The sequence below is a fragment of the Bufo gargarizans genome, chromosome 2 (assembly GCF_014858855.1).
Source record: "Bufo gargarizans isolate SCDJY-AF-19 chromosome 2, ASM1485885v1, whole genome shotgun sequence".
In the NCBI taxonomy this organism is placed as follows: Eukaryota; Metazoa; Chordata; class Amphibia; order Anura; family Bufonidae; genus Bufo; species Bufo gargarizans.
Genome location: NC_058081.1, coordinates 574557185 through 574629273, shown reverse-complemented (window position 1 = coordinate 574629273; position 72089 = coordinate 574557185). Strand labels below are relative to the sequence as shown.

Sequence of the window (72089 nt, the reverse complement as noted above, 5' to 3'; positions counted from 1 at the left end):
ATAGGATGGCACAAACAATTTTTGAGTATTCCCATACAACTGGAGTGGGACAGTGCACATGCATCTAGGGAGCTGCTGTGGCCGTGTCTAGAGGGCTCTGATCCAGCCCATCGGGGTGCACGTGTGCTGCCCTTTTCCAATATGGCCGCCGTTCACTGAAGAGCACGTGCCCCATATAGTAATTTACCCACACTGCCCCATATAGTAATTTCCCCCACACTGCTCCATATAGTAATTTCCCCCACACTGCTCCATATAGTAATTTCCCCCACACTGCCCCCATATAGTAATTTCCCCCACACTGCCCCCATATAGTAATTTCCCCCACACTGCCCCATATAGTAATTTCCCCCACACTGCCCCATATAGTAATTTTCCCCACACTGCCCCATATAGTAATTTTCCCCACACTGCCCCATATAGTAATTTCCCCCACACTGCCCCATATAGTAATTTCCCCCACACTGCCCCATATAGTAATTTCCCCCACACTGCCCCATATAGTAATTTCCCCCACACTGCCCCCATATAGTAATTTCCCCCCATACTGTCCCATATAGTAATTTCCCCCCACATTGCCCATAAATAGTAATTTCCCACACACTGCTCCATATAGTAATTTCCCCCACACTGCCACCATGCAGTAATTCCCCCCCCCCCACTGCCCCATATAGTAATTACACTGCCACCATGCAGTAATTCCCCCCCCCCCACTGCCCCATATAGTAATTTCCCCCACACTGCTCCATACAGTAATTTTCTTCCACAGTGCCCCATATGGTAATTTCCCCCACACTGCTCCATACAATAATTTTTTCCACACTGCCCCATACAGTAATTTTCCCCACACTGCCACTACATTGTAATTTGATCCAACACTGCCGCCACACAGTAATTTCCCCCACACTGCCCCCATATAGTAATTTCCCCCACACTGCCCCCATATAGTAATTTCCCCCACACTGCCCCCATATAGTAATTTCCCCCACACTGCCCCCATATGGTAATTTCCCCCACACTGCCCCATATAGCAATTTCCCCCACACTGCCCCCATATAGTAATGTCCCCCACACTGCCCCATATAGTAATTTTTCCAACACTGCTCCATACAGTAATTTCTTCCACACTGCCTCCCATGTAGTAATTTCCCCCACACTGTCCCCATATAGTAATTTCCCCACACTGCTCCATACAGTAATTTCTTCCACACTGCCTCCCATGTAGTAATTCCACCCACAAAGTAATTTGCCCCCACACTGCCCCCAGCAAGTAATAACCCCATGCACTGCCCCCATTAGATAATTTGCCCTGGCACTGCCATCCATTAAGTAATTTGCCCTGACACTGCCATCCATTAAGTAATTTGCCCCCACACTTCCATCCATTAAGTAATTTGCCCCCACACTGCCCTTCATTAAGTAATTTGCCCCCCCACACTGCCCCCATCAAATAATAACCCCCCACACTGCCCCATTAGATAATTTGCCCTGACACTGCCATCCATTAAGTAATTTGCCTCCCGCACTGCCCCCACAGTATTAATTTCTCCACACTGCCCCCACAGTATTAATTTCTCCACTCTGCCCTCACAGCATTAATCCCCCCCATGGTAGTAATTTGCCCCCACAGTATTAATTGTCCCCAACACTGCCCCCACAGTATTAATTTCCCCCACACTAGTAATTTGCCCCCACATAGTAGTTTGCCCCCCACTGTCCCTTTAGTAATGTCCTCCAAAGTTGGCAGTTGTCACACAAAAAATAAAAAAAATAAAAGCTAATACTTACCTGTGTCCCAGTCGGTGTTCACTCGTAGATAGTGCAGGCACGCTGCGCACACACGTCAGTGTGCTGCGTCCAGGCACGCCGCGATGATGTCATCTTGCCCGTCTGCAGCGGGATTTTACTACCGCATAGGCTTCAGGCCTACATAGTTTGTGGGCGTTTGGGTTCAGTACATGGCTCTTCCCTTTTGCATCTCTCAGGCTCCAAGGCTGTTCACCAAGGTGATGACAGAGATAGCAACCTTTGTGAGATTAAGTTGCCTGTCCATGGTGCCTTATCTAGACGATTTGTTGGTGTCCGTTCAGTCAAAGGAAGAACTAGAGAAAAATCTAAGATTCTATGCACAGGATGGAAAATAAATCAGGAAAAATCCAATCTGCTACCTTCTCAAATATGTTTCTTTTTAGGAATCCAGTTGGACTTGATACAGCAGAAGAGCTTTCTACCACCCAGAAGGAAAGATCTTATCATGTAACAAGTATGGACTCTTTCACTCCTATCTATGTTCTTTTAGGCAGGCAATGTCTGTACTAGGTCAGATGATCTCATCCATTCCAGCAGTGCTGTATGCTCAGATACACTCAAGGGAGCTTCAGGCGGACACGTTGAAGGCTTGGGATGGCTTCCCATTCTTTTTAGATTGCAAATGTCACCTTTCATCAGGAACCAGAAGATCCCTGCTTTGGTGGCTGATTCCAGAAAACTTGTCAGCAGTAGTTCCATGGTCTGTGCAGGATTAGTTAATTATAAGAACAGATGCCAATCTGTGGGGATGGGGGCTCACTCTCTGAGCAACTTCTGGGATCTGAAATCAAGAAGGACCTCTTCCAATTTCAGTGGGCTGAAGGCAATAGAGAGGGCCTTAAAAATAGCCATTACAGAAGTAAAGGGAAGAAGTATAATCTTTTACTCGGACAACTCTACAATGGTAGCTTATGTGAATCTCCAAGGGGAACAAGAGTCTCCCATCTTCTAGCCCTGTCACAAGAAATCTTCCAGATAACGGAAGAGAGGAGTCTCCTCTTCAGCTGTACATCTAAAGGGAGATCAAAACGTAAAAGCCGACTTCTTGAGCCGCACTCAGATCAAGCAGGGGGAATAGTGCTTGAACGAGGAGGTTTTCGTGCAGATCGTTCAGAAATGAGGATGTCCTACGATAGATCTGTTCGCATCCAGGGTAAACAGAAAAGTAAACAGGTTCTATTCTTTAAACCACCTGGACAGACCACTGGCAATGGATGCTCAAGTTCAGAATTGGAGCAGGAAGTTAGGATATGCTTTTCCCTCGATTTGTCTCATCCCAAGATTATTGAGAAAAGTGCAAGAAGACCGGGCAAAGGTAATTCTTGTAGTTCCAATTGGCCGAAGAGGTCTTGGTACACAGCTTTACAGAAGATGGATTTTTGCCAATAAGGAAGGATCTGCTTTTCCAGGGTCCTCTTCTGTATCCCAGCCCAGAGCTGCTTCAGCTCTCAGTGTGGATAGTCCTCCACTAGATATTAGTTTCTAGTTTAGTCTCGCAAGAGTGTTGTCATTGCTTACTGTAATTGTTTTTCTTGAAACCCATGATAGCACCCCAAAATATCCCACCCTGTATACAGTATATCTAAAAAGCATAAATAGAGAAATGTTATATGTAGGAAGTAATACATATAGAATGAAGTTGTAAGTTCTTTAGGCTAGGATTAATGTACCAAATTGGTTCCTCATTGCATTTTCTCTTCTAAAAATTCCCTTCCATACTTTGGTGACTGGAACGCCTCGGTTATTATTATCACAGAGGTGTGGTGAGGGTATGAACCTTTTTATCTCATCAGGTTTTCTGTCCTGAATGAGAGGTCCTAGTAGCAAGGGTGCTGTCATGGGTTTTAAAAAAAAACAATTACTGGTAAGCAATTTTTGTTTTCTGCCAGTTAAAACCAGATTAATTAGTTTTTATTTTCAAGTTGTAATTTATTCTATTTACTGAACATGATTATGGGGGCAGCCATCTTGCCCGAGCTGTTCTTAACAGCATTTAGAAAGTATTTAGAAAAATGCTTTACAGCATGGGCCATAGACACAATGGACAGGAGGGGACCTCATTGACTTCTATGGGAAATTTTCCAGTGCAGAGGACATTGTGCAAAGAAAGAATAGATAAGCTTTGACAATCACCGATTGTGCATAGTGGATCCTGTCTTATCTCTCATTTTAATCTGGTCTATAATGATTTCAGCATTGTGTATAGCTAAGCAGGTAACTGCAGTAAAGTGATATGTATAAACCAAGAAGTGGCGCCTATTATTAGGTTTGTGGCCAGTGGGAAAACTGCAGGATTTTATGTTTTTTGTTAAAAAAAAAGATATTGACATAGAAAATTAAAAATAACATAATTAAAAATTCTTTACTAATATGTTAAACAAAAAGGTCAAATGGGTCATTTTCTGATGACACATTCCCTTTAAGTGTCAGGACAGGACGTAGAATACATAGAGTGACTTCAAAAAATTATTTCTACAAACTCTCCACCCATTTTTGTAGCAAAAAAAATAATAATTACATGGAATATTCACATAAAGGCTGTTAATATGTGAGAAAGAAATTGATGGTAGTGTCCCTTCAAGTGACCAAATAATCACAGCTATGAAGTTTATAAAGAAAAAAAACTGGAAGAAAGAGATCATGAGGCGTAAAATAATACACATCCACACACCAGATCAGCAATTTGCTGCAGCAGTCAGATAACCTCATCATTTCCATTTCAGCGGGGACAGAAGACAGTGGGCTGGAATGTCAGGACCTTTATCCCTTTGAGACCCATGACGTACTAGTGCCACCAGTGCTTTGACGTACCAGTACGTCATGCTGATCGGGCCGGCACCAAAGCGATGCGTGCCTGATCAGTACAGTATCAGTAAACAGTGATTTCAGATGATTAACCCCTTATATGCCATGGTCAAAGCTGACTGTGGCATACAGAGGATTTGCGAGGGCTTGCCTTCTATGGAGCTATCTACAGGAAGGAAAAAGTAAAGATATAAATGTATAAATTACAGGTTTTCCAACAAAAATATATGTATCAATCTGCTCGGCTTCTCCTACTCTATAACATGGTGCTTTCAGATTGTATTGCATTGTGTGGTGACGGGTCCTCTTTAATTGCTCGGTCCAGAGTGCAATGTCTTTCAGTGGCATTATAGAAAGAAGAAATTGGCACCTCTTTCTGCAGGAATTTGCAATGGCGTCTGGACGTCTACAAATGAAATAGGAACTGTTCATGTGCTCCTGTGGTGGAAGTGTATCATGAGTGGACAAATAGCACCACTGCAAAAAAGCGACGTGGAAACTGTGGAGAACTAGATGCCACTGATGTGAAAGATGAACGTCAGCTACAAAAGTGTGCAAGGGTGGACCGACACGTTACAGTGGAGAAACTCACCTCCAAAATAAACCAGGGGCTACCAGACGTGTGTCTAAAACAAAAATATTGTGTATGGGGCTCCGAAGCAGACGGATGGTCACTGCACCTCTGCTAACAAAGTTGCATCGGCTGAAAAGCCTTAACTTTTCATGGCAGTATCACAATTGGACCTCTGCTGATTGGTAAAGAGTTGCCTTCTCTGATGAGTCATGTTTCTGCTTCATCATTTAGAACAGTGGTGGAGAACCTATGGCATGGGTGCCAGAGGTGGCACTCAGAGCCCTTTCTGTGGGCACCCGCGTCCTGGAAAAAGTCTATGGTGTACCAATATGCCTTAGACCTTTCCTGACAATCATCAGCGCAGGGCGCACTATGAACAGCACAGGCAGTGCCCTGAATGTAGGCAGGGTATTATAGCTAAATGATAAAGTACATGGAAGATAAACTATATTGGACTGTAGTATTCAGGTTAAATTGCTGTATTGGGTTTTGAGTTAGTTTTTCAGTCTCTAAACTGTTTGGGAGCTGCACTTATACAGGCAGAAACAACGCGAGTTTGTGAGCGTTCGTGTGTTTGATTTCAAGTGTGTGTTTGTATTAAGTGTGTGACCTTAGATTATGTGACTTGAGATTCAGGGACTTTTAGAGGGGACAACAGTAAATCAGTTTCTTTTTACTGCAGTGTATTGTATTTTTTCTCTTTTCTTGCGTAATCCCCATTTAGTATGAGTTCCATTATAGACAGCGCAGTCTAGTGCATATCTTATCTAATTTATGCAGTCCTGGAACAGCCATTTGAGGGTGCATATCTTTGTTCAAACTATGAGCAAATTGCACGTTTGAAATCGCACATCGTGTATCTAACCGGTCAAGTTTCAACACTGAGAAGCGTTGGCAATTTGGAAAAGAGTTTGCTGCTCACTGAGCAGGCACTCTATGGGGTAGATGTGGGGGAGCATGGAGGATCAGGAAAGTGAGGTAGCTAGCTGGGTAACAGTTAGAAAGCGGGGTAGAGGAAAGAGTGCCAAGGAGGAGCCCGGATCTGACACACCCCAACAAGTTTGCAAGGTTGGCAGATTAGGGCGATGTCAGTTCAGGGAGAGCACTGCTGCAGCCGGACACTTTCTCTGCGAGTCAGGGGAATGTCAGCTCCGGTAAGCAGGAGAGCAGGGCAGGCCAGACAGGTACGGGTAGTGGGAGACGCTATTAGGGGTATAGATAGGGCAATCTTTTACAAAGACCAGGATTGTCGAACGGTGTGTTGTCTTTCTGGCTCTCGAGTTTGACTCACCGTGGATCGGGTTGACAGATTACTAGGAGGGGCTGGAGAAGATCAGCAGTTATGGTCCCTATCGGAACCAATGACAAGGTTAGAGATAGGTGGAGCATCCTTAAAAATGATTTTAGTGGTGGGTGTGGCTTGGACAGCACCTAAGATGGCCGCTTAGCATGTGAACTCCGGGACCTGCGATTCATCTCTCCCGCCCAGCGACTACACAAGCGACTTGCAGTGCAGCTAACTGATCGGCAATGGCAGCGGGACAAACGTGGAAGAAAAAGGCGCCGAAATCTAAAGGTGAGAGCGCAGCGCTGCCCCAGCAGATCCCCCCGCCTCACCCAACTTGCCTAGATGCGGCACAACCCCCAAACTCCTCCGCTGCTCAGCAATTCTCTCTAAACAGCGACTGGGACTCGCCAGCATCATCTGGAAATGAGGGAGACGACATTGCTGGGCACAAACATGCAGCCTTACATAGGCTTTGACAGCCCTCGGCGCCCGGAGGGCAAGGCGGCCATACCTCTACTTAGTCCTAGCAAGCCCTCAGAAGCAGAGATAACGCATGCACGCCGCAGACCAAAACAACACCGCATTGCTCCATCTTACCTCCACGGAGGACAATGATGTCTTTTCTAAATTTCAAACCTCAGATAAAGCGGCCTCCAAAAAGACACTGAAAGATATGCTGTTGGCCCTGCGTTCCTCTCTTCATAAGGACTTTTCTAAGCTCCTACTGCCACTGCACTCTGTACTCAACAGTCTAGGGGACAGAGTCTCTCATGTCGAGTCTAAAATGGCATCCTTTGCTGAAGCACATAATGACATGGTGGACTCCCACAATGCACTAGAGGAGAGAGCAGACACCCTGCAAGCAAAATTGGTAGATTACGAAGATCGCAATCGCAGGTACAACATTAAGTTCCGCAACATCTCGGAGACAATTCCAGTATCGGAACTCCAGGAATACCTGCAACAGTTTACCAAGGTACTACTCCCCACTTGTGCCGAATATTAACTCAGCATAGACTGGGCTCATAGGGTCCCCAAACCACCCAACCTCCCGGACTCAGTGCCTAGGGATGTTCTTGCCAGATATACCTTCTACCATGTCAAAGAAAAACTTATGGAAATTGCACGTAAACAACAGCCAGTACTGGAACCCTATATCCCCCTTGAAGCTGTACACAGATCTGTCTGCGGCCACCTTGCAGGCCTGCAGGCGCCTTGCTCCACTTACATCTCTAGTGCGACAACACTCTATACCGTATCGATGGGGATTTCCCACTAAAATACTTATCAACAGAAAGGGAACTTTCCACGCCGCTACCACAGTGGAAGAAGGCAAGGCCCTCCTAATCAGATGGTACATTCCCATTGAAGAGGCCCTCTAGCAACCAAGAATACTTCAACAAGACTGGATGCAGAATGGCCTACAGTCCCCATATCTTGACCCAGCTTGCCTGCTTACGCTTTCTTTTGGACGAGGGAGAAGGCATACTCCCTCTTGATCCATCTCTGCATATTTTCTGCTTTCACCCCCAGGTTGACAGGTAGCTATAGCCCTATGTCACGACCATGGTTATGGTCGTGACTCCTGGAACCGCATGCACTTGTCTGCGGTTTGGTCTTGTTGTCAATCACAGGTGAGGGCTGTAGTATGTTACCTCACCTGTGGTTGCTGCTGGCAACATTATGTATGCGGTTACACCTGGCAACCTGTCTTTGTCGGTGTGCCTTTTATATGTTTGGTGTGCACGAGGTTTGGGTGTGTGCACTGTGACATTTTTCCTTCACTTGTGGTTGTCTGCAGCAACGTGTTGTTTATGTACATGTGGTGGCAGTGTCTCGGCCTTTTGGCTGGCTCCCAGGACATGGTTGCCACGCATGTCGTTACCGGCGGTAACAGCTGCTGTGTGATAGGTGTTTGTACACTTCCCCTTTCCCCTTTATGTGGCTGTTTTCCCGTGCCTGGTGTAGGAAGGGTTAACTCTCTTCTGTGTGTGTGAACACTGGGTGTGTCTGTGTGGGTGTGGCTACATGGGCTATTTAGCCTCTGCTGAGAGCAGTAGTCAGAGGGGTACTTCAGCCATGGTCTGCTGGAGTCATCCTCCTACTTATATACCATCTGCCAGTGGGGGCCACCCTTGTGGTCATACTGTGTCGGCTGAGGATGGGGGAAACCCTCAGCCGTGCGATGCCAGAAGATGATAGGAGGTGACCTGCTCCCTAATTCTGTTGTTCTGGCCGAGCACCTACTAACATCTTCTGGCATCGCACGGCTGAGGGTTTCCCCCATCCTCAGCCGTGACACCCTATAAGCGAGAACACGGTTTGGGTACCTTAAGGACCAGGCCATGTTTTGCAAATCTGACATGTTATTTTATGTGGTGATAACTTTAAACCGCTTTTACTTATCCAGGCCATTCTGAGATTGTTTTCTCGTCACATGTTGTACTTGAGTAAAATTGAGTAAAAAAAATATATTTTTATTTATGAAAAAATATGAAATTAACAAAAAATGTGGAAAAATGTGCAAATTTCAATCTCTCTACCTTTATAATAGATAGTAGTAGTTATTACTTTACATTCCCCATATGTCTACTACATGTTTGGATCATTTTGTGAATGCCATTTTATTTTTTGGGGAATTTTAGAAGCAAATCTTGAAATTTTTCAGAAAATTTCTAAAACCTACTTTTTAAGGACCAGTTCAGGTCTGAAGTCACTTTGTGAGGCTTACATAATAGAAACCACCCAAAAATGACCCCATTTTAGAAACTACACCCCTGAAGGTATACAAAACTGATTTCACAAACTTTGTTAACCCTTTAGGTGTTCCACAAGAATTAATAGAAATTTGAGATGACATTTCAGAATTTCCATTTTTGGGCAGATTTTCCATTGTTTCCAGTTACAAAGCAAGGGTTAACAGCCAAACAAAACTCAATATGTATGGCACTGATTCTGTAGTTTACAGAAACACCCCATATGTGGTTGTAAACTGCCGTACGGGCACACGGCATTGCACAGAAGGAAAGGAACTCCATATGGTTTTTGGAAAGCAGATTTCACTGGGATAATTTTAAGCTGCCATGTCACATTTAAAGACCCCCCTGATGCACCCCTAGAGTGTAAACTCCAAAAAAGTGACCCCATTTTAGAAACTACACCACTCAAGGTATACAAAACAGATTTTACAAACGTTGTTAACCCTTTAGGTGTTCCACAAGAATTAATGGAAAATGGAGATGAAATATCAGAATTAAACTTTTTTGGCAGATTTTCCATTTTTATCAATTTTTTTCCAATAACAGGCAAAAAAACTCAATAATTATTTCCCTGATTCTGTAGTTTACAGAAACACCCCATATGTGGTCATAAACTGCTGTATGGGCACACAGAAGGAAAGGAGCGCCATATGGTTTTTGGAATTTGCAAATTCCACAGTCTCAGACTTTAAGGATAGGTGAAATGGACACGTAGTATCATCCAAAAGAGAGTCCCATCCAATACCGCCAGACGCGTTTCGAGGTGTACTACCTCTTCCTCAGTGGCCTTGAATAGGACTCGAGTCTTTCCTGCTTTTATATGCCCATGTTCTGGATTTGCCATAAGATGTGGGCTGGAGTGTGGGATGGATTAATAAGATAATTACTGTGCAAAGTAGTGGTTAATATCTTGTATTCCCATTGATAATCTTCCTTTGCCTTATATTAAGAAGTAAAAAGCTTTTTAAAGAGAAAACCGTTAAAGACACTATAAAATATTGTAGAATATCGTATGCGTTTGTGTTGTTTTTTTCAATCTGATGCGTTGTTTTGCTATTGTTTGCTAAATACTCAGAAAAGTATTCTGGATGGAAAATAATTAGTTATTAAGGCACTCATCATTGTTTGATCCCATTTTTCTTATTTCTTTTTTTCTTTGAATCTTTCACAATAGGAAGCATTGCTAAGCTGATGAATAAATACTCTTGTTCTAGCTTATATTCGTAGTTTTCTTAGAGTTTCTAATCCAATCAATTGTGATGGATATTACTACAATTTTCGTATACGCTTTTTATATGTAATATTCGTGTGCAATATTCGTATGTAGTAAAAATCGTGTGTAAAATTGTACGTAGTAAAAGGGCCTTCTGATTAAGCAAATTAAACAAAGATGGGAGATCAAATCCCTTAATCGATATCTAGACAATGGTATTGTTCCCAAGGGTCTGCAGTTGTCTAAAACTCTGGCACAAGATTTATGCAATGATTTGTTTAAAGAAGAATAGATTAACTTTCTGAAAACACAATCAGTTGCATTAGTCCAACTTATCATAAAAAGAAGATCGCAGATTTTAGAGGAAATCACTGAGAAAATTATCAAATGAAAGGACATAATAGAGAAACTACCTCAAAATCAAGAATATAAAAATTGGCAACAAAAAATAATCACAAAAAAAGTTTAAAAAATTTTTAATTTCGCCAAAACAGACACACAAGAGATGTATGAAAATAATCAACAATATGGACAACAAGATGTAGCAGCTGCTCAGAAACAAGATGTAAACAATAGAAATAAAGATAATCCGAACAAAAATATTCCCTACAATGTGCCCGGTGTCAAACAGATATGAAACCCTTGCTAATCCCCTTTTTTTTTAGATGGAACACCACCACACCACAGAATGAAAACATGACAAATAAGGAAACAAACACCAGAACGAAGACAATACCAAACGGAGACTCTGTAAATCGCAAACAATTAGAATACTCTGTTGCAAGCATAACAAAAAATCAGATTCTCGCGAAAAAGGAGTAACACATGACTCATCATGCTATCACGTGAGCGAACCGAAATCACGTGAGACACCGTCAATGTAGCGAGGCCAGCTACACGAAATCATCAGATGGAAAGACACAGAGCCGGCGCAGATACATCAGGACGGATGAGTGGCTGTGTAGCGGGTGGGACGCCCCCAACTCCAGCCGAAAACACAGAAGTCTCTTGTGAGTAGAGACGTTCGATACCAATACTATTTTGCTATTCTACCCATCAATAGTGACTCCTATCAGGTGGATACAAGGTACAATTGACTTATGCTCAAGAACTATACACTAACCTTAACGTTTTTACTAATCCTTTTCACCAACCTTGAATGAAAATATGGGATACCACATCTACAATTGACTTTTGCTCAACACTTATACTAACTTTAACTCTGTCCATTAACCCTGAGTGACCACACGGGGTAACACAATTTGCACAGGAATCCTATATTTGTTATATTAGTTTAATATTTTTCTAATATACAATTGCCACAATTATCAGTAAAATCAAGAGACACTTCTTTTTACACAATTTTTTACTTTTTCATTTTTTACTTCTTTATTTACCTTTTTATTTTCAAACCATCTTTTAAAACCTTATTTTTTCTGATTGTTATATTTCAATAAATTTATGCACTATTTATTCACATTAATTATATGTATGGACCATTTGTGAGATAAACTCCTCTAGTACCACCAGTTTTTAACTATTCTTATCAAATAAAATATTGTTTATTATATTCTAATTGGTCCCAGATGGTGAGTGCCTGTTTTATTCCTATTCTTTATTAACAATTACTTTTTTGACGTGGTGAGTCACATAATACAGAGCACCCTCACCAAGTTTGAAAAGGAAGGAGAGCCACTACAAAACTGTATTCACTTTAATAAAGTAATTACTGTCACGAACCAGCGGGTGTGAACCCACTGTGCCACGTGTCCCACCTCCTCTAAAGGCGTTGTCTAAGTGTACCCCTCAATTCTTCACAGTACCCCTGATGGTGGGGATAGACTTTCCCAAGGGGAAGACCAGGTCTCTACCTCTTGAGGGGGGAAGGCACATGAAGCAGCTGGTTCAGGCGGACCAGGAAATACCTGGGTAGGTATCATAAGTACAAACGTAGTCAGGCAGGTAGGGTCGTTACCAGAAGTAACAGAGCAGGACCGAAAGATGAGGCAGAGGCATAGTCAGATAGGCAAAATCTCAGGGACGGCAGCACAGGAACAGTTCAGGCAACAGGAGAGTCAAAGCAAGCAGGCAGGGATCAGACGAGTAGCAGAATCCAGGAACAAAGTATAAGTCAGGAGCACACGAGAGTATCAGTAACTTAGCAAACACAAGGACCTTGACACTGAGGCATCTGGGAAGGGGGCTGAGCCACTTAAGTACCTGCAGGAGAGCCTTGGTTGGTCAGCGAGGTCACATGACCCAACCCATGCAACCCAGGGAGTGATGCGCGCCACCCCTAGGGCAGTGTAACACAAAACCAGCAGCAAGCATGCTGTAGCCAGGACTGAGTGGAACCTGTGGAGCGGAATCCTCAGCACCACAGCACGTACAGCGATAGAGCCCAAGACTGCAGCGGTGGATGGAAGGATGACTGCTGAGCACGGCGCCCAGGACCACGGCGGCAAGCGAGGGAACAGCATCGTACAGCAGCCACTGTTATAATAACCTTCCAATTGTCATTCAAAAGAGTGCTTCTTCAGAGTGGAACAAAAGTACCAAACTTCAAAAAAGCTAAATTTAGCCAATTAAGAGAGGTCATAGGCCTAACTAAGACAAAATTCTTCAAAAATAAAAATACAGCCACAAAATGGGATATTTTTAAAAGCATCCTAAAAATCTAATTGTGAGAGGTACATACCTTATGGAAATAAAAGATTAAGTAACAAGAAAAAACTGTGGCTAAATAGAAATGTAAAGAAAGCAATAAATGACAAAAAGAAAGCATTTAAATCACTAAAACAGGAGGGTAGCGAGGAAGCATTGAAAAACTATAAGGTAAAAAATGAATATGGAAAAGACAAATACAAGCAGCCAAACTAGAGACCGAGAGATTAAAAGAGTAAAACTAACCCTAAAATGTTTTTCAATTATATAAATGGTAAAAAGTATAAATCTGAAGGTGTCGACCCTTTACAGAGTGATGAGGGGTGAGTTGCAGACAGTGATGAGGAGAAAGCAAAGCTGTGAAATATTTTTCTTCTCCACAGTATTCACTGAGGAAAATAAACTGTCAAATAAAATGCAAAATGTAAAAGTAAATTCCCCATTAAAAGTACCCTGTCTGACCCAGGAAGAAGTACAGCGGCGTCTTAAAAAGATTAAAATAGACAACTCTCTGGGACCAGATGGTATACACCCCCGTATCCTAAGAGAATTAAGTAATGTCATAGCCAGACCCTTATTTCTGATATTTAAGGACTCTATACTGACAGGGAGTGTTCCACAGGATTGGCGCATAGCAAATGTGGTTCCAATATAAAAAAACAGAGCCCGGAACCTATAGGCCGGTGAGTTTAACATCGGTCGTGGGTAAACTATTTGAAAGGTATCTTGGAGTACCTCAATGAAAATAAGCAAATAACGCCATATCAGCGTGGCTTCATGAGGGATCGGTCATGTCAAACTAATTTAAGCAGTTTCTATGAAGAGGTAATTTCTAGACTTGACCGCGGCGAATCAATGGATGGCGTATATCTGGACTCCAAAGCATTTGACACTGTACCACATAAAAGGTTAGTATATAAAATTAGAATGCTTGGACTGGGGGAAAATGTCTGTGTCATAAATATGATGTGGGGGTGCATACTAGTGGTAGCTATTATAGAATTATATTTCTTGTGTGTCTGTTGTATAAGGTGTGATTTCTGCTGGATAGAAGGGTCATTCACCAAATGACTGACTGCTCTAAAGCCTCCAGTCTATCCCAGCAGGGTGGAGTCAGGCAGGCTGGGCCTTTGCCAGCTACAAGATGAGCAAATGGACATTTCTTCTCATGTTCCCGTCATATCTAACACCTCTGGCTGCCAGGTACTAACCTCAAAGAAGCATCTGCTTCCCCTGCTAGCCCAGATACTGGAGGAAGGGGACTCATTTTGGAGGGAAATTTTAAACCTTTAAAACAAAGGGATTTCAATATTCAATGCTCCCTACTCCCCTCATTAATCCCCCCCCCCTTCCCCCCCAATGGAAGAACTGGGATTTGGTTAGTCAATGACTTGGCCGATGGAAACTGGAAACCAGACCTGGTTCTATAAAATTGTTGCATGGACATATTTCAGTTGTTACACCATGTGGGAGTCACAGCCAAGCTGGCGGGTAGCCATTTCTTCCCGTTTGCCCGGGGCAGTAAGTTCTTATTACAGTTTTTACCCATTTATTTTACTGTTTGTGTACGTTGTTTTTACTTTGTCTCATTTTACAGCTGTTTTTGTAAGCACTGCATTTTTGTGTATAACATATTCCCTTTATAAGTCCACCTTATTGCTCTAAAGAATCCATAGCCTGAACGTGTGACTGTGTGATTGCTTGTGAGCAGAACGTATATACAAGGATGGTACAACGTTTCCGACTTACGTCAAAGTCGGTGGTGGTAGCTGGTGTGTGGGGTGTTGGGTCTGTGCGTGTTTGGTGATGATCTACACTCACTTTGCGGCCTGAGTGTGTGGTGTGCACTGGCCCCTGGCAGACCCATCAGTGGTTGTGAGACGCGGGTGCGTAAGTGACAGTCTGTGGGTAAGTAACTGGCTCTGTGATAGAAAACTGGTTACTAACAGTACACACTCAGATTTCTTCACTGTCACTAGTTTGGTACCCCAGGGGTTAGTATTGGGCCCTATTCTCTTCAATATATTTCTTAATGATCATGTAGAAGGCTTACACAGTAAAATATCCATTTTTGCAGATGACACTAAACTGTGTAAAGTAATTAACACGGGAAAGGACAGTATACTACTACAGATGGATTTGGATAGATTAGAGGCTTGGGCAGAGAAGTGGCAGATGAGGTTTAACACTGACAAATGTAAGGTTATGCACATGGGAAGGAATAATGCAAGTCGCCCGTACATAAATTGTAAAACTCTGGTTAACACTGACATGGAAAAGCACCTAGGAATTTTAGTGAACAGCAAACTAAGCTGTAGAAACCAGTGTCAGGCAGCTGCTGCCAAGGCCAATAAGATAATGGGTTGCTTCAAAAGGAAATAAATGCCCGTGATGAAAACATAGTCCTGCCACTTTAGAAATCACTAGTCAGACCACACATTGAGTACTGTGTACAGTTCTAGGCTCCTGTGAACAAGACAGACAACAGAAGGGTTCATAGAAAGCCAACTAAAGTAATAACTGGAATGGGTGGACTATGGTACCCCGAAAGATTATCAAAATTAGGGTTATTCACTTTAGAAAAAAGACGACTGAGGCGAGAGCTAATAACTATGTATAAATATATCAGTGGTCAGTACAGAGATCTATCCCATCATCTATTTATCCACAGGACTGTGACTGACGAGGGAACAAAGAAGGTTTGTACACAAACATAGAAGAGGATTCTTTACGGTAAGAGCAGTGAGTCTATGGAACTCTCTGCCTGAGGAGGTGGTGATGGCGAGTTCACTAAAAGAGTTCATGACGGGCCTGGATGTATTTCTGGAGTGTAATAATATTACAGGCTATAGCTACTAGAGAGGAGTCGTTGATCCAGTGAGTCATTCTGATTGCCTGATTCCCCCCCCCCCCCCCCTTAAAGTGGGTAAAATTGGCTTCTACCTTACAGGTTGTTGTTTTTTGCCTTCCTCTGGATCAACTTGCAGGATAACAGGCTGAACTGGATGGACATATATCTTTCTTCATCCTGTGGGGATTCATTCTGGTAGTTAGGATAAGTGGGCGCAGTACAGAAGCAAAATACAAGTTCGTAATTCAAACTTCAGTGTTTATTCACACATGATGCAAAAAACAAAACGTCACTTTTGCAGTGTTGGTGTTACTTCCCACCCAATGGCAAGTTAATATAACAAAAGTCACCTTGGTGACATTTCTGCCTCAGAATGTTCAAATACAGACTTTAAATAGCCTGTTCCCCTGACATACGGGTCTCCGCTCTCCAGCCCAGCACAGGCCTCAGATCCCAGCATACAGACCTCCTGAGCTCCACTGTCAGACGGAGGTAATCCTCCCCACCTGGCAGTGCTGGCTGGTTTTTATGCCTGGCAAAACCCGGCCTGGAACGTGGGGAGTAGTCATCCCCCCCCCAGCACTTAGACTACTCCCAGTAAGAGCCGTCCCGGATCAGCTATTACAGGCATTTTAAGTACCAAGGTGTCAAACAACAACTGCTGCTGGCACATAAAAACCGGCTCTTACTCCACCGAGTCCAGGAATCTTGGTGACACGTTCCTATCATCCACGATGATTCCTTGTATCTTCTTACTTACCTCCCCTCTTTGTTCAACCCTGAGGGGGTAAGCACATGCCATACAGTACACTCTGGACAGGGCATCCGTGTTTCCCGGCCACCGGCCTGTCCTGTGTTCTACAGAGAACTTAGTTTTGTAAGGACAGGAACCACCTGGTGACTCGGGCATTTCTCTCTTTAGCCTGGCTCATCCACTTGAGAGGGGATGAGCCAGGCTATAATAATATTAATATGTCCAGGGTGACAACTACTCAAATGCAACAGAGAGTTGTCTGATGCTACATTCCTGAAAAGCTTTGCCTCTATCTAAGGGTCCATTCACAAGTTAATATAACAAAGTTCTACCTCAGAAAGTTCAAATACAGGCTTTAGACAGCCTGTTCCCCCGACACACGGGTCTCCGCTCTCCAGTACAGCACAGGCCTCAGATCCCAGCACACAGACCTCCTGAGCTCCACTGTCAGATGGAGGTAATCCTCTCCCCCTAGCAATGCTGGCTGATTTTTATTCCTGGCAAAACCCGGCCTGCACTTTGACTACTCCCAGTAAGAGCCGTCCCGGATCAGCTATTAAAGTCATGCTAAGTACCAGGGTGTCAAACAGCAACTGCTGCTGACACATAAAATCCAGCTCCGGTGACATGTACCTATCATCCACGATGATTCGTTGTATCTTCTTACAATACACATTATAATGGCAGCATAGAGAGGAGAAAATAATTACAGGTCACAGAAGCCATTTTATGGGGTAGAGGGAGAGCTTATGCGGGGGAAAATCCAGAACACAAGGCAAAAGTGTAGATAGGCTTTCCAGCACCCAGTGCAAGGATTCAGCATAGTGCCCCCCTTCCCCTTGCCACTCAAACTTACATAAAGAGGGAAAAGTGCTTATGGTGACAGAGCAAAATGAATAATCACATAAGGAAGGGATGGTAACTGTTAAATATGTGCTGTTCCAGGAGGTAAGTTCTAGACTTGACAGCGGCGAATCAATGGATGTCGTGTATCTGGACTTCTCCAAAGCATTTGACACTGTACCACATAAAAGGTTAGTATATAAAATTAGAATGCTCGGACTGGGAGAAAACGTCTGTATGTGGGTAAGTAACTGGCTCAGTGATAGAAAACAGAGGGTGGTTATTAACGGTACACACTCAGATTGGGTCACTGTCACAAGTGGGGTACCTCAGGGGTTAGTATTGAGCCCTATTCTCTTCAATATATTTATTAATGATCTTGTAGAAGGCTTGCATAGTAAAGTATCAATTTTCGCAGATGACACTAAACTGTGTAAAGTAATTTACACTGAAGAGGACAGTATACTACTACAGAGGGATCTGGATAGATTGGAGGCTTGGGCAGATAAGTGGCAGATGGGGTTTAACACTGATGAATGTAAAGTTATGAACATGGGAAGGAAAAATGCAAGTCACCAGTACATACTAAATGGTAAAACACTCGTAACACTGACATGGAAAAGGATCTAGGAATTTTAATAAACAGCAAACTAAGCTGCAAAAACCAGTGTCAGGCAGCTGCTACCAAGGCCAATAAGATAATGGGTTGCATCAGAAGGGTCATAGATTCCAGTGATAAGAACATAGTCCTACCACCTTACAAATCATTAGTCAGACCACACATGGAGTACTGTGTACAGTTCTGGGCTCCTGTAAACAAGGCAGACATAGCAGAGCTGGAGAAGGTCCAGAGGAGGGCATCTAAAGTAATAACTGGAATGGGGCAACTACAGTACCCTAAAAGATTATCAAAATTAGGGCTATTCACTTTAGAAAAAAGACGACGGAGGGGAGATCTAATTACTATGTTTAAATATATCAGGGGTCAGTACAGAGATCTATCCCATCATCTATTCATTCCCAGGACGGTGACTGTGACGAGGGGACATCCTCTGCGTCTGGAGGAAAGAAGGTTTGTACACAAACATAGAAAAGGATTCTTTACGGTAAGAGCAGTGAGACTATGGAACTCTCTGCCTGAGGAGGTGGTGATGGTGAGTACAATAACGGAATTCAAGAGGGGCCTGGATGTATTTCTGGAGTGTAATAATATTACAGGCTATAGCTACTAGAGAGAGATCATTGATCCAGGGAGTTATTCTGATTGCCTGATTGGAGTCGGGAATTTTTTATTCCCCTAAAGTGGGGAAAATTGGCTTCTACCTCACAGGGTTTTTTTTTCCTTCCTCTGGATCAACAGGCCGAACTGGATGGACAGATGTCTTTTTTTCGGCCTTATGTACTATGTTACTATTTCTTCCATTTAAGATTGACTGCTGTATTCGTGTTATCATATCATTACCATGTTATGTAATGCTGCCACCCTGTGGTCATTCTTGTTATAGGTTTCCTGAATGTATGATGTAAATCCTATTTCCCTTTGCTCTCTATTTACTCCGCCCTTTCCGTGACATCATATCCTGTTTTCTCCAGTCCTGATGTGTTTTTTCTTCTAGAGCAGACTCAGAGCTGGTGAGAGCATTCGTTTTGACCTTCAATATCCTCTAATGTCCTCCATGTGTCTTTGCTCAAGGTAAATTCAATAAATTACCAAAGCATCTCCATTGTATTCTCCTCACTGGATTATCACATGCATCTGGTATCGCGACCTAATGGAATATTAGTGAGTTCAGCTGTCTACCATTGCTTGTACAGAGATTACCACTCACAACCAGTCAGAGACTTCTCTAACGTACATCTGTGGCAGAATAGTCAAAACGAAGCATAAATCTACAGTCTTTGCATGTCTACAAGCAGCCTGCAAGCAAGCAAGCCTAGAGCTGTCCGCCATCTTACATGCAAGTGGCTTCATAAGCACAGTGAGTAAGCTGAAATCCTTTCTTAAAGAGACAGTACCACTTAAACAGGAAAAACATGTCCACAAGAGGCACTGTGGATTTCTCAGTCACTGAACATACAGACACTAACCCTGTTCCCAAAAACTCAGATATACAGGAAGCAGAGTCCATGTTCACTGAAGAACAAACGGTACGATCTAAACGTGTTATCAAACCAACACAAAAGATTAGAGAGAACTTTGAGGCAACCAAAGAAGAGTTCAGTGACAATTTAAATGATTTATGGAAAAGAACTGAACACTATATAGTAGCTCTTTCACGCTATAAGGGCACGTTCACATGAACGTGTAATGACCGTTGCTGTATTGTGGACTGCATTTGCGGATCCGCAATACACGGGCACCGTTCAGTGGCCATTTCGCATCACAGATGCGGACCCATTCATTTCAATGGGTCCGCAAATCCGGAGATGCGGAATGGAAGAACAGAACAGTACGGAAGCAATATGGAGTGCTTTCTGGGGTTCCTTTCGATGCTTCCGTACCGCAAAAAGATGGAACTTGCTCTATCTTTTTGTGGAACGGAAGGATCGTGGACCCATTCAAGTGAATGGGTCTGTGATCCCCATGCGCCTGCCCCACGGATGGTGCCCGTGCATTGCGGACCGCAATTTGCGGTCCACAGCATGGGCACAAGGCTTCACACGAACGAGCCCTAACAATACACCAAAGTTAATCACAGTGTTGAATCGTTTACCTAATGCCTATGTTCGCTATCACTGACTGTCTGCAAAGTACATCACCTTTCTGAACGATTCCGATTTTGATGATGCTTCAGAAGAGTTGAGGGAGAGAAAGAATCTCCTCCAAGAGAAGGATACCTTAGTACAAGACACTAAGAACAAGGCAGAACTCCGCATCGCACACTTGCAGGAGGTGAGATCTCATCGATCAACTTCAACCAAATATACGCTTTCATCTTCCAAAACCTCTTGTTCCGGAAGGTCGGCATTACATGACAAGCTTATAGAGATCCAGGCAGAAGCAGAGGAAGCTAGTGTGAGAACTTCCTTTGCTAAGAAGGAGGCTGAGATCGCAAAGTAGAGAGCAGAAATGGAGGCTGAGATCGCTAAGGAGGTAGAGATGACAAAGAAGAAAGCAGAAATGGCGCAGATGGAGGCAGAGGCAGAAGTTCAACTAAAAATTCTCCAAACAGAAAAGGAAGAAGCAGCTACCTTAACTGAAGGTCCTCGAGCAAGCATTAGGCCAAGGTACCGACCTAGACTGTTTCATCCCAGGAGAAGTGGAAGACCCAGCTGACCGCACTGCCAGATGTGTGTTAAGGCAATCATCACCTGCTCCTGTTGCTAAATCACATGTACCAATGCCATTTCTAAATCACCAACTGCATGAACCCACAGAGCACCAGATGTCGTCATCCACCAATAACAAGGTAATGTTATTAATGTTAGTGCTAGCGTAGAGCCAACTGATCCTCCACAGACTAAACCACAGATTATTCCTTATGCCACATCATTCTGTCCTGATCAATCTCAACCTTATGTGCCAGAGCCCCTACACACCCCATAGACACCACAATGCGATCCAGCAACAAGGAATGGGAGATTGGACATGTCGGACTTTGCCAGATACATGATGCGCAGGGAGCTGATTAACATTAGTCTCTCGGAGTATGATGACCGTGCTGTAAACTACAGGGCCTGGAAATCGACTTTTGAAGCAGTAATCAGTGATCTTAACCTCACTGCCAAGCAAGAACTTGACTTGTTTGTCAACTGATTAGGCCCAGAATCTGCAGAATGGGTAAAGACATTAAGAGCAGTTCATGCAGGCCACTCAGGGGAAGGTCTCGCTGCAGCATGGGAGAGACTTGAACAGACCTATGGCAATTCTGAAGTTATAAAAAGCACGTTATTTAGGAGACTTAAAGCCTTCCCAAAGATAACTGGCAAGGACAATCGCAAGCTCCAGGATCTGAGTGACCTACTAAAGCAACTAGAATTGTCTAAAATGGACCCATGTCTGCCAGGAATGAGTTACCTTGATACTGCCCATGGTGTCTATCCAATTGTGTTGAAACTACCACACTGCATGTAAGAAAAATGGGCAGACCAGGGCTCCAGATATAAAAGAGAACACAATGTGTCTTTTCCCTCTTTCTCTTATTTTTCCAGATTCATCAGTGACCAAGCTCGGACAAAGAATGATCCCAGCTTTGATTTCCCAGAATCCACTCTACCTGCTTCATCCTCATGCTCAAGGTATGACAACACAACAAGTAAACGTAGAAACTTAAAGGGAACAGTATTCGTTACGAAAACAAACAACCCACTTATTACAACCTCCACTACTAGGAAGGACACCCCAATCCTTAAAGAAAGACATGTTGCCTTATCCACAAAAGACCTCATCCTTTAAAAGAATGTAATGGGCTCAGGGCAAAGACTTTGCAAGAACGCAGAGAGACACTCAAAGAGCTTGGAGTGTGTTACAAGTGTTGTGGCTTGTCAAATCATATGGCAAAAGACTGTAAAGCTATCATCAGGTGTGCAGAATGCAGTGGTGACAAGCATGTTACAGCAATGCATCCTACTTTGCCTCCAGGCAATGCACCATCTGCAACCAACGCCGTCGCACTTAATGGCGGGGAGTCACCGGCTCAAGAGCTAGCTACAACGACTGTCTCCTCCTCCTGTATGGAAATATGTGGCAAGGAGACGGGTTCCAATTCGTGTGCAAAAGTGTGTTTGGTCAACGTCTACCCAGAAGGGCAATCTGAAAAGGCCACCAGAATGTATGCCATTATAGATGAACAAAACATTAGGTCTCTGGCGATACCTAAATTCGTTGAGATTTTTGGCATAACGGGAGAAGCAACAATATACACCCTAAACACTTGTTCTGGTCATGTAGAGACTTATGGCAGAAGAGCCACTGGATACCTTATCTCCTCCATTAAAGGGAATGTTCATATACACTTGCCAACGTTAATTGAATGCAAGCAGATACCTAATGAAAGAGATGAAATTCCTACACCAGAAGCTGCATACCATCATTCCCACTTGAAACATCTAGCTAGTGAGATTCCTCCTATGTACATGAATGCTGACATCCTACTCTTGCTCGGGAGAGATATTCTGAGAGTCCATAAAGGTGAGGCAACAATGCAACGGTCCTGACAACGCCCCATATGTACAGAGACTCATAGGGTTCAGGCCACTAGGCCTGAAGCCTATAACGCAGCAGGACGACGGAGGTCACGATTACCTCACTGTGACCTCCTGCGTCGGATCTCGCGAGATGACGCGATGGCGCGGGAAGGCACAGTGAGGCGTTCGTGACCGCCTGCGTTGGCACACCACAAGCTGTGATGGACAGAGTTAAGTATTTTTTTTTTTTATGTACCCTGCCCTAATTGCAGAGGTACTGGGGGCACTATGGGCGTGGGGGAGGAGCAGAAAGAGGAGGACCACCGAGGACATTATACTAATAAGAGTGGAGTGGCCATTATATTTATAATAAAGAGGTGGACAATACATTAATAATAAAGAGGGGGCCATTACATTAATAATAAAGAGGGGGCCATTACATTAATAATAAAGAGGGGGCTATTATATTAATAAAAAAAAAGAGTGTGTCAATATAATAATACTAATACAGAGGGAGCCATTATAATATACAGGGGGAATAATTTTATGGGGAATGGGGGACTATCTGTCTGGCTCTACCACAGTATTGGGGGGCAGCAGGATGACAGTGTTGAGAAACCAGGAAGGAGAGGATGAGAGTAATGTGAGGAACCTAAAAAAAAAATCTGTGAAACTCTGCAGAGATGAGAAGCGGCTGAAAGAAGTTATCATGGCGGTCATATCTCTGAATTAAGACGTTGAGTAAAGTCTACGTCACAGGACACGTTACTGGATGTAACAGGTATGGTGCTGTATTCTACTGTAAAATGTCCATTCACATATCTGTTTCATGATAGGGTTGGGGGAGGAGATTGAGATTGAGAATTTGGCCCACCCTGCCGCATCCTGGCCCCAGACCGCAGGTCACACTGTACGTGTTCTGAATTCTGGGGGCTCACACCTATATACTACATTATCTGTACTCAGAGAGTTATCACTGTGTTAACTGAGGTGTTACATAGGACTGCAGGTGACATCTACTACAGTGTCTGTACTCAGAGAGTTATCACAGTGTTATCTGTGGTGTTACATAGCACTGCAGGTGAATCTACTACATTATCTGTACTCAGAGTTATCACTGTGTGTTATCTGTGGTGTTACATAGGACTGCAGGTGAATCTACTACATTATCTGTACACGTAGAGTTATCACTGTTATCTGTGGTGTTACATAGGACTGCAGGTAACATCTACTACGTTATCTGTACTGAGATAGTTATCATTGTGTTATCCGTGGTGTTACATAGGACTGCAAGTGATCTACTACATTATCTGTTAAAAAGGGGGTGCCCACAGGCTGGGGTGGTGCAATTTTTGGCTTGCCCTGGGTGCTGGCAACCCACGCTACGCAACTGCATAGATGACAAAGAGTTTATTAAAATAATGGACAATGGATTCTTCAAATATGCATCTAACCACTGGGTTGCACCTTTACCTTTCCGTACTCTAAAAGCCAGACTTCCTAACAACCGGGAACAGGCACTATCCAGAATTATCTCCTTGCAATGTACGTTAAAAAACAAGCCTGAAATGAAAAATCATTTTGTGGCCATCATGGAAAAGATATTTCACAATGACTATGCAGAGCCGGCTCCACCTTTGCAAGAGCATGAAGAATGCTGGTACCTTCCCTCCTTTGGAGTATATCACCCACAGAAACCAAACCAGATAAGAGTGGTATTCGACTCAAGTGCTAAACATCTCTGAACGACGTCCTTCTCACTGGTCTAATAATCTGGTAGGAGTACTTATGAGATTCAGAAAGGAGCCAGTTGCCATTACTGCAGACATTGAACAAATGTTCCATTGCTTTATCGTACTGCAAGACCACAGCAATTACCTCAGGTTTCTTTGGCACAGAGACAATGACACCAGCAAGGAAATGGTTGAATACCGCATGAAGGTGCACGTGTTCCGTAACAGTCCTTCACCTGCTGTCGTTATATATGGGCTACGTAGGGCTGCCTCTGATAGCGAGTCAGAGTTTGGGAAAGATGCCTGAAACTTCATTGAAAGAGACTTCTACGTGGATGACGCACTCAAATCCTTGCCAACGGTGGAGGAAGCCATAGATCTGCTCAAAGGGACACAAGGTATGCTTTCAAAATCTTGTCTGAGGTTACATAAAATAGCTTCTAACTGTGCTGCTGTAATGAAAGCCTTCCAGCCCAGTGATCATGCCACAGAATTCAGAGTCTTGAATCTAGGGATAGACAATCCATCAGTACATAGAAGTCTGGGTTTGAGGTGGGACTTATCAAATGACTCTCTTGGGTTTCAAGTTAGCTGTGCCGATAAACCGTTTACTAAACGGGGAGTTCTCTCAGTGGTGAACAGCCTATATGATCCCCTGGGACTTGTAGTACCTTTGAGTGTACAAGGCAAATTCCTGTTAAGACAGCTTTCAGAGTGTATTTCAGACTGGGATGCTCCACTGCCCTCTGACAAACAGCAAAAGTGGGAGTTTTGGAAGGAATGCCTGCATGCATTAGACAGGATTCACATACCACAATGCTACACTCCAACATCCCTTACAACAACTCGGAGGAAAGAAATCCACATATTCTCAGATGCGTTTACATCTATTGCAGCTGTTGCTTATTTAAAGGTAATAGACTATTGCAATGAAGCTCATGTTGGATTTCTGTTTGGAAAGGCTAAATTTGCTCCAAAACACGAGAACACCATTCCTAGGCTTGAACTTTGTGGGACTGTACTAGCTGTAGAGATTGCAGACTTTATGCAGTGTGAGCTAGATATTCATGTGGATGACATTCAATTTTACACAGACAGTAAGGTTGTTCTGGGTTATATATACACAACCAGTCGAAACGCTTTTACGTCTATGTCAGTAACTGCATTGAAAGGATTAGAAGGTCCTCTAAACCTGAACAGTGGCACTATGTTCCATTGTTCCATCCCATCTCAATCCAGCAGATTGCGCCACCAGACCAGCATCTGGAAGAGTCTCTGCAAATTATTCTTGGTTAACAGGTCCGGAGTTTTTGCTGAACCAGAGTTAGGCTGCTTTCACACTAGCGTTCGTCGGTCCGCTCGTGAGCTCCGTTTGAAGGAGCTCACGAGTGGACCCGAACGCCTCCATCCAGCCCTGATGCAGTCTGAATGGAGCGGATCCGCTCAGACTGCATCAGTCTGGTGGCGTTCAGCCTCCGCTCCGCTCGCCTACGCACGGCCAGGCGGACAGCTGAACGCTGCTTGCAGCGTTCAGCTGTCCGCCTGGCCGTGCGGAGGCGAGCGGATCCGTACAGACTTACAATGTAAGTCAATGGGAACAGATCCGCTTGAAGATGACACCATATGGCTCAATCTTCAAGCGGATCCGTCCCCCATTGACTTTACATTGAAAGTCTGAACGGATCCGCTCAGGCATCTTGCGCACTTAGAAATTTTTCTAAGTTATTAATGCAGACGGATCCGTACTGAAAGGAGCCTCCGTCTGCATTAATATGATCGGATCCGTTCAGAACGGATCCGATCAAGCGCTAGTGTGAAAGTAGCCTAAAGAAACTCCTACTCAAGACGTCTTCAGTCTCCAAGACCCTCATGAAGATCCAGAGATTTGCCCTGAAGTTAGTCATCGCGTCCGCCTGAGCCGATATTTGTACTGCGCGGGACACAAGCCGGAAGAGGCCTGCATCACTGCCAGCATGGAGGTAAGTCTTAGTGGTTTTTTTTCTTTTATGTGGCGCGCTATGGGGGTATCAACTGGGGGAATTAGTGGCACATGATGAGGACACTATGGGGGCATTACTGGCACATGATGAGGAACACTATGGGGGCATACTGGCACATGATGGGGGACAATATGGGGGCATTACTGGCACATGATGAGGGAAACTATAGGAGCATTACTGGCACATGATGGGAACACTATGGGGGCATTACCGTCACATAATGGGGGATACTATGGGGGCATTAGTGACACATGATGGGTTATACTATGGGAGAATTACTGGCACGTGATGTGGGACTTTATGGAGCATTACTGGTACATGATGGGGGACACTATGGGGGCATCTACTGGCACATCCTGGTGGACACTATGGGGGCATTTACTGGCACATCATGGGGGACACTATGGGAGCATTACTGGCACATCATAGGGGAATCTATGGGGGCATCTACTGGGGGCATTACTGGCACATCATGGGGGACACTATGGTGGCATCTACTAACACATCATGGAGAACACTATAGGGGCCTTACTGGCACATGATGGGGGACACTATGGGGGCATCTACTGGGGGAATTACTGGCACATCATGGGGGGCACTATGAGGGCATCTACTGGCACATCAAGGTGGACACTGTGGGTGCATCTACTGGCACATCATGGGGGACACTGTGGAGGCATCTACTGGGAGCATTACTGGCACATCATGGGGGACACCATAGGGGCAGTATTGGCACATCATGGGGGCATCTACTGGGAGCATTACTGGCACATCATGGGGGACACCATAGGGGCAGTACTGGCACATCATGGGGGACACTATGGGGGCATCTACTGGGGGAATTACTGGTACATCATGGGGGGCACTATGAGGGCATCTACTGGCACATCATAAGGGAAACTATGGGGGCATCTACTTGGTGCATTACTGACACATCATGGGGAACACTATGGGGCATTTTCTGGCACATCATGAGGGATTATGGGGGAATTTATACTGGCACATTAGTGGGGACACTATGGGGAATCGTATTCTGGCACATTATGGGGACACTTTAGAGTTGGGGGGAGAACACTATGGGGGCATATTATATGGACACATTATGGGGGCACTATGGCGAAGGGGAAGGAGCGCTATGGGGAATTTTATACTGGCACATTATGGGGGACACATTGGGGAAGGAGAGAGTACCACTTGGGACTGAACCCAAGTTCAGGAAATGTTTTTTTACAGTACAAATTAATTATGGAGCTAATACATTCTAATACTGTACGGAGATCATGCTCCGTACAGTATTAGAATGAAGTTTATGCAAATCGACTTCGGATGTTTCATCCGAAGTCGATTCGCTCATCCCTAGACATAATGTTTACACTATTAGTGTCAGCGGCACTATTTGCTGGGTGCAGTTATTTTAGGGCAGTGTGTGCCAATAATTATTGAAGGGGCACTATCTTTGTGGTATTAGTGTTATTATGGGGATTATCTGTTTCTGTAGTATAGAATTGGGAGCACAGTGGGCACAGTATTGGGGGGCACTATCTGTGTGGTACTAGTATTATCAGGTGCATTATCTGTTTCTGTATTATAGTATTGGGGAGCACAGCAGGCACAGTATTGCAGGTGGCCGGATGAGTTATTCAGAGGAGGAGGATGGAAAAGTAGGAGCCTAAGATGTCTTTTTGTCAAACTGCAGAGACAAGAGATGGGTGAGAAATCATCATGGGGGTCTGGTCTGAAAGGAGAAGATAAGGAAATAGAAAATCTACATCAGAGGCAACGTCACTGGATGTAAGAGGTATGTGGCGCTGTATTCTGGATAGCACTGAATATATTGTGTATGCAAACATGTCTTTAGTGCTAGGTACTGTCACGGACGTACCAAGACATAAGGCCGTCCTGGCGACAGTGAATGGCAGGAGATCTGTGAGACTGGCAACACGTGGTTTGATCTGACAGGTTTTCCTTGTGGATCAATAGGCGTCTGTGTTGTTTCTGGTAATGGCCACACCCCTTGCCTCCAGGTGTTGCTAATGTGGTCATTTACCTTCCTTATTTATAGTTGTTTCTCCCACAATGCTGTGCGGTTTATAGCTTCTGTGCCTGTGGATAGTTTGTGGTTGGATCTCGGCTGAGTTCCCGTTGCTTTTATAGCTTCTTTGAAGCTAAGCCTTTCCTTTCCCTTTTGTATTTTGTTTGGGTTATGTGTGTTGGTTTTCCCTATTGTTTGTTTTAGGCATGTAGAAGACTCCTGTTCGTCCTTCCTTTTGGAGGCAACAGGTAGTCTCATCTTTGCCATTAGTACCAGGGTCCTATAGGGCTAGATAGGACTCTAGGTATTCCTACGTATGAACTTACCTACCTTTGGGGTTTGTTTATACTGGTAGTCAGTCAGGATTTTGGTTGGGGTTTTCACTAGGAGGGGTCTATCTTCCTTCCTTAGTTCTCAGGCCTGATTCCCTGTTCCTCCCTTCCCTCCTATGCTCAGTGTGGTGTTTCCCTCCCACACCGAAGCGTGACATTATAAACTGCCAAAACCGTCATTTTTTTTGTTTGTTTGTGTGCAGCCATGGTTCCTGTTGCTGCACTGTCAGGTCAGCTGCAAAGGCTGTCTTTGGAGGTAGCTGACCTCCGCACGACCGTCTTGCAGATGCAGAGATCACAGGCTGTTGGTCCTGGTGGTAGTGGTGGAGACCAGGCCTATCTGGAGCATAAAGACAGACAGATTCTCTGGGGGACGTGATAATTCCATTTTGTTTAGGGAGGCGTGCAAACTGTATTTTAGGCTACGTCCACACTCTCATCTGGAGATGAGAAACAGCGAGTCGGTGTGGTTATTTCCTTGCTTAAGGGGGATGCTCAGTCTTGGGCTTTTTCTCTGCTGACTGGATCGCAGTCTCTCCGGTTGGTAGATACATTTTTTCGAAGCTTTGGGTCTTATCTATGATGATCCAGATCAGACCTCTCTAGCCGAAACCAGGCTGCGCAGCCTTCGTCAGGGTGATCGTCATGGCTTCTTAAAATTTTTAAAAGTTAGGTGGTATGTGTGTGTAGTGTATATATGGTGTATTTATGCATGTTTATCATGTATATGGTGTATTTATGTGTATGTGTGTGGCATTTATATGGTGTATGCATATGTAAACATGTGTCCTGACTAAGCGTGTCCGCAGTTGAGTAGGGAACCTGTTGTTAAAACTTTGAATCCCACCTCCGGTCATGCAGACAGCAAACGATGGGCAGTGTTGTTTACATGCTTAAGTGTATGTGCTATACACATTGAAGTAATATAATCCATGAACGCTTCTAGTTTCACCAATGCTTTAAGATGATTTCTCACCATCAGAGGACCAGTAAAGCAAATGAGATCTGACTGTGGAACCAACTTCATAGGTGCCTGCCGAGAATTGCAAATCAACTCTAAGCCAGTTCAAGACTACTTGGCCAACAATGGTTGTACATCATGGGTGTCAAACATGCGGCCCGCAATGAATATTTTTGCGGCCCGGCAAGTATTTCTGAACATGAGCGCGCTGCTATCGGCACGCTCATGTTCTCTCAGCAGCACGGGGAGAAGGAAGCTGTCCTCCCTCCCCCTGTGCTGCTGCCGCTGCCACCAATGAGAAGAGAGGGGGGGGGAGGAGGAGGGGCGGGCGCACTGCGCCACCAATGAGAATAGAGGGGGGGAGGAGGGGCGGGTGCACTGCGCCACCAATGAGAATGGAGGGGGGGGGCGCACTGCGCCACCAATGATTGGACTATTTCCACACAGAGCGGCGCCCAGCACTCACCATTAGTCCTGGGTGCCGCTCTGTTCGCCCGCAGTGCCCCATTACTGTCTCCTCTCCTGCTCCACATGCTGCTTACTATCGGAGCGATGGGAGGAGACATCAGCTTCACTAGTGGGCGTTCCTTCTCCCTGCGCTGCGATTGGACAGCGCTACAGCCAGGAAGAAGGAACGCCCACTAGTGAAGCTGATGTCTCCTCCCATCGCTCCGATAGTAATCAGCAGCATGTGGAGCAATAGAGGAGACAGTAATGGAGCACTGCAGTCGAACGAGCGGCGCCCAGGACTAATGGTGAGTGCTGAGACATCGCTGGGCGCCGCTCTGTGTGGCCTGATAGTGAAAGTAGTTTAACACAATACAGGAGGCGGGTGCCGGCAGCAGAATCGCACTGCTGGCACCCTGCCCCTGACAGGGAGCTGCGATCAGAGGCAGTTAACCCCTTAGGTGCCGCACCTGAGGGGTTAACTGCTGATCTGCCAGTACCCGCCTCCTGTATAAAGGGGTAATTTATCATTGGTGGTGCAGTGTGCCCCCCCCCCTCAACCCCCCCATCCCATTAAAATCATTGGTGGCACAGTGCGCCAGCCCCTCTCAACCCCCCCAGTATTGAAATCATTGGTGGCAGTGGCCACAGGGACCTCTCCCCTCCCCCTCATTGGTGGTGCAGTGGCAGCTTCTGATCGGAGCCCCAGCTGTGTAAGCCTGGGGCTCCGATCAGTTACCATGGCAGCCAGGACGCTACAGAAGCCCTGGTTGCCATGGTAACATCCCTGATGCTGTGTGCACAAGGCACAGAGCAGTAGGGACAGTGTGAAGTCCTATTCACCCTGATAGAGCTGAATAGGACAAGGGATGAAAGATCCCAGGTTCTCGCCCCTAAGGCTACTTTCACACTTGCGTTCAGAGCGGATCCGTCTGAGACGGATCCGCTCATATAATGCAGACGGTGGATCCGTTCAGAACGGATCCGTCTGCATTATATTGTAAAAAAAATTCTAACTGTGAAAGTAGCCTGAACGGATCCGTCCAGACTTTTACATTGAAAGTCAATGGGGGACGGATCCGTTTGAAGATTGAGCCATATTGTGTCATCTTCAAACGGATCCGTCCCCATTGACTTCCATTGTAAGTCTGGACGGATCCGCACGCCTCCGCACGGCCAGGCGTTTTTCTTTTATGCGGCCCACATAAACTTAAATTTTGTTTTTTTGGCCCATGTTAGCCTTTGAGTTTGACATGCTTGTTGTACATGGATCTTTAACCCCCCTCATGCCTCTCATTTGGGCGGTTCATGGGAAAGGATAATAGGCATCACCTGCAAAATATTGGACTGTATGCTTATGGACTTCAACTTATCAAGCCTCACCCATGAGACTTTGACCACCTTCTTAGCTGAGGAATCTGCTATCGTCAACGCAAGACTTCTTGTACCTGTATCTATGGATCCAGAATCTCCTGCCATTCTCACTCCAGCAACTCTTCTCACTCAAAAGTTTGGCTCTGTTCCTAATCCACCTAAAAGAGTCTTCTTCTGGTAACCTATATCAGAAACGGTGGAAACACGTTCAACATCTGGCCAACTGTTTCTGGAGCAGGTGAAAAAAAAGAGTACTTAAGCCTTCTTCAAGGATGAAGGATAGAAAGTGGCAGCAGGTCAAGCCAAATGTTCAAACAGGAGTTCTTGTTCTTATGAAAGAACAGAAGGTAGAAAGAATGATTTCTTCTCCCTTGAGGAACTTTTTAAGAACTTTTCATCCATTCAGTCGTCCATCTCCAGACTATTCCTAGAAAATTCCAGACATTTGGACTGTTCCTGTCCACCCATTCCATTTTAAAGTATTTTCTTTGTTGCTTTTTGTCTTTCAGGTTCCAGTATTTTCATTGAACATCATATGGACATTCCTGTTTAGTATATAGTCTGAAATCCTAGGATTTCAGACGGGGAGTGTGCTGTTCTAGCATTTATTTCTTCAATTTAAGATTAATTGCTGTATTCGTGTTAGGGTACTTTCACACTTGCGGCAGAGTATTCCAGCAGGCAGTAACGTCACTGGAACTGCCTGCCAGATCCGGCAATTCAGATGAAAACGGATGCATTTGTCAGACAGATGCGGATCCATCTGACAAATGCATTGCAATACCGGATCTGTCTTTCCGGTTGTCATCCGGAAAAATGGATCCAGTATTTTTTTTTTCCACAGATTTAAAGGTCAGCGAATGCTCGGGCTGGAAGAATTGATCCGTCAATGCGGAAATTTTACACTTACATTTCAATGGAAATTAATGCCGGATCCAGCATTCCGGCAAGTGTTCAGGATTTTTGGCCGGAGAAAAAAACTGCAGCATACTGCGGTATTTTCTCCGGCCAAAAAACGTAAGAGGGACTGAACTGATGCATCCTGATACATCCTGAACGGAATGCTCTCCATTCAGAACGCATTAGGATAAAACTGATCAGTTTTTTTCCGGTATTGAGCCCCTGTGATGGAACTCAATACCGGAAAAGAAAAACGCTAGTGTGAAAGTACCCTTATCATATCATTGCCATGTTATGTAATGCTGCCACCCTGTAGTCATTCTTGTTATGGGTTTCCTGAAGGTATTATGTACAGTATTTTTCATCCCATAAGACGCACTTTTTGTCCCCCTAAAAATGGGGGGGAAATGCCCCTGCGTCTTATGGGGCGAATGCTCCCATTTTACATTGCAGTCTGCGATGCTGCAGCATTGCAGCCTGCGATGTATGAGCGGGGAGAGAGGAGGGGCTGGAGTCCGGAACTTGCGACGGGGTGCAGTCACTGTACTCTTACACCAGCCCCGCCGCTCACCGAAGTGACGTTGCGCGCCTGCTCCTCCCACTTTGTGAATGAAACAGGCGGAGCAGGCACGCAACATCAGTGAGTGACATAACACTGCCAGTCGCTCTGCCTGCTATGGAAGCTTGTTAGTAAGTGCTGTACTGATACAGGGGAACAGGGGAGAGCTTAAGTTAAACTTATTAACAGGTTAAGGATTACGGTCTAGAAATACTTCGGTGAGCAGAGGGCCGGTGTATTGGGGGACACTGTTATGAGGGGGATCTGTGGATGACACATATATAGCAGTGTCATCCACAGATCCCCCACCCCATAAAAATGTCATCCACAAATCCCCCACCCCATAGCAGTGCCATCCACAGATGCCCCTCCCCATAACAGTGCCATCCACAGATCCCCTATAAACAGTGCCATCCACAGATCCCCCATAACAGTGCCATCCACAGATCCCACATAACAGTGCCATCCACAGATCCCCCATAACAGTGCCATCCACAGATCCCCCATAACAGTGCCATCCACAGATCCCCGTAACAGTGTCATCCACAGATCCCCCATAACAGTGCCATCCACAGATCCCCCATAACCATGCCATTTACAGATCCCCAACATGACAGTGCGTTATCCACAGATCCCCCATAATAGTGTCATGCACAGACCACCATTAGTTCAAAACCCACCAAAAGCACACCTTTTGGTTAAAAAAAAGTTTTTTTCTTCTTTTCCTCCTCAAAAACCTAGGAGCGTCTTATAGGGTGAAAATATGGTAAATCTCATTTGCCTTTGCTCTCTGTGTACTCCTACCTTTCCGTGACATCATATCCTGTTTGCTCCAGTCCTGATGTATTTTTTCTTCTGCAGCAGACTCAGAGCTGGTGAGAGCATTCGTTTTGACCTCCAATATCCTCTAATGTCCTCCATGTGTCTTTGCTCAAGGTAAATTCAATAAATTACCAAAGCATCTCCATTGTATTCTCCTCACTGGATTATCACATGCAACTGGTACCACGACCTAATGGGATATTAGTGAGTTCAGCTGTCTTCCATTGCTTGTACAGAGATTACCACTCACAACCAGTCAGAGACTTCTCTAACGTACATCTGTGGCAGAATAAAATACCTGGAAGGACACGGTGCTGCCCTGTAAGACCGAGCTATCCCAATGTATATATAACATAGTAACATAGTTTATATGGCTGAAGAAAGATATCTGTCCATCCAGTTCAGCCTGTTATCCTGCAAGTTGATCTAGAGGAAGGTAAAATAACAACCTGTGAGGTAGAAGCTAATTTTCCCCACTTTAGGGGGAAAAAAATTCCTTCCCGACTCCAATCAGGCAATCAGAATAACTCCCTGGATCAATGACCCCTCTCTAGTAGCTATAGCCTGTAATATTATTACACTCCAGAAATACATCCAGGCCCCTTTTAGTGAATTCCCCATCACCACCTCCTCAGGCAGAGAGTTCCATAGTCTCACTGCTCTTACCGTAAAGAATCCTCTTCTATGTTTGTGTACAAACCTTCTTTCTTTTAGACGCAGAGGATATCCCCTCGTCACAGTCACAGTCCTGGGGATAAATAGATGATGGGAGAGATCTCTGTATGTGACCCCTGATTATATATATATATATATATATATATATATATATACACAGTACAGACCAAAAGTTTGGACACACCTTCTCATTCAAAGAGTTTTCTTTATTTTCATGACTATGAAAATTGTAGATTCACACTGAAGGCATCAAAACTATGAATTAACACATGTGGAATTATATACATAACAAAAAGTGTGAAACAACAGAAAATATGTCATATTCTAGGTTCTTCAAAGTAGCCACCTTTTGCTTTGATTACTGCTTTGCACACTCTTGGCATTCTCTTGATGAGCTTCAAGAGGTAGTCACCTGAAATGGTCTTCCAACAGTCTTGAAGGAGTTCCCAGAGATGCTTAGCACTTGTTGGCCCTTTTGCCTTCACTCTGCGGTCCAGTTCACCCCAATTATCTCAATTGGGTTCAGGTCCGGTGACTGTGGAGGCCAGGTCATCTGGCGCAGCACCCCATCACTCTCCTTCATTGTCAAATAGCTCTTACACAGCCTGGAGGTGTGTTTGGGGTCATTGTCCTGTTGAAAAATAAATGATGGTCCAACTAAATGCAAACCGGATGGAATAGCATGCCGCTGCAAGATGCTGTGGTAGCCATGCTGGTTCAGCATGCCTTCAATTTTGAATAAATCCCCAACATTGTCACCAGCAAAGCACCCCCACACCATCACACCTCCTCCTCCATGCTTCACGGTGGGAACCAGGCATGTAGAGTCCATCCGTTCACCTTTTCTGCGTCGCACAAAGTCTCGGAGGTTGGAACCAAAGATCTCAAATTTGGACTCATCAGACCAAAGCACAGATTTCCACTGGTCTAATGTCCATTCCTTGTGTTCTTTAGCCCAAACAAGTCTCTTCTGCTTGTTGCCTGTCCTTAGCAGTGGTTTCCTAGCAGATATTCTACCATGAAGACCTGATTCACACAGTCTCCTCTTAACAGTTGTTCTAGAGATGTGTCTGCTGCTAGAACTCTGTGTGGCATTGACCTGGTCTCTAATCTGAGCTGCTGTTAACCTGCCATTTCTGAGGCTGGTGACTCGGATGAACTTATCCTCCGCAGCAGAGGTGACTCTTGGTCTTCCTTTCCTGGGGCAGTCCGCATGTGAGCCAGTTTCTTTGTAGCGCTTGATGGTTTTTGTGACTGCACTTGGGGACACTTTTCCCAATTTTTCAGACTGACTGACCTTCATTTCTTAAAGTAATGATGGCCACTCGTTTTTCTTTACTTAGCTGCTTTTTTCTAGCCATAATACAAATTCTAACAGTAGGACTATCAGCTGTGTATACACCTAACTTCTCCACAACGCAACTGATGGTCCTAACCCCATTTATAAGGCAAGAAATCCCACTTATTAAACCTGACAGGGCACACCTGTGAAGTGAAAACCATTTCAGGTGACTACCTCTTGAAGCTCATCAAGAGAATGCCAAAGCAGTAATCAAAGCAAAAGGTGGCTACTTTGAAGAACCTAGAATATGTGACATATTTTCAGTTGTTTCACACTTTTTTGTTATGTATATAATTCCACATGTGTTAATTCATAGTTTTGATGCCTTCAGTGTGAATCTACAATTTTCATAGTCATGAAAATCAAGAAAACTCTTTGAATGAGAAGGTGTGTCCAAACTTTTGGTCTGTACTATGTACTATATATATATATATATATATATATATTTATTAGATCTCCCCTCAGTCCAGGGGCGTTGCTAGGTCAAAACATTTGGGGCTTGAGCCCCGGATGTTTTGACCAGTGCCCCGAATGTTATGCTGGCAGCAGTGGCGTAACTACCAGGGAAGCGGCTGCTTCAGGGCCCGGGCTGTCAAGGGGCCTGGCGCCCGGCAGCCTGAAACCAGGTGTCTTGATTATCCAATGCAGTTTTTTGCGCCGGCGCAGTCATTTCCACAAAATCTCCTGCACAGCCCGGAGCCTGACTCTGCCCACTCATGTGACTGATAATGTGCTCCTTACATCATGAAAGGTCCTTTTGCCCACTAGGAACTATCATCTCCTGAGGTAGGACATGTGAATGGAGCATTTCTAGGTGCATGTTTTGGCTGTATTCTGCCCCCTGCCCTGTACTGTACCCCCTATACTGCACTTTGTGTGCCTCCTGCCCTGTACTGTACTCCCGATGCTGCACTGTGTATACCCCCTGCCCTGTACTGTACCCCCTATGCTGTATTTTGCCACCTGCCCTATGCTGCACTGTGTGTGGCCCCTGACCTGTACTGTGCCCCTTATGCTGCACTGTGTGTGCCTCCTGCCCTGTACTGTACCCCCTATAATAATGCACTGTGCCCCCTATGCTGCACTGTGTGTGCCCCCTGCCTTGTACTGTACCCCCTATAATGCACTGTGCCCCCTATGCTGCACTGTGTGCCCCCTGCCCTGTATTGTGCCCGCTATGCTGTACTGTCCCCCCTGCCCTTTAGTGTGCCCCTATGCTGCATTGTACCCCCTATGCTGCACTGTGCATCCCCCCCTTGCCCTGTACTGTACCCCCTATTATTGCTCTGCTCTTCTCATAACTCCCATAGAAATTAATGGAACATGCTGGGAATTGTGGTTTCACAACAGCTGGAGTGCCGAAGGTTGCAGACCCCTGGTAATGTATACATAAAATGTGATGTGAACTCTCCCTTTCATATGCACATATAGAATGCCAGGGTAGTCATGGAGGGGGGGGGCCATACAAAATTTTGCTGTGGGGCCCAGCCACTTCTTGTTACACCCCTGGCTGGCAGGGCCGGCCGCTCTGACTCTCCTGCGCTGCGCAGCCCCGCCATCCTGATCCGTATCCTGCAGTAACTGAACTTTAAAGCTCATGATCTCATTACTATCTTACACACTCAGGTCCGGAAACATGCAGTGCGGGCAGCACTCGCTCACTGACGTCATGCTCCTGCTCCTCCCACTAGGCGGCGCAGGCGCGTGACGTCAGTGAGTGAGCGCCGCCCCGCACTGCCTGTTACTGGAGCTGAGTGTGTAAGATAGTAATGATATGAGCGCTGATTTAAAGTTCAGTTACTGCAGGATACGGATTACTGAGGGGATGATCTGTGGGGTAGCCCAGGCGGCTAGGCCCTTCACAGTAGTTATTAACCCCTTTCAGCAGTCCTCCCTTCACTGAAGGGAGGACTGCTGAAAGTGGTTAATAACTACTGTGAAGGCCCATGGGGGTGTGGCTTCATTGGGTGGGGGTGTGGCTTCACATGGGCGTGATACAATGGGCTTGTGCCCCGGATGTTTTCAGACCCTAGCAATGCCCCTGCCTCAGTCATCTTTTTTCTAAAGTGAATAACCCTAATTTTGATAATCTTTCGGGGTACTGAAGTCCACCCAGTTATTACTTTAGTTGACCTTCTCTGAACCCACTCCAGCTCTGCTATATCTCTGTCTTGTTCACAGGAACCTAGAACTGTACACAGTACTCCATGTGTGGTCTGACTATTGATTTGTAACGTGGCAGGACTAGAATATCATAATAAATATATTCAAGAGAATAGGGCCCAATACTGACCCCTGAGGTACCCCACTAGTGACAGTGACCCAATCTGTGTGTGTAACGTTAATAACCACCCTCTGTTTTCTATCACTGAGCCAGTTACTTACCCACATACACACATTTCCCCCCCTATCCATATATGGCATTTCCCCTTAGAACTACCACACAGTACTAATGCCCATATTGTGCCCCCTCACAGTAGTAATATCCACATTGTACACCCTCACAGTAATTATGTCTTCCATGTAGCCCCTTCACAGTAGTTATGCCCACCTTGGTGCCCCTTCACAGTAGTTATGCCCACCTTGGTGCCCCTTTACAGTAGTTATGCCCACCTTGTGACCCCTTACACAGTAGTTATTCCCACCTTTGTGCTCCCTCAGTCTTTATGCCCACCTTGGTACCCCTTCACAGTAGTTATGCCCACCATGTGACCCCTTCACAATATTATGCCCACCTTTGTACCCCCTCACTGTAGTTATGTTCTGTTTGTATTCCCCTTTGGCCTCTGGTGCCCTCTCCAGCTCCATAAAAAAATAAAAATAAATACAAATACTTACCTGTTGCCCTGATGATCGGCACATCCATCCTGCGTTCTCAGCTGCAGCAGCACAACTAACACACATCATGCTGCTGCGTGATGTGTGGCCTGAGGAGGAGCTCCAGAGACCAACGGAACAGTGAAGCAGGGAGCATTGTCCACATCTAGCCGCATAGCGGGGCAGATAGCGGCAGTGGTCAGTTGCCAGTGTCTCCCTATTCACTACTGTGATCCCGGGCTTTGTCCTTGCAGGTGCCATCCTCCCGCCAACACAGTTTCCTTCCAGCCCCGGGCGCAGCATGCTTTCCAACCTGTTTCCTGTAGCACATTTCTTTAAAGGGTTATCCAGTATCTACAACAGCCCCATTTGTGCCAGGCCCCTCCGTAGGAATATACTTACCCCGCCCTCTTCGCCGCTCCTGGTCCCGCACCACCGCTGCTGCTTCTCCCTGTACATGGATAAAAACATCCATGTCGGGGGAAGGAGCAGCCAATAGCAGGCAGGGACGGAGACAAGCTTCTCTAGCATCATCCGCGGTGCTAGGGAGGCTCGTCCCCATCTGCCATTTGCTGCTCCCTCCCAACACTGGATGTTTTCATCCGTGTACAGGTAGAAGCAGCGGTGCGGGGACCAGAACCGGCGCAGGGAGTGGGGTAAGTATATTCCCTTGGAGGGGCCAGGGCATATGGGGGGGGGGGCTGTTGTAGATACTGGATAACCCCTTTAAGGGATTGGACGCTTTCTGGTTATTGTTGATAACCTGATAAACTGATAAACATTAGACTTTCATATATTTTAGATTCATTACACACAACTGAAGTAGTTCAAGCCTTTTATTGTTTTAATATTGATAATTTTGGCATACAGCTCATGAAAACCCAAATTTCCTATCTAAAAAAATTAGCATATTTCATCCGACCAATAAAAGAAAAGTGTTTTTAATAGAAAAAAAGTCAACCTTCAAATAATTATGTTCAGTTATGCCCTCAATACTTGGTCGGGAATCCTTTTGCAGAAATGACTGCTTCAATGCGGCGTGGCATGAAGGCAATCAGCCTGTGGCACTGCTGAGGTGTTATGGAGGCCCAGGATGCTTCGATAGCAGCCTTGAGCTCAATCCAGAGTGTTGGGTCTTGCGTCTCTCAACTTTCTCTTCCCAATATCCCACAGATTCTCTATGGGGTTCAGGTCAGGAGAGTTGGCAGGCCAATTGAGCACAGTAATACCATGGTCAGTAAACCATTTACCAGTGGTTTTGGCACTGTGAGCAGGTGCCAGGTCGTGCTGAAAAATGAAATCTTCATCTCCATAAAGCTTTTCAGCAGATGGAAGCATGAAGTGCTCCAAAATCTCCTGAGAGCTAGCTGCATTGACCCTGCCCTTGATAAAACACAGTGGACCAACACCAGCAGCTGACATGGCACCCCAGACCATCACTGACTGTGGGTACTTGACACTGGACTTCAGGCATTTTGGCATTTCCCTCTTCCCAGTCTTCCTCCAGACTCTGGCACCTTGATTTCCGAATGACATGCAAAATTTGCTTTCATCCGAAAAAAGTACTTTGGACCACTGAGCAAGTCCAGTGCTGCTTCTCTGTAGCCCAGGTCAGGCGCTTCTGCTGATGTTTCTGGTTCAAAAGTGGCTTGACCTGGGGAATGCGGCACCTGTAGCCCATTTCCTGCACACGCCTGTACACAGTGGCTCTGGATGTTTCTACTCCAGACTCAGTCCACTGCTTCCGCAGGTCCCCCAAGGTCTGGAATCGGTCCTTCTCCACAATCTTCCTCAGGGTCCGGTCACCTCTTCTCGTTGTGCAGCGTTTTCTGCCACACTTTTTCCTTCCCACAGACTTCCCACTGAGGTGCCTTGATACAGCACTCTGGGAACAGCCTATTCGTTCAGAAATTTCTTTCTGTGTCTTACCCTCTTGCTTCAGGGTGTCAATGATGGCCTTCTGGACAGCAGTCAGGTCGGCAGTCTTACCCATGATTGCGGTTTTGAGTATTGAACCAGGCTGGGAGTTTTTAAAAGCCTCAGGAATCTTTTGCAGGTGTTTAGAGTTAATTAGTTGATTCAGATGATTAGGTTAATAGCTCGTTTAGAGAACCTTTTCATGATATGCTATTTTTTTGAGATAGGAATTTTGGGTTTTCATGAGCTGTATGCCAAAATCATCAATATTAAAACAATAAAAGGCTTGAACTACTTCAGTTGTGTGTAATGAATCTAAAATATATGAAAGTCTAATGTTTATCAGTAAATTACAGAAAATAATTAACTTTATCACAATATGCTAATTTTTTTAGAAGGACCTGTAACTGCACCACTGAACGGCAAATATATTTTACTTTTGCCACTAATACATGACAAAAAGGGCTGTAATTTTCACACTTCACCACACAATGGCTAGTAAGCCCATTTTTTCTCCACTAATAAAAGCCCAAAAATACTTTAGAACATATAACTGCACCGCACTAGGGCAAATAAGACATATAAATATTTCCTTGTAATAAACCCTGTTAATGGCTGTATCAAACAGCACTTGCACCCCAATAACAAGAATGGTTTGCTGGAATTACAGAGCCGTATAATGGCAATTTGGGTCCCCAGTCAGTGCAGCAAGGTGTAATAGGATTGTTCCTATTACCCAGGCTGTAACCTCCCCGACTGAACCCTGTTCAACATAAATGCTGTGGAATGATTCTTCCCTATCCTTCCCCTACACATTGAATAATCTTTCCCTGCACTTGTAAATCGTTTTTTTAGCACAATAAAGTTTTTTCACTGCCCCTAGCGCCTGCTGACCTCTCTCCCTGCACTAAGTACACTTGAAAATGGTAGAATCCAAGATGGCTGAAGATATTCATAGGGCTCTGACATCACAGGGCTGGCTGACTGCCGATTGGTTGCATGCATGGAACTATGGGCGATCCCGCCTTCCCAGAGTTCCTTGCTCAATGTCCTCACACGTGCCGCTGCCATTTTAGGAAAAAATGCAATTCGTTACCACGAGGCGTGAGGAAATTCTGATTTGGTGCAAATCGATTTTTTCCTGAAATTCGGATCGAATTCCACTTCGATTTGCTCATCTCTATATATTACCTTGGTTCCACACAGAGGTGCTGTTCAAAATCATGTGACCAGACAAATCACCTCCATGCAATGTCCCCTCCATTAACATACACTGCACTTGCCATCTGCACTTGTTCTGTTGGGAGTTTAATGCTGGTGCAGTGTGTTTGAATGGAGGAGGCATCACTTGGAGGCAATTTGTGATCACATGACCCTTCGTCGGCAACCATTTTATGGACAGGACTTGTGTGCGGACAGCACAAAAGATTTTGTAAATCAGGGGGGCATACCTTATAAATATTGAAAATGGTGCAGAATTTCAACAAAGGCTATGTTAGCAAGTGCCATATCTTACCTACACACTGGTCAACGATAACCAGAATGTGGCCAACCCATTTAAGGGCGTCACTTCCTGTGATTTAAGGGTTAAATGGGTTGTCAGCAAGTGGAATTTATCATGTAGATAAAGTTGATACAAGCCACTTACTAATGTATTGTGATTGTTCATATTGCTTCCTTTGGTGGCTTGATTCATTTTTCCATCTCATTATACACGTCTCGTTTCCATTGTTACGACCACCCTGCAATCCATCAGAGGAGGCCGTGTTTGAACACTAGAGCAAAATGCAGTAGCCTATGTGCACTCCCACGGTCCTTTCCACCAGAGATGCTAGCGCTTTTTCCTATAGTGTGCAAGCACGACCACCACTGCTAGATTGCAGGGTGGTCGCAACCATGGAAACGAGCCGGCGTATAATGAGATGGAAAAATTGATCCAGTCAGCAAAGGAAGCAATATGGATAATCACAATACATTAGTAAGTGGCTTGTATTAACAAGTACCTTCCACTGGTACCCCTGGTCTGCCAGGGCCAGCTGCTTCGTGTGCCAACCCATGTCAAGAGGAATAGAATCCTCCTCCATGCACCCTCCAGCAGCTGTGGGATGCACTGCAGTCAGCATGGCTCCAGATACCTGTGACAACCTACCAGGACCTTACTGAATCACTCCCAGACCGTCTAGCTGCTGTCCATGCCGCACACGGATATTGGCTGGTGGCCATAATGATGTGACTCGACTATGTATATTGATGAGATGACCTATTGGAGAATAGAACATTAGTATATAAAGAAACCGGAAAACCCCATTAGCATTTCCCTTTTCTCATATAACTAGGAAGATTACACATGCCGTTAATCTAAGTTGTGCTGGGGCAGCTAAAACCATTCATGTGTTCTGCAGGAATTATATTTCAGGTCTTCCCACAGTTCATCCTTGTAAAGGCTCCTTTACATGGGCCAATATGGTTGAAATAACTGAAGTGTGAACGCACACTAACACAACGAGTGCGTCTCGTCCCTCCACTTTGATTTGTCGAGAAGCTGGATGTGAGAGATCTCCAGCTATCTACATTCCACTTCATCCTCCCAATATTGAGCATGATGTATTGGTCCGTAGATCCTGCAGAGCGCAGTTTTCTAAGTTCATGTCTGCGGAATATGTTGCCACTAGATAAAGAGAGATTGAGATGCATTTAGAATTTTACCAGCTGTTTCTAAGCTGTGACCTAACATCTTTCTATGCATCGGTTGTTTGGCGAGTGGTGACATGAAAGTCACGCTGTTTTTAAAACCTATTTTTGTGGTTTTTATTTACATTCCCCCCCCCCCCCCCCCCCCCAACATTCTTCTTCTTATGGAGAAATCTATGGGAGAAAACACCAGGGAATGCTGCAATAAAAAAAACTAAAAAAAGTGTCTTAAAGGGCAACAACAACAAAAAAGCATTGATTATGGGGCATTTTTGATTTACTACTGCCCAGTATGTAACATCTGGTTGTGACATTCTGTTTTTGTCAAAACAAAAGGAATTTTTTTTTAAATAAAGACATTGAGGGATATTTTTCAAAACTGGTTTAAAGGAAAACTGGCTTAGTTGCCCACAGCAATGAATCAGCTTTCACCTTCTTCACAGCTCTTTTGGAAAGGAAAAGGTGGAATCTGATTGGTTGCTATGAGCAACTAGACCAGTTCTAGTTTACACCACTTTTGATAAATCTCCTCCATTGTATAAAACTACCCTAGGGGGCATACATTGCTGTCATGCATTGTGGACAATGTAGTATTTCCAATACTAGTCTAAAGTAAAATATATCTCACTATGGAGCACAAGAGAGCAAAGAGCATTATGAGAAATGGCAGCTAGCAGAATTATGACTGCGGCTCTGAAGGTGAATAGAATTTAAGATGTGCGGCTTAGGATCAGTACAAGAGTATCAAAAGTAAAGGATTTACACAGTAAGACCTCATTCACACAGCAGTCAGAATTTTGCATCTGTATTTGTAAGGCAAAGTGCAATAATAATGCCTTCAAAGAAATGTATTATAGTGGAAAGATTTTTACCGCTTTTGTGTTTTTGATCCACTCCTGGTTTTGGCTTACAAATACTGACTGAAATACACAAGAGTGAATGTGGTCATGCTCAGCACTCCATAGTGATTATATGCTAATATGAAAAAGGAAGCTTCACACCGATGGTTGTTTATAAACGAGTCACCACTAGGGGGAGCCTCCTGTATACAGATTTATTACAATCAATTAGATCCCATTACACTCAGGACTAGTTGTATAAATGCAGAATTTGGCTAGGGCTTACATGGCAACTTTGTTCTTGAGGCCAAAAAATGTGTGAGATCAGTCTAGAACTTGCTGTGATGCGACTATTCTAGATTAGTGACTTGGCTGCAGTAAAGCTAGTCACAATTCCATGGGACTTACAACTTGCGACCACAAATCCAGGAGGTTTGTATTTTTTGGCAACAGTTGTGTTGCAGCCATGTTCTGTCACATGCCAGAACGCCAGACCACATTGACAACATTTCGATGCATTGTTATATTGCACTCTTTTTGTTGTGCGTCCAGAGTCACTTTGTATGACCTTGCTTATATTGCCTGTATCATTTTAACTCTATAGTTGTGATGCTACTGGTGCGGGATGGGGGCAATTTAGAGGAGGATTCGTTACTCCTATTCTAATCCACTTTTCGCCTCTAGATATAGAGGAAACCTAAGGAGCTGGAATCTTCTAAGTGGCTGGTGTCATGGTGGTTATTCCTGGCTCCTTTCCCCTGCACAGAATCTCTGCAAACGCTCAGACAACAAAGTCACAGCCTATATATGGGGGTCATGGCCTTTGGCCTGTGGCGGGGAATTCTATCTTCTGCTGCTGACAGACATAGCAGCTTACACTTAGTTCCTCTATACTTAGTACTGCAGTGGAGTTCAGCTCACACAAAGCCTCCAGGGGGCGCCAGAAGCCAGGAAAATTCAAGATCTCATTAAAACTCCTATGTATTTCCTGTTATATTTTCAAATTTTCATAAGAAAAATCCTCTTCAGATTTTGGCATAAAGAAGATTAATAAATGACTAAGGAATAATTCTCCAACTGTCTGTTACACAGTGGGGCAGATTTACTAAGGCTACATGCACACGTTTTTTCAGAACCATAGTCGCAGTCACTCCTCTCTTGATTGAAGAATACCTTCCGAAGGACCTGTTCTCAGCATGATGATGTTACCAGGTGCTCACACTGGGCGTGTAACACCCCAGAGTGATGTTACCACTCCTGTACCCGGCTTCTATCTGTGTCTGCTAACATTAATGTCATCTATGCATTTTATTCCAGGTCCTCCACACTGTGTATTCCTAATCTGTTTGCAACTGCTATGTTCAAATGTAATGTGCCTGGTTCACCTTCCATTCCATTCTAACCTCCCTCTGTGGAGAAGTGGTCTAGTTATACTTACTGCAGGAAGGGTGGGGACCAGTGTTAGTCTAGCTTATCCCCTGCTAAGGGACAGGTTTGCAGGGCACGTCTCTGCTGGAGGTGCCCAAGCCAGCCAGAGTACCCTAAGCTCTGCTGGAGATGGAGGTCAAAGCTTAAAGCCTTCAGGAGCCAGGAGGAAAGTTCCATGGCCTAATCTAGAGACAGACCATACTACAGAAAGTAGTGCAGCATATAGGAGCAAAGTTATACAGTCAGCCTGTCAGTACAGCAGAGCCAGAGAGAAACAAGTGTAGCAGAGATGAGTTTGCCTGCCAAGTGTAATGCTAAAGCCTGCTGGGACCAAGATCAAGCTTGAAGATTGTCTTGGATGAACATTTATTCAAGTAAAGCTGCTGTTCGACTTTCTATAAGGTCTGGATTTGATTCTTTCTTCAATACCTCAATTATTTCCCCTATTTATTGATTCAGAGCCAAAGCCTGGGATCCAGCCGTATCCAAGTAGGAGCACCGTGACACACGTAAAGGGACATTTTAGACCCCAATTCCTACACCTGGGTCGAATTACATACAGGACCCTAGGTGGAGGCGCTCGTTGCAAGCTCAGGTCCTTTTCAATCAAGAGAGGAGCGACTGCCTCTGTGTATGCAAGTAGATGACGTCGTTTTTTTTTTTTGCTAAAGCAAAACATTACAGCTTGGGGCCATTATCGGAGACATTACTTAAAGCTGGGGGCCACTATGGGGGACATTATAACTGCTGGAAGATACTATGGGAGACATTATTACTACGGCGGGGGGCACTATGGGGGGACATTATTACAAATGGGGGCCACAATGAGAAACATTATTACTGCTGGTGGCCATTATGGGGGACATTATGTGTACTCAGGGCACTTCATTAAAAATGGACAGCCAGCCACAAAATAGATGCACAAATGGTTGAAAAATGGCCATAAAAAACTGTGTCCATCGTGTGCATGTAGCCTAATAGTGTCTAAGAATACACATCACAGCTGTAATTTTAGACACATTTACTATTCTGGCGCATGGAGCTTTATAAATCTGATATTAAATCCTGCACCAGATTTATACCAGAATTCTGTCTGTGTGCCAACAATTTGTCTGAATTTTAGAGTTGTTGTATTTCTGCCACTAACTGATCAGACAGCAGGGAAATGGATTGATAAAACTGTTCCAGGTAGGGCACAGAGACTGAAGCTGTCTGATAAATCTGGCATATCTTTAAGGGTCCATTCACACGTCTGTAGTGCATTGCGGATCCGCAATACACCCCGGCCGGCACCCCCATAGAAATGCCTATTCTTGTCTGCAATTGCATGATCGATTTTTTTCCCGGAGCCGTGGATCGGAAAATTGGCGGTGCGCTCTGGAAATGCCGATGCGGGGAGAGCACATAGTGTGCTCTCCGCATCCATTCCGGCCCTATAGAGAATTAATGGGTCCGCACCCATTCTGCAATTTGCGAAACTGATGCAGACCCATTATTACGGACGTGTGAATCAGTGTTTGGTCAGTGTTTTCCATCAGTGATTGTGAGCCAAAACCAAGGGTGTAGGCTACTCAGAGATGAGGTATGAGGGAAAGATCTGCTCCTGTTCTGTGTTTGGAGCCACACCTGGTTTGGGCTCAAAATCACTGATGGAAATCACTGACTGAACACTGATGTGTGAATGAGGCATTAGACTGACTAGTTGACGTCACCTATAAGTTGACCTAGTATTGCTATCATAATATGCCAAAGTTTTGGTTCATTTTGTGGCAAGTCATTTGGTGCAAATTGTGCCAAAAAAAATGACCATTTTAAATAGTAAATATGCTCCATTATTCCTCAGTTTCCAAGGTCCATGCTTGCTTTCAGTGAATAGGAGAATTTAGCTTACACCCATTGGCTGAGATCATGTCTGAACTATTCTTGCTCACATAATTGATAATATATATATATATATATATATATATATATACAGTACAGACCAAAAGTTTGGACACACCTTCTCATTCAAAGAGTTTTCTTTATTTTCATGACTATGAAAATTGTAGATTCACACTGAAGGCATCAAAACTATGAATTAACACATGTGGAATTATATACATAACAAAAAGTGTGAAACAACAGAAAATATGTCATATTCTAGGTTCTTCAAAGTAGCCACCTTTTGCTTTGATTACTGCTTTGCACACTCTTGGCATTCTCTTGATGAGCTTCAAAAGGTAGTCACCTGAAATGGTCTTCCAACAGTCTTGAAGGAGTTCCCAGAGATGCTTAGCACTTGTTGGCCCTTTTGCCTTCACTCTGCGGTCCAGCTCACCCCAAACCATCTCGATTGGGTTCAGGTCCAGTGACTGTGGAGGCCAGGTCATCTGGCGCAGCACCCCATCACTCTCCTTCATGGTCAAATAGCCCTTACACAGCCTGGAGGTGTGTTTGGGGTCATTGTCCTGTTGAAAAATAAATGATGGTCCAACTAAACGCAAACCGGATGGAATAGCATGCTGCTGCAAGTTGCTGTGGTAGCCATGCTGGTTCAATATGCCTTCAATTTAGAATAAATCCCCAACAGTGTCACCAGCAAAGCACCCCCACACCATCACACCTCCTCCTCCATGCTTCACGGTGGGAACCAGGCATGTAGAGTCCACCCGTTCACCTTTTCTGCGTCGCACAAAGACATGGTGGTTGGAAACAAAGATCTCAAATTTGGACTCATCAGACCAAAGCACAGATTTCCACTGGTCTAATGTCCATTCCTTTTGTTCTTTAGCCCAAAAAAGTCTCTTCTGCTTGTTGCCTGTCCTTAGCAGTGGTTTCCTAGCAGATATTCTACCATGAAGGCCTGATTCACACAGTCTCCTCTTAGCAGTTGTTCTAGAGATGTGTCTGCTGCTAGAACTCTGTGTGGCATTGACCTGGTCTCTAATCTGAGCTTCTGTTAACCTGCGATTTCTGAGGCTGGTGACTCGGATGAACTTATCCTCCGCAGCAGAGGTGACTCTTGGTCTTCCTTTCCTGGGGCGGTCCGCATGTGAGCCAGTTTCTTTGTAGCGCTTGATGGTTTTTGTGACTGCACTTGGGGACACTTTCAAAGTTTTCCCAATTTTTTGAACTGACTGACCTTCATTTCTTAAAGTAATGATGGCCACTCGTTTTTCTTTACTTAGCTGCTTTTTTCTTACCATAATACAAATTCTAACAGTCTATTCAGTAGGACTATCAGCTGTGTATCCACCTGACTTCTCCACAACGCAACTGATGGTCCCAACCCCAATTATAAGGCAAGAAATCCCACTTATTAAACCTGACAGGGCACACCTGTGAAGTGAAAACCATTTCAGGTGACTACCTCTTGAAGCTCATCAAGAGAATGCCAAGAGTGTGCAAAGCAGTAATCAAAGCAAAAGGTGGCTACTTTGAAGAACTTAGAATATGACATATTTTCAGTTGTTTCATACTTTTTTTGTTATGTATATAATTCCACATGTGTTAATTCATAGTTTTGATGCCTTCAGTGTGAATCTACAATTTTCATAGTCATGAAAATAAAAAAAACTCTTTGAATGAGAAGGTGTGTCCAAACTTTTGGTCTGTACTGTATATATATATATATATATATATATATATATATATATAGTTGTATAATTATAACTGCTGGGAGATACTATGGGAGACATTATTTTTTTTATCTTTAAATATTTTATTTATAATACAAAAATACATATCCATATAACATTTATAATATTATAAAATCCTTAAGTCCGTAAGTTTCTGATTTATAAGCATGGTTAATAATAATTTCATACAAATACCCATACTTATGGGGATAATACAAGTCAAATGGAGATCTCACTTGCTGAGAGGAGAGCGGGGTTCACCTGACATCGACAGCCTAATCAGGCAAACACACACAGCATCTCACTTGGCATATTAATATCTATAAAGGGCAGAGATCAGGGGCCCGCAGCCCGGGCGGCCACCAGGGAGCGAGCGCGCACCCCGCGCGCCCTCTCCCGAACATGGGTGAGAGAAAACGGCAGGATTAACAATCTTGAATCCATTCACCTGGTGCTCACATTAACCGTACATAGCGGGCTTACGGCGATCTTTGATCGCAAACACTTCTTGGAGCAAACTGGGGGGTCCAGCAGTCTTCTATCGCAGTGGAAAAAAATCCACGTGCATATTTTACTGCCTCATCCCCAGATAGTTAAAATTGAGAATTAGTGCCCGGCTTAACCGTACCTCACATACAACCACACCAGTATCTCATATGCAAAGGGACTCAGGTCGAGTATCACTCGGCAATCACCGGCATTTAAAAGAAATGTGGACAAGAACACCACCAGAGACCGGCTCTGTCCCCTTTAAGAGAACACCTAGTGGCACCCATGCAGCATGTAACGTATCACTGCCTGCAGTCAAACCGCATATCAGACAGAGAGAGCCGCATCTCGGGTCACACCCGGTCCCCGGGCCGCCCAGGGTCCCGAGCCCCGGGTCCCCGCCCATAGAGCGCACAGTGCCCTGATTTGGTAAAAAATGTAGCCATTATTCAATGCCGGAAGGTCCCGCCATCCTTCAGCATTCCTAGAGATACTCCAATGCTCAGATGTAACTTCACATCCTTCACCAATTACAATGCATACAGAAAAACCGGACTAGTAAGATCATCCCCGACCCGCCCCACCTATCCCCCCCACCCCACCTTGCAGGAAAAAATAAATAAAAAATAAGAATATATATAATAAAAAAGGAAATTCCAAATTGATTAATTAACCATGTCCCAGTCTTCCCACAGTTTGCCCCACTTTAAATAGGATCCTCTTTGTTTATACAAAATCCTCTCATAGCTTTTCACTTTCTCGACCAGAGCCAACCAGTTACTACAGTCTGGAGCGGAAGAGCAAAACCATAGTCTAGAAACAAGAAGCCTGGCCAAGAACATAACCTTAATCAATAATTGGCGTTTTATGGGCTGGTAATTAACCTCCGATAAGTCTCCCAGGACCCATATCCTGGGAGACAGAGGAACAACAATGTTAAATTTACGAGCCAAGTTAATTTGGACCGATCTCCAATAGCTACTCACCATTGGGCAGTCCCAAAACAGATGTAAATGATCTGCCTCGGAGTCACCACAGCGTGGCCAGTCAGAGGAGGTTCTGAGTCCTCGTCTATATAACCACATAGGTGTCACATATATTTTGTGCAAAATATTGAATTGTGATTAAAATTATGTGAAACAAATTTTAAGCTTTCCCCTATGTTCTCCCATTCTGGGGGACCCACCTCTGAGAGTAACGAGGACCAGGATTTCTGTCCTGGAGAAAGAAGACCCCCCAAATTTTTTTTCATTAAGTGTCTATAGCAATGTGATATTTTAATTTTCGTGGCAACTTTCTTAATAATTAAATCATGTAAAAATTCAGGAGTATCTATAAAAAAAAGGTGACTATTCAAAGTGCTAGAAAGTGCTGACCTCAATTGGAAATATGCATACCAAGCCACCTCGCCCAAATTTGCCCTTTGCCTTAACTCCATCGGGGGCAAAATTTGTCCGCCACTAACCACCTGATATAGGTACTGAACATTCTTAGTCCTCCAATACTGGCAACAATTCAAATCCCTTAAATTCAAAAGCTTTGAATTATGCCATAATGGGGTGCAAATAAGTGATGCCTTAATTCCACACCAGCTCCTAATAACCAGCCAGGTCTTTATAGCCATTCTGCAAAAAAGTGTGTACCCAGTCTGTATGTTTGATAAATAATCGGACTCCAATACAGTGAAAAAGTCCGAAAAACCTGAGTCTTTCACCACTTTGTTGCAAAAATGGCTATTTTCCCAGTCGTTAAAAAGGCAAAGTTGAGAGGCCACAAAGTAACCCCTAAAATAGGGGAGGTTAAGACCTCCCTGATTATAGGGCATGGAGAAATAGAGTGCCTTTAATCTCACACACTTCATCCCCCATAGTAGGTCGTTAAGCATCCGCTCTATCAATCTAAAATACTTGTCTGCGATCCATACAGGCGAGTTGCACAGGACATAAAGAACCTGGGGCAGTACTACCATTTTTATTAAAGAGATTCTGTCCGCTCTTGCATGCAGAATTTTTTGCCATATCTTGATTTTAGCCCTCAGCTTTATCAGAAGTGGAATCAAATTAAGTTGTAAATATTCCTGAGGTTTGGCAGAAACTGAAATCCCCAGGTACTTTATTGAATCAGAGATTGTTAACTGGTTATCCCAGTCGCCTCGCAACTCGTCTATAGGGAGGAGAACAGTCTTCTCCCAATTGATCTCCAGACCAGATGGAACGGAAAAGAAACCAACCAAATCCATTATACGAGGGAGAGTGGTTTCTGTTTGATGGACAAAAACCAAGATGTCATCTGCATAAAGGGATACACGGTCATGCTTCCCCATTATGCCAAAACCGGCCACCTGCAGATCCTGCCTTATGCTAGCTGCTAAGGGTTCAATATAGATATTAAACAAGAGGGGGGAGAGAGGACAGCCTTGACGGGTACCTCTTCCTAGGGTAAAGCTCTCTGTGATCGTATCGTTGATCCTGATCCTAGCAACTTGGGAGCTATATAATAACTGAACCATCGCCATAAATCTAGGGCCAAAGCCCATTTTTTTCATCACCTCCCAGAGAAAAGTCCACTCCACCCTGTCGAAGGCTTTGGTGGCATCCAACGACAGGATGGAGCGGGTACCACACCCCGGGGACTGAATATTCATAAATAGCCTATGCAAGTTATGATGGGTACCCCTTTTTGGCATAAAGCCATTTTGGTCTGGGTGGATGATAGCAGATATGACCCGTGAAAGCCTCTTGGCCAAAACTTTTGATAGTAACTTAGCGTCTGTGTTTAATAACGAGATTGGTCTATAAGAACTCATTTCTATCGGGTCTTTGTCCTTTTTAGGAATTAGGACAATAAGAGCCTCCATCATAGAGCATGGTAAGCTCCCTCCCTGTTTTGCCTGGGAAAAAACCTCTAGCAGCTGAGGAAGAATCACATCACTATACTTACGGTAAACCTCATATGGAAGGCCATCCATCCCTGGCGACGAATTCCCCGAGACAGATCCCAAAGCCTCCTGGAGCTCCGAAAGAGATAACTCCTCTTCCAGATATTCTATTTGGGCTTCATTTAAAGTAGAGAGTGGAATCCTCTCCAGGAACCGCGTCGCCAGATCGGGTGACAAGCCAGAAGAGGGGCTATATATCTGAGTAAAGTATTGTAAAAAGGTGTCCCTAATTCCTTCTGGGTCTGTTATAATTTCCCCCACTATATTGCGAATCGAGACAATAGATTGATTTTTCTTGTCTTGTTGTGTGATTATCCTAGCTAAAAGCCTACCAGGGCGTCCAGACTCCGAAAAATATTTTAAGCCCTTGAAGAATACTCTATGGTTTGCTTTCTCTATTATATATTTCTCCAAGGAGCAGCTGGCCTTCTGCATCTCTTCCCTATTATGCTCAGTAGGTTGACTGGTAAATCGCTCAGTTGTACATGCAGCAGCCTTGGCCAGTTCCTCCTCTTTTTTTTTAAATGTTCTCTTTGCTGCAGCAATCTCGCTAAGGCTACTTTCACACGAGCGTTCGATCGGATCCGTTCTGAACGGATCCGATCATAATAATGCAGACGGAGGCTCCGTTCAGAACGGATCCGTCTGCATTATATTGGCATATAAAAGCTAAGTGTGAAAATAGCCTCAGACGGATCCGTCCAGACTTTCAATGTAAAGTCAATGGGGGACGGATCCGCTTGAAGATTGAGCCATATTGTGGCATCTTCAAACGGATCCGTCCCCATTGACTTACATTGTAAGTCTGGACGGATCCGCACGCCTCCGCACGGCCAGGCGGACACCCGAACGCTGCAAGCAGCGTTCAGGTGTCCGCCTGGCCGTGCGGAGGCGAGCGGAGCGGAGGCTGAACGCCGCCAGACTGATGCAGTCTGAGCGGATCCGCATCCATTCAGACTGCATCAGGGCTGGACGGAAGCGTTCTGCTCCGCTCGTGAGCTCCTTCAAACGGAGCTCACGAGTGGACAGCAGAACGCTCGTGTGAAAGTAGCCTTATAAAGACCCCCCTCAGATATGCTTTCAGGGCATCCCATACTATATTGATGTTAGCAGAGGGGAGATTCACCTCCCCAAAGGAGGATATCAGTGATTTAGTAGACTGAAGGTTATCCATAATAGTAAGCCAATATGGATTCAACTTAAATCCTAGCCCCCTGTTATCCTTATTCTTCCCAGTGCAAACCTCAGCCAGTACGGGTAAGTGGTCCGAAACTGTTCTTACCCCATATCGTATCTTCCGGATATTACTCAGATTGCTCTCATTAGTAAATGCTAAATCGATCCTAGATATTGCTCTACCTGCCCCTGCTAACACAAGAGTATACTCTCTTTCCTCCGCCAAGATATTCCCATATATCCACCAGTCCAACCTCCGAGCAGAACTGTGACAGCGGGGAATTACATAGTTTCCTCACCCGTTCTGCATCTAATGTGAATCTATCTTTATTGGGGTCCATGACCGCATTAAAGTCCCCCATCAGAACTAGCCGGCATTCTGATCTCCCTTCAGAGAAAAGTGTTAGCTGGATCAGTGGGTACATTGAGAAAGGCGGAGGTATATAAAAGAAAGCGAGGATGTAGCTGTAACCATGCAGCTTACCATGCAAAAAAATGAATCTACCCTGGTCATCTATATAGGATTCTATGAGGGTAAAGTCCACAGAAATATGAATCAGAACTGAGACGCCCCTAGAAGAACTACTAAAAGTGGAGTAATAAGATTGAGAATACCATCCCGTTGTCAGGTGGAACACGGTTTCTTTAGTGAGATGAGTTTCTACCATGCAAATAATTGCTGGAAGATATCTTTTTAATGCATCCATGATAGCTTGTCTTTTGACCCTTTCCCCAAGCCCTGATATTCCAAGTTACAATTCTAGTGGACATCCTTCACTGCAGCGGAAAAAGACACCAAACAAACCAAAAAAAAAAAAAAAACACAACCCCATACCTGCAAGGTGCCTGCCTCTAGCCGCAAAGTGAAGACTCAGACCAACGAAGAAAAAGCAGCAAGGAAGCATGAAGTTCCAACAATCACCAGCAGCGGGCAGGCAGCGAACAAACCGAGGAGCAGCTGATTCCAGGCAAGCGCCAGACAAGCACCGCGCACCAGGACAGAGAACCGGAGACAGCCGGAGGAGAAGACCAGGGAATCCTCAGGGCCAGCCAAGACCACGGACAAGGAGGACACACGCCGACAACGGCACCAGCCAGCAGCAAGCGGAACGGCCGACAACCAAGCCAGCAGAGAGGGAGGTAAGCCAGCACCGAGGGAGGTAAGCCACGGCGTCGCAGCATTCAGGGCATCAGCTGTTCGGCAGGAGCATGGAGGGAGGAGGCTAGCGAGGAGGGAGAGTGAGACGCGTCACTCACGTCATCACGCCCTCGACCAAAAGTTTGGACACACCTTCTCATTCAAAGAGTTTTCTTTATTTTCATGACTATGAAAATTGTAGATTCACACTGAAGGCATCAAAACTATGAATTAACACATGTGGAATTATATACATAACAAAAAAGTATGAAACAACTGAAAATATGTCATATTCTAGCTTCTTCAAAGTAGCCACCTTTTGCTTTGATTACTGCTTTGCACACTCTTGGCATTCTCTTGATGAGCTTCAAGAGGTAGTCACCTGAAATGGTTTTCACTTCACAGGTGTGCCCTGTCAGGTTTAATAAGTGGGATTTCTTGCCTTATAAATGGGGTTGGGACCATCAGTTGCGTTGTGGAGAAGTCAGGTGGATACACAGCTGATAGTCCTACTGAATAGACTGTTAGAATTTGTATTATGGCAAGAAAAAAGCAGCTAAGTAAAGAAAAACGAGTGGCCATCATTACTTTAAGAAATGAAGGTCAGTCAGTTCAAAAAATTGGGAAAACTTTGAAAGTGTCCCCAAATGCAGTCACAAAAACCATCAAGCGCTACAAAGAAACTGGCTCACATACGGACCGCCCCAGGAAAGGAAGACCAAGAGTCACCTCTGCTGCGGAGGATAAGTTCATCCGAGTCACCAGCCTCAGAAATCGCAGGTTAACAGCAGCTCAGATTAGAGACCAGGTCAATGCCACACAGAGTTCTAGCAGCAGACACATCTCTAGAACAACTGTTAAGAGGAGACTGTGTGAATCAGGCATTCATGGTAGAATATCTGCTAGGAAACCACTGCTAAGGACAGGCAACAAGCAAGACTTGTTTGGGCTAAAGAACACAAGGAATGGACATTAGACCAGTGGAAATCTGTGCTTTGGTCTGATGAGTCCAAATTTGAGATCTTTGTTTCCAACCACCGTGTCTTTGTGCGACGCAGAAAAGGTGAACGGATGGACTCTACATGCCTGGTTCCCACCGTGAAGCATGGAGGAGGAGGTGTGATGCTGTGGGGGTGCTTTGCTGGTGATACTGTTGGGGATTTATTCAAAATTGAAGGCATATTGAACCAGCAAGGCTACCACAGCATCTTGCAGCGGCATGCTATTCCATCCGGTTTGCGTTTAGTTGGACCATCATTTATTTTTCAACAGGACAATGACCCCAAACACACCTCCAGGCTGTGTAAGGGCTATTTGACCATGAAGGAGAGTGATGGGGTGCTGCGCCAGATAACCTGGCCTCCACAGTCACCGGACCTGAACTCAATCGAGATGGTTTGGGGTGAGCTGGACCGCAGAGTGAAGGCAAAAGGGCCAACAAGTGCTAAGCATCTCTGGGAACTCCTTCAAGACTGTTGGAAGACCATTTCAGGTGACTACCTCTTGAAGCTCATCAATAGAATGCCAGGAGTGTGCAAAGCAGTAATCAAAGCAAAAGGTGGCTACTTTGAAGAACCTAGAATATAAAATATTTTCAGTTGTTTCACACTTTTTTGTTATGTATACAATTCCACATGTGTTAATTCATAGTTTTGATGCCTTCAGTGTGACTCTACAATTTTCATAGTCATGAAAATAAAGAAAACTCTTTGAATGAGAAGGTGTGTCCAAACTTTTGGTCTGTATATATATATATATATATATATATATATATTATTATTATTATTATTATTTTAGCAAAGTATCAGTGCAGATCCCAAGGCAGTGGAAGAAGATTTGTGCTGACGCATTTAACTTGCAGAGAGGACTATCTACACAGACACACTATAACAAACCCTCCGCTGTGAAAAGTATTAGGTCGGGTTGGAGTTTCATTCTCTGGATGTATTCAAATATCCATATTCATTGACAGTAAGCAAATCTTGAAAATAGATTGAAACACAAAGATGAATTTATCACTCCCTGCACTCCAGATTTCTGGAGATTTCGTAAGATAGGGTTTTGCAACTTTCTTTGGTTACTTGCATAAAAAATTTCAGGACTTTTTGCATTCTTACACCACTCCAGTTTTTAAAAGTTGGTGGGAAAGTGGGTACAGTTAGCTATGCTAATTTCTTTCACTCCAGATTTATCACTGGGCAGCAATCATTACCTCTGTATGGGGATGAATGATACCTACGCGATTGTTTGTTCCTATACAGTTACAGTTTCATTGTTTGTCGGCAGTACATCCCTGTGTACACAGGACAATGTGCTGCAGACAAACTAGGATGTTTTTGTGCTGCATAAATGAACAGATTAACCATAAATGAAATTATTCCTTCTTAGTGCCCCCACACAGTAATTATTCCTTTTTAGTGCCCCAACACAGTAATTATTCATTCTTATTGCCCCCACACAGTAATTATTCCTTCTTAGTGCCCCCACACAGTAATTATTCCTCCGTAGTGCCCCCACACAGTAATTATTCCTTCTTAGTTCCCCCACACAGTAATTATTGCTCCGTAGTGCCCCCACACAGTAATTATTCCTTCTTAGTGCCCCCACACAGTAATTATTCCTTCTTAGTGCCCCCACACAGTAATTATTCCTTCTTAGTGCCCCCACACAGTAATTATTCCTCCGTAGTTCCCCCACACAGTAATTATTCCTTCTTAGTGCCCCCATACAGTAGTTATGCTCCCTTAGTGTCCCCTTCACAGTAGTATGTTGAGTATTGTAATATAGTGCCCCTTTCACAGTAGTTATGCTCCCCAATGCAGGGGTGTAACTAAAGGCTCATGGGCCCTGGTACAAGAGTTCAGCTAGGGCCCCCCTCGCCTCAGTGTTTTGTGGGCTCAGTGCCTTCCTGCTGCCTGAGGCAAAAATTGAAACGGCCCCCCCCCCCCCATGCCAAATTCTTGACCTAACTACTTCCCTCCAGCCAGAGGTGTAACTTTAGCTGCATGCACTTTCTATAATACTGGTTTCTTCTTATGCGACACAAGGGTCTTTGGGCCCCCTCTGGCTCCTGGGCCCGGTAGTGACTGCTACATCTGCACTCCCTATAACCACACACCTGCCCCAATGCTCCCACAAGGTAGTTTTGTCACTTAGTACCCTCATAAGGTACTTATTCCCCCTTATTGCCCCTTTCACAGTAGTAATGAAACCTTAGTGCTCCCACAAATTAGTTATGTGCCTTTTGTGCCACGTCACAATAGTTATGCTCCTCCAGTGTCCCACAGAGTAAAATGCCCCCATAGTGCCTCACATAATAGGTATGTCCCTATTACAGCAGTGCTGCCCCTCTCAGTGCCCCCTTACAGTAATGTTGCCCCCTTACAGAAATATAAAATTAATAGTCACCTAGCCCTGTTTCCCCAATTAACAGAATACATCATGCTCTCCCCTGCAGCAGGTGCGATGCCCGGTGATGTCATATGCCTGCTGAGCTGGGCAGAAGAGTGCACATGATGACTTTCTGGTTGGGGAATGATCCTTGTCCTTTGCACACTCCTCCACAGCTCAGCAGGCATGATGACGTCACTGTATTGTGCTTGTTGCCAGTGAAGGATGGAGCAGGGAGCCAACAGCTTCCTGCTCCACCGTTGCATTCAAATATATTTGCATCCTCAAGACCAGATACAGTTGAAGTTAGGACATACATCATCTGTCTCAGGACTGCATGGTGTCATAGACTCCAATTAGTAATACCTAAGTGTAATAAAATCAAAGTAAACAACCACTCGAAATTAATATTTAAGTTTTATTAAATTGATTATAACACTGCGCAACAATGATTTTCCTACTGAGAGAAAAACATGTGATTTATGCTAAAATGAGCGCGCTGATTCCAAATATGAACTCGGAATTTGCCTGACACGTCTAGATTTTAAGTACATGCAAGCCTATTCAGTTATAATATTAATGCATTATATTGGAGATATTCCAATAGACATGTCCAGACCTGTTCGGACGCACTGAGGCTGATGTCAGCAGTAAGTATATAAGGCAAGCTGTACAGATTTTGATAAAGTGATCTGTTATAGTGCTATCAGTTTTGAAACTTAAGATGGATAAACGCAAATGTGTTAACGATCCAGACAATTTCTGCTACATATGTGTCAAATACACTACTTATGATTAGCGCAAGAATCTGACAAAGCGAGTGCGTCTTGCAGCTTTGGATGAATTTGTTCTAGTAGTGCAGAACTTCCTTGGGAACAGACAAGATTCAAACTATGCTGAATTAGTAGACAACATGCTTACAGCTTATGAACAACCTGGCTGCCAAATGTCATTGAAAGTGCATTTCTTACATTCCCATCTTGAATTTTTCCCACCCAATTTGGGACATGTAAGTGACGAACATGGAGAGCGGTTCCATAAAGAAATTTCTACAATAGAGAACATGTATCAAGGCCGCTGGAATCCAAACATAATGGGGGACTACTGCTGGTTTTTGCAACGGGAAAACATGACCATTCACAAACGCAAAAGCAGATGCCTGAAGCACTTTTAACAGTACTGGGCCTTGCTCAAGTAAGACTTTTACATTGAAAAATGAGACTTTTTGAAATTTTGTTATTCCATTACATTTTCATACACTGCTGTAACCAACACCTCCAATCTCATCTCATTGATTGGACTCCAGTTGGCTGACACCTCACTCCAATTAGCTCTTGGAGATATCATTAGTCTAGGGGTTCACATACTTTTTCCACCTGCACTGTGAATGTTTACATGGTGTGTTCAATAAAAACATGGTAGCATTTAATTCTTTGTGTGTTATCACTTTAAGCAGACTGTGATTGTCTATCCGCACACTCGATTTAGTATAGGACAAATGGTTTTTGCCCAGTAGCAAACGAAAAAATGTTTTTGGTTGCGTGGTGTAATTGGCCACGGTGTCACCGCGGCCAATAAGGTTACCCAATAATCATTCAAAGTAAACCACAATATTCTACAAACAATGTTAGGTATAACCAACAATTAATAAATACCTAGTCCACTCAGAGAGCGACTACCCCAACTGCCAAATAGCAAGCTACCTTATTAACCTACACCGCAGCCCTTTTCCATAAAATGTTGTAATCCAACATTGAAGATCTCCAATCCAATATCGGATAAAGTTTGTTTAGAATTATCGTATAAACCTTCCACAAATCCTTCCAATTCAACATGTCTGTAATACAATTCATTAATAGTGGACATGAATTTTACCATGTTCTTGTTTATGCGGATTCTAATTTTTTCCATAAAGCCCAAAGTTTCAATCCCAAATGGGTACTATTTCGGAAAAAGCTAATTTGGATTGTGGGAAAAGAGTTAGAATTTAAAATACTATGCTTTTTAATTCATTTATGTATAGATGTGTGCTAATTGTGACCACATCGTTTGGAACAAACATGTAATTTTTTTTTTTATCGTCATAATAAAACATGTCGATTACATATATGTATGGAGAGCAATCATTGGCAAAACAAAGACAATGCAATAATAATCCATCTACAAGGCGATGGCCCGACTGTACCGATCAGTGTAACAAAGTAGAATAATACCAGTGTCATCAAAAATAGGAAGTCCTAAGGTTGTTCTTGTATGATAGGACACAAACAATCTAGTGATCTTTAAGATTCCAGTGCAATACATATCATGAACAAAAGGGGGAAATGGAATATCATTAAGAGGGAGACAGACTGTAACATGAGTGAGTGGAAAATTAGGGAAGGTCGAGTAGATAAATACGAAACTAAGTAAATAAGTGTTTGAAAGAGAGAGAGAGAGAAAAAGAAGAAGGAAAAAAAATTCTGAGGGGGGGGGGGGGATTGGGGAAATGAAATGATGAGGGAGTTTTCTCTTAGACCAATAAAGCCTGGTATTCCAGGGTGTTCTGAAATACAAATCATGGCATCCATGCAGAATTGAATGCATCGTTGGTATTTTTCAATAGAGCTGTGACTTCCTCCATTCTCTGAATATTCTCTACCTTGTGGACACAGAGGTCTATAGAGGGAGGGGAGGGTGATTTCCATCTAGCTGGCATGCAGGCCCTGGCTGCACTAACTAGGTGACGCAGGATTTATTTTTTAAGCAAATGGTTGGATAGGTCCGAGAGGAGTAACAGAAAGAAGCCCAGGGTGTTTCGTATGGGAAAGGAAAAGATTGATGCTATGGTCCTATGCACTGACTCCCAGAATTGCCTAATTTTGCTGCAATGCCAGAAGATGTGGATCAGAGAGCCTTGCGCCGATTCACAACGACAGCCTAGTGGAGATGCAGATGGAAACATTTTCTGAAGACGAGTCGGAGCATAGTACCATCTAGACAGCATTTTGTATTCTTGCTTCCTGGAATTTACTAGTGTGAGGAATATGGATTATCATTTACTGGCAGCCCTGATTGTCATTTGATTTACCTATTGGCATGTACACAGTCAGTGTATATGCAAAATATGTTCTCACCCCCCAGCCATCTGCTTTCAGCTAGCAAGGGAGGAAGCCCCAGGGGTCCAGGCTTCAAGGAGGCCCCAGGTTGATAAAGTCACACCTCAACCAGCCAGTTTGGAGGCAAGCTAATCTTGCAGGAAAACCCCCAGCAGGAGGTCTCAGCCCTTGCCCAGGATCAATGATACCTCCCAGACATGTTGGCACCTACATTTCATAAGAAATTATGAATCGCCTGTCCATCCCAGGCATAATTTGGTTATCTTTTTGAGATCCTGGGGCAAAGCCAAACATCCACGTGGTCCTAGGTTGATTCTAGGATGCCCGGGAGGGAAGATATACATATCTCCCCACAGAAACCACATAGCGGCACCATTTTTGGACTCTAGTTGTAGCCAGAACCCAGGCGGATCAATTGGGCCCAGAACCATCTTCATGTGAGATTCTAGTCTGGGGCTTTGAGCCCTAAAGGGTTTTATGGGTCATTTTCTGCCAGCACCAGAGAAGGAGGAGTGGACCCTACCCATAGGCGGTGAGGGGAGCCCATGCAAGCCAGCGGGCAGGGTCTTTTCTAAAGGGGGTCACATCGTGCTAATGTGTTTGGAGAGACCTGGAACCAGCTGACATCACTGCTCCCATGTGACTGCAGCCAAGGACTATTCCACCATTATAACCCAAAGGAACTTTCATCTACCCGGTAACTGACTTTTGCTCTGCTTGACCCTGTTGTACCTATATCACCTGTATCTGTAACCTCAGACCACTGTATATATTCTCTGTTTATATTGTGTTATATCTAGTGTGCCCTTAAGGCGATTAAATATATAATTTAATCTTGTGCTATCTTGTATCTCGATCACGAATCCCCACGTCCGTGTTTCGGCTTAGTTATAAGCTACCCCGGGTTGGTTTCTCACCCTACATAATCCCGTTAGCAGACCAGGCTTATATCAAGCGAGAAACTGGTGGCAGATTTCCCGGGCTGAGGACACGCTGTTTCACTGCGGTAGTGAAAAGGCTCTCTCAGCTTGTTGCCTCTCTGTACCCGCGTAGACAAGAGGTGTCTGTGTAAACTGTACCAAGCTGACCATACCTGCTCCTCTGGAGGACGTAATGTCATGCTTTGGTAACCCGTGACCATACTGCGTCTCGTGAGCTCAATGTAGGTGACCTCGAGCGGGCACGAGGTCTGGTATTCGTCACAACTATAGCAATTGAGGATTTATGCACAAGATGAAACATTTTCGGGCACTGCTCGGGGGGGATTTCCACTCCAAGATCAAAGCTCCATTTGTCAATATATGGAGGGCGGAAGTCTGGATGAGGCACTACCAATGCCTTATAGAACTCAGACAGGGAGTGTCGGTATACACCTGAGCCTATGCATACCTTTTTGAAAGAGGTAAGAGGCCTGTCGAAACTCAGAGACGAGAGAATAGAGGATAAAAAATTAGATATTTGTCTAGCTCTCCACTGTCCCAGGGCACACAGGTCCGACAGCTCCAGTAATTCAGAATGTGTAAGCCATCTCCCTGCTGTTCTAAAGAAGGGAGCTCGACATTTTCTACATAAAAAACAATGCAAAAAGGTGCCCGAGAAACAGCTAACTGGAAATTCCGAATGTCCCAGGACTGGAAATAAAGGGGAAGGTGTGGGCGAGATCCCGCTCACGTTAGCATATTTGTGGAATTGGAGGAGGGTAGGGGCTATGGTAAGGTGGGTGGAGAGTGCTGTTGGGGTCTGATCCATCGCCCAAGACAGGAGCTCCAGAGGGGTCCGTGAGCAGCGCTGTTCAATATTCACCCATTGCTTAAAAGGAGCTTGGCGACACCACTCCAAAACACGCTGAAGCATGGTAGCTGCATAATATTTTCGGAGATCCTGAATCCCCAGGCCCCTCGCTCCTTCAGGAGATGGAGCAGAGAGCGGGCCAGCCGCGGGCTCCGACCCGTCCAGATGAATTTAAAGAGGTCTCGGTGGATGGTAACAAAAAAGCTAGGTGGTAGTTTTACTGGGAGTGTCTGAAATAGATATAGCAGACGAGGGAGAACATTCATCTTAAAAATGGCACAACAGCCAAACCATGTGTACAGGCTCTTCGACCATTTATTTAGATCCCCCTAATCCGACCTAGCAGAGGGACAAAATTCTTGCTATAGACCTCAGGTCTCTTGGAATCCATATTCCTAGATATTTGACCGCTCCCACCGTCCATCGAAAAGAGAAAGAGGACGCTAGATTGGATTCTAGAGAGCTTGCCAATGAAATATTAAATGCCTCTGATTTTTTTAAGTTAATTTTCAGATTGGTCATTGCCTGGTACGTGTTAAACTCAGTGATCAGGTTTTGGAAAGAGGTCATGGGTTTAGTAATTGTGAACATCAAGTCATCTGCATATGCCGCCACTTTATATTCCTGCCCCCCCACTGAGAGATGGGACTGTCTAATTTCGCAAGAGCATCTCGTAGGATTTTCGGGTGACCTGAGTCAGATAGGTATTTGCGCATGGCTAGTGTTAGTGAGGAGCCAGCTGAGTTAGAGTAAGGGAGATTATACAAGGACTGGTAGTATTGGTCAAAAGCTTCCGTTATCTTATCTGGATCATTTAGGTTGTAGCCCTTGGGATTGGCAATCAGTGGGACATAGTTTCTCGCTTTCTGTTCTTGCAATGATTGAGTTAGAGTCCTACTACATTTGTTACCGTATTCAAAAAAATTACGTCTGCCCCTGTTTAGCAGGGATTTGGTGTGTATGTCTAGTTTTTCCTTAAGTGTCCCCCTGGCTATCAACAAGGCTGTGCGAGAAGCATGGGCATATGACTGTTTTTGAACCAGCTCCAGATGAGAGACCTCAGCCAGAAGCTGGGAGATTTCCTCTGCTCTCTTTATTTCGTCTGGCTCCATGTTTGATGAGCGCCCCCTGACCACACATTTGCGAGCAGCCCAAACTGTGAGGGGAGAAGCGTTATCCACCTGGTTCTCTTCAAAGTATCATAAGATAACCGTATGGATGTCCTGAGAGATTACAAATTCCTGTATCAGGGACTCATTCAGTCGCCACTGCCAGGACTTAGGTGCTGGGAGGGGAAATCTTAGAGAAGCATGGAGCATAGAGTGATCAGAGAAGGTCATAGAATCAGTCGAGGAGGAGGCAAGGAGGGATACAGTTGAATGCCGTATTAGAAAATAGTCTAACCTAGAGTATACATCTCTTGCAGCGGAATAATAGGTATAATCTCGAACATCCGGATTAACCACCCTTCATACATCCACCAACTGATGAGAGTGTAGAAGGCGTTTGATACGATGGACATAAGAGTAAGCCAGGTGCGAGGCCCCTCTAGATACACCCACCAGAGGGTCCAAGGCGACATTTAAGTCCCCCTCGACCAAGAGCACACCCTCTGCAAAACTGTCTAGTCTTGACAGGATTCCCGCTATAGCCTTGTATTGGTTGGTATTGGGTAGGTATACATTCGCTAGAGTATAGAGTTGACCCGCTAGATGGCCCTTTACAAATAGATATCTACCATTATCATTTGTCTGGGTATCTATCAATTCCCATGGGGTGGTTCTAGAGATTAGTATGCTTACTCCTCTTGACTTCGAAACTGAGTAACAGCTATGGTAAGAGTCTGGGTACCTGGGTGATCTTAAGAGAGGTAGCGCTCCCTTGCGGAAGTGTGTTTCCTGTATGAATGCATTTTGTACCTTCTTACTCCATAGGAGTCGGAGGATAGAGGATCTTTTCTCTGGTGTATTCAACCCATTGGCGTTGATAGATGCAAAGTTAATGGCAGACATAATTCTAGTCTATTTGGCAAGGGAGAGAGAGAGAGAAAAGAGAAAGAAAAAAAAGGGGGGGGAATGAAAGGACGGGGAAGACGGCACACGAGGGTACAGTTTTTTGGAGAACGCTATTCCAGAGTGGATAGAATAACAATACCAAAACTTGTGAAGTAAACACCACTTAGCAAATTTCAGAGAGCCCACAAATAAGCCAACCAAGAGTTGCGTAAATATGTGGGGAGAGGGAGAGCAAATTGAGTTGCCATCCCTTCCCTGGGCCGGATAGCATACAACAGCATTAGCCCTCTAAAGAGGGTTATGACTCCGGTTCGGATCTAGTCTTGTAAGACAAGAGGGGAGACAAATAGTTTCCTGCTCTCTTAGTAAGTAAGGCAATTCCCAGTTTATTTGGGATCTCTATCATAGGTGGCATCAAAACTTTGGACTAACGTGTTCAGCCACTTTCCATGGCCATTGGGACAGTTTCCATGCGTGCCTCCTGTTCCGGGGGCTATGTTCCTCGGTGAAGTCTGCATGGCAACTTCTTGCTGGTGTGCAAGGGAGGGGAGGCTGGTTGGGGCATGGAAATAGGGACATCCAGCCAGTCTGTCAGAGAGAGGGTAGTGATGTCCAGGAACCGAGCCAAGTCCTCCGTTTGGTTTGGAGAGTGCAGAGCAATGGAGAGTCGGTTTTTGCGGATAATTAGATGAAAAGGGTGTCCCCATCTGTAGGTGGCTCCTGCTTCTGTGTAGGATTGGTTTGATGGTGTGTCTCATTAGCAGGGTTCGCCTCGACACATCTGGCAGAAGTTGGATTTGGTTCCCTGCGAACATTGTGGGGCCCCTTCCTTTTTCCCTGAAATAGTGAACCCTGTATAAAACATCTCTAGGAGTTGGGTTGTCTGGGTGTCATGAACCTAACACTCTATGGACTCTGTCCAGTTCTATTTCGGCATCTGGAGGTCTAGCTACGAGAGAGTTGAAGATGCAGGTAACCGCTTTACGCAGATCAGAGGCAGGCACCTCCTCTGGAATCCCACGTAGTTTGATGTTGTTGCATCGACCTCTGTTTTCTTGGTCGTCCACTTGTAGTAGTATATGTCTGTTCAAAGCCTTCTGTGCTTCCAAATTTTCTTCAACTGTAGTAAGGCGGGATTCTAGTGCAGACGAGACCTGTATGTGTGTGGCTACTTGAGTGGAGATGTTGCACACGTCTGTCTTGACAGCTGCAATGGCCTGAGCTTGTTTGGATTCAACCCGCGATATCATGGCTTTCATATCATGTTTAGTTGGCAGGTTAGCAAGGAGGGCTCATATATCTTTTAATTTCCGGCATTTGGAATGTCTGCTGCCCACTGAAGAGGCAGAGGATGAGGATTCAGAGAACTCTGAGTAAGCAGGGGTTTGGAAAAGTGCAGGAGTAGACACAAGGTCTAGCAGGTTGTCAGGCGCATGAGAAGGTCTGCCATTAGTCTCTGGAGCAAAGTCGGTGAGTCATCTGGGTATGTGACCTGTCTTCCAGCTGGAGTGATATGTCTCCAGCTTTATCTCTGGGCAATGGCAGCATGGAAAGTGGTGATTTGGTGGAGGGGCTGGGAAGCGCGCAGGTGGAGTGTCACTTACTAGGCCTGTCGCTATGCTTGTGTCCATCAGCATGGAATAATTAATAAGTCGTTAATTAATAATGGTGCTTTTGTTGTTCTATTTGCAGCAGTAAATTCACTGATGCAAAGTGCACAGAAAAAGGAAAATAGAAAGGCCGTTTTAAAAAGGCACGTCTCATAAGGAGATGAGCAAATGGCTGGTAGGTATTCAACAAATTTTTGTAAAAATTCTAGAGGTAATGGTATGGTTCTAGTTTTTTTTTTAAGTGCTTTGACAGAATAAAATTTTCCTTCGAATTGGAAGCCTAGTGAATTATAACCAGTTGGGTTAATAGGTAACAATCTGAAGGCAGATTTAACATCCGTTTTTGCCATAAGCGCATTTCTACCTGCTTTGTTAAGTAAGGATAGCGTTTGAACAAACGATGCATAATGTACTGTTGAAGCATTTTTATCAATTAGATCGTTTAGAGCAGTGACGCCCAACCTACGGCCCGCGGGCCAGATGCGACCCGCGAAGCCGTGTCATGCGGCCCGCGCAGTGACAGGACTTTATCAGCGCAGGGTGACTGCGAACGGCACAGGCAGCAAAGTGATGCTGCCTGTGCCTGCAATCTCCCCGCCCAGCGCCGCCTCCTAGCTAATTTATTCACTGCACTTGCCTCTGTGAAATTGAAGAGAAGCGCCGTAATCTCGCACAGGCGCACTGGCAGATGCATCGAAGTGTGCATGCACGTCTTCCTGACCTCTGCCAGTGCGAATGTGCGAGATTACGGCGCTTCACTTGAATTTCACAGAGGCAAGTGCAGTGAATAAATTAGCTAGGAAGCGGCTCTGGGTGGGGGGGATATCTGTGGACGACACTGAAGGGGGATCTAGGGAGGGGTGTGGGGATGTTGGGGTGGGAGGTCCTGGAGGGGTGTTTGGGTGGGAGCTCTGGAAGGGGTGGGAGGTCCGGGAGGGGGGCCATAATTTTTTTTGCTTTGGGGCCCAGTCATTTCGAGCTACGCCCCTGATTGTTAAGATTGGGTGGGCACTGGAGAGATAGAGCACCCTACTGTAGGAGAAGCCGGCGGGAGATGAAAGGAGGAGGGGCCTGCTCCTGGTGGTGTCGGGCACACGGCACAAGCATGGCGGTGGAGGATCTGACTGAAGCCTAAAGACCAGACATCAAGGTAGACCTGCAGAAGAAGGTGACAGCACAGTATGTGATGTATACATGTGTGTAATGTATGTAGTGCAGTGTGTAATCATCACATACTGTACTACATACATTACACACATATATACATCACATGCCCCCTCACAGTAATAATGCCAAGATATGTGCCCTCTTCACAGTAGTAATGCTCACACATGCCCCCTCACAGTAATAATGCCAAGATATGTGCCCTCTTCACAGACATAATGCTCACACATGCCCCCTCACAGTAGTTATGCCCAGATATGTGCCCCCTCACAGTAATAATGCCAAGTTTTGTGCTCTCTTCACAGACGTTATGCTCACACATGCCCCCTCACAGTAGTTATGCCCAGATATGTGCCCCCTCACAGTAGTTATGCCCAGATATGTGCCCCCTCACAGTAGTTATGCCCAGATATGTGCCCCCTCACAGTAGTTATGCCCAGATATGTGCCCTCTTCACAGTAGTTATGCCCAGATATGTGCCCTCTTCACAGTAGTAATGCTCACTCGTGCCCCCTCACAGTAGTTATGCCCTGATATGTGCCCTTCTCATAGCTCATGATAGTTATACCCTGATATGTGCCCTCCTCACAGTAGTTATACCCTGATATGTGCCCTCCTCACAGTAGTTATACCCTAATATGTGCCCCCTTACAGTAGTTATGCCAGATATGTGCCTTCTTCACAGTAGTAATGCTCACACGTGCCCCCTTTTATCCCACAGCCAGCCTCCAAAGATGGGATTAAACATTTGTCCTTCTGAAATCCCAAATTTCCCGTAGTACAAATATTGTCTGATTTGTTTGTGTTTACATTGGAACACTCCACCGCTAAATCTCTGCCTGGTGAAGACCAGACTGAATTTGTATTTTGAGTGTTTTAATTTTGAGAAATAAAATAAACAAAATCTTTGAATAACTGAACCTTATCAGTACAAAAGGTGTCAGCATTCAAAGAAATATGTCTAATTGATTGATTAGTGTCCTGCAAATTATTGTCGCTAATTGGTGTTGGTGTAATGTAATTCACCATCCTGTGTGTTTCTAGGTGCTGTAGCTTGATTGACAGTTGAATATGTTCTAGCTGTTGGAAATGGCGACCGTTGGTGAGCATTTCGTTTCTTCTCTTTACTCCTCGAGCTGTGTGACGCAGTGAAATTGGTATTTCTGCGTTTTACAGCTAATTGGGGAGGAGAATAACTTCTTTTTTCCTTTCTGGTTCTTTTTGTAGGCGGAGAAGAAGCTGGAGCATTGTTGAGAGTGTGCGACGCGATGATGTCACTTCTAGGTGCCGGCTCTGCGCTCCCAGATGAAGAGGCAGCACAGACTAGATGAATGAATCGTGGATCAAGATCTTCGCCTGAGAAATCTTCCTGGAGGCATCGTCTGTGCCAAGCTTCTCCACCGTAAGTCTCAGCTTTTGTAATGAATTGTTTGAGTAATTCTTCCATTTCTTCTTTCAGGTGCAGGTCCGATTCTTTGCTGCCAGTTACGCGAGTGCGCAGCAACTGACATGTCTTCTCTTTTATAGGTATCCACGAGACTGACTGTCTCCAATCAAGCTGTTCCTTCACCTTCATGAGAACTTCCGACTGCTCCATTCACATCTGACAATACTGATAAATATAACACTTGCACATGTAAATAGTGGGGGTCATGACACCATGTGCCCCCTTATTTGCATTCGCTAACAAGGTCTCATCAGAACAGCTGTCGAAATGCAAGACTGTCCAGTCGGATCCGGGACAGTTGGAAGGAAGCAGTACAGTACAGGTCCTGCAGCCCAGAGCTGATAGGAAGCCATTAGGGTGGGATCACACATAGGTTTTTCATGGTGTTTTTGTGCACGTTTTTAGTACCTGCATTTTTAGGTGTGTTTTTTGCGGTAAATCCAGCTCCAGATCTTAGATGAAAATCTATGGCAAATATGAACTGAAGGACACACAAGTATTCTTTTTTTGTTTCATCAGGTGGCATTTTAAAGGGCTCTGGCATATTTTGAAAAGCAGCATGCTGAAGGTTTTGCTATTTTCTTCTGGCACTTTGACAACATCTAGGGGAAAATAAGTAGTGTCAAATAAACATGGTTCACACAGTCATTTAGGAAAAACTGCTGCTAAAAAAAAAAACGCAAGAAAAATGCATGTGAAAATAAGTGACCATTTTCTATGGCTTATTTTAGTAGTAGACCCTTAGGATTGTGACTGGAGTGATACAGAATTGTGAGTACAGCTCTGGATGTGTCTGGAGTATAGAACATCATGTAACAGTAGAACAGAACTGAGAGTACAGCTCTGCACGTGACTTGAGTATGGCAGAGGATAGCCACAGTTCCTCTGAATATACAGTGATGATATCTGGATGTAAGCTGTCACATGGTATTGGAGGTGGAGTTGCTCTCTTTCCGGAATTTTGTCTGTTTCCCATATTCGGTTTTCTTCTACAGAACATTTTTCAAATGTTTGTCCGTGTTTGGAGGAGTTGGGAGGGTGACGTCCAATACAGCAATTCTCAAGTATACTGAGATAAGGTCGGCATGGCCAGAGAGTCTGGAAAGTTCCGATATTTCAGGAATGTGAAATTCCGATCACAGAAGGTTCCTGTCTTATGCCTCAGTGATATAATTGGAGAGGAACTTGGATGCACTGACACACTGTGACGCAATGTCGCTCACCACATGACAGTTGAAATGAATGGAGAACGTGGCCCATGACAGATCTGTCTGATCAGGAATCCGTTTTTCCTTTATAATGGCCTCACCAACATTGATCCACTATGGGTGTTGCCTGGTGACTGTTTGCTCTGTGCTGTACCTGTCATGGCTGCACCCAGAGCTACATGCTGTGTTAACCCTTAGTATATAGTTTTTGTTTTGTTTTTTGTATTTTCATTTTCCTTCCCTATCTTCCTTGAGCCATAACTTTTTTTATTTTTCCGTTCACATATCCATATGAGGGCTTATTTTTTGCAGGACAAGTTGTACTTTCTAATGCCGCCATTTAATACGGCATACAATGTAGTGGGAAGTGGTAAAAAAAAATTCTGAATGGGGTGGAATTGGAAAAAAAGCAATTCTTCCTACAGGTTTTATTCCAACAGCGTTCGCTTTGCGGCAAAACTGACCTGTGCCCTTCATTCTGTGGGTGAGTACGATTACAACGATACCACATATATATAGATTTTTTATGTCTAAATAGTGTAAAAATAAAAACTTTGAAAAATATGTATTTTTTTTTACATCATCATATTCTGACCCACATAACTTTTTTTTATAGTTTTATCTACTGAGCTGTGTGAGGGGGCTCATTTTTTGCAGAGCGAACTGTAGTTTTTATTGATACCATATTGGAGTGTGTGTAACTTTTTAATCGCATTTTATTACATTTATTTTTGGGTAAGAGAAGCAATGAAAAAATTGTGAATCAGCCATTTTGACCATTCGCCATATTAGAAAAATATTTTTATATTTTAATAGTACGGGTGTTTTTGGACACAATGGTGCCCATGATGTTTATATTTTTTGTTATTTATGTATTTTTTTTTTATCCTACGGAAAGGGGTGGGTGATTTAGATTTTTATTTAAAAAAAATATATAATATTTTTTTTAAAAAATGATTAAAACTTTTTTTTATGGTATTGTAGCTCATGTTTGAGGCTACAAAACCAATTACCGGAATCCTCATAGGCCGCAGAGGATACCAGTAAGAAGCCCGGGAATCGCGAGCTTCTGGGATTTTGAGCTTTTAGGTGCCATGATCACACTTGATCACGGCATCTAAAGACTTTAATGACCACGATCGGCATTATTGCCGGTAGAGGTCATTAGCCACGGGTCTGTGCTATTTGAAACAGCGGAGACCAGCCAGCCATGGTGTCTGCTGCATGAGCGAGTGGGCGCCATGTTTACCCATCAAAGGAATGTGGTAGAATAGATGCAGTGGGTACAGATATATAGTATATACAGCAGTGGACTGATATATCAGGTACATACTGTAATATATACCTTGTACCTCACACATACCTCCCCCTTTGGGCAGAAGTGGGCTAGTCCTGCTTCCTACCAAGCTAAAGTGGAGTTGAGTTGGATGGAGAGGAGATAATAAGGTGCAG

General features: G+C 44.4%; 1 long non-coding RNA gene across 3 annotated transcripts; it reads left to right on the top strand.

Annotated features, from left to right (window-relative positions):
- Positions 1–24419: 24419 nt before the first annotated feature.
- LOC122926740 lies at positions 24420–71207 on the top strand. 3 transcript variants are annotated; one of them, XR_006387707.1, is made up of 6 exons: positions 24420–24818; positions 33887–33961; positions 66901–66993; positions 69027–69084; positions 69210–69384; positions 69510–71207. It is a non-coding gene; the product is annotated as an uncharacterized LOC122926740 (long non-coding RNA). The 3 variants fall into 3 exon arrangements; XR_006387708.1 differs by lacking the exon at positions 33887–33961 and adding an exon at positions 28117–28218; XR_006387706.1 differs by lacking the exon at positions 33887–33961.
- Positions 71208–72089: the final 882 nt, after the last annotated feature.